Here is a 72,089-nt window from a genome sequence, read left to right as displayed (position 1 = left end):
TACCCCATCTGGTAGAGGACACAGTGAAGAGCGATAAGGGTATCTGTGTAAGGAATGGAGAAAACCTCTTGAACAGATGATTAATTGTCAGAGGAGATGAGCAAAGATGGCTTTCCACAGGGGATGATATCTCAACTGGGTTTTGGGGATAACTAAGTTTTCTTTTTAGATAAACAAGCAAGAGCTTTTATCTTAGATAGAAAGTATTTTTGTTCCTTGATTTTGTTCTGGAAATTATTGAAAATGTTATATTGATTTTGAGGCTGTGGGCTCAGAATCAGAACCTAGGATTTGATGTATTAGGAGTTTCACTTCCATGGTATGCTAAGGTGAGGATTGGTTGATACAAATACCTCCTTTTGTAAACAATGGCTGTCCCAACATTTTTCTAGTTCCTTACTGAACGAAAGTAGAATGAAAATCTTTGTGGAATATACAAATAAAGCTATCTTAAAAATTATTTGAAATCATGAGATTAAATACAAACCTTCTCAATTCAAAGCACTATTTTTTTTTAAATCGTAGGTGGAATGTGTATCCAGATGCACAAATTTAAGGAGTTGAAGAACTCAGTTTGTCAAAAAGTTTAAAAAGGATCTTCTCCCCCATCAGCTCTAAGGATTGTTATATCCTTGATAGATATAATTCATGTGCTCACACTGGTAGTGGAATGCTGGGTTGAGAAGGATTCTGAGGCAGTATCAACATTCACTGGGTAAAAGCACTGTGATCAATTATCAGGATATGTGTATATGTATGTGGAGTGAATCATGTGTTACATTTCTGCCATCTCTCAATCAGGAAAATAATGGACATCTAGAATGGCTTGGGAAGCAAGATCACTTCATATTTAAATAATTATGAGGCCCCCAGACACCCATGAGGAATAAGCATTGTGTTTTTAGCAAATTAATGAGGGATGATTTTCTAGTATCCTTCCTTGTTAGAGTATTAACATTTTCACAAGTGCAGCCATGAAATTGGTTGACATTTACTCTTATTTTACACAAAATAATGGTGCTGGCTAGAGAGTGATTGCACTTGGTGTTTAATAAACACTTATTTTTACCTGGGTCTCTGTTATCCATCCTTTATAATAGGAACACTATTTAATTTTGTGAGATATCCAGGGAAGTAACCACTATAGCTTGCCCTTATAACTTGACAATGCCCTGTAGGGACTTCTATACAACAGAGAAGGCTCTCAATAAATCCATGTCAAATGAAAGAGGTCACAAAATTCTTGAGGTGAATTTTTCTAGCATACATGAAATGTGGGATGGCAAAGGGTACTCCACTGTTTTATTGCCACTTCTTGGGGAAGGGCTGTGTAATTCATTTGATGCTTCCCTTCCTGTGACTTATGCTGTCATCCCAGATTCATGGTAATGTAAGTTTACAGCACTCCAAATCGACATGTATTCTTGCTCCACTGTGTTTGCAATTCCTTTCTACTTCAGCTGCTTTCCCAGGGGAAGGGGTTAATCCCTGACAGGCACCACATAGCGTAATGTTATAGGTAGCATTGTCTCAGGTAAACAGTGTCAGCAATGCAGTCATTCTAATGTGCATTGTACAATGAATTTGTGTATAGCATCTAGCTGGTGGCTAAAGGAAAGTATGGCATGCCTACAAAGGCCAAGTCTTTGTGAAATGAACAGGATTTGTTTTCATCTAAGTACCCTCCTTCTACTCTATTCTAATCAGAAAAAAATATTTTATTGATTACACATAACATTTAGTGAGTGCTCACTCTATTGCCAGATACCATGTGACCCCTTTGTATGCATGAGACAGTTGATCCTTCCCAAACCATATCAGGGAGCAACTATTATTGTCTCCAGTTTTCGATTGGAAAAACTGAGTCTTGAGCATAAATAATTAGTCTAAGATTGCATAGCACATAAGTATCAAGGCCTAGTTTAAATCAAAGACTGACAGATACCAATGTTTGTACTCTAATCATCGTACAGCATGGCCTCCCGAATGGAAACCGTGGTTGACATCTTTCCACTTACCTGGCTGATTTAATAGTCATTCCTAGAAGCTAGCAGCCTAGGGAGTTGTATCAACTGTATACAGCAAATGTTGGGAATGTAGTTTATAACTTGAACAAAATGTCTACATGTCAGGGAGCGTGCCAGAGAAATAAGACACTGGTTTATTTCCCTCCATTTTCCAATCTTTTATTCTGATCTTAAAACTGCTTGGTTGTAACTAATAAATGTTATTGGGTGAATAAATGTTCATCCAGTATACCATTTTTGACATAAATAATGTAATATCCAAACAATGCAGGAACTGCCTTAAATAAAACATGGGAATGCTGGGTCTTTCTTGTAATAATTTGAAAAATATCAATAATGCTGTCAGTTTAACAACAGAACATGCTATCTGCCCTTTTCATCTTCCTGGTTATATTAGAAAAGGAAAATGCACCCCTGCACCACATTAAAAAGTGTTCTTCCCACCACCCTTGTCTGAAGAGTTGTTTTAGGAGCCCAACATTTAATTTTAGAAATGAGCAAACAAATATCTGTGTCATGTTTCTGAAACCTTGAGGAAAGTGATCTGGTTTACTGGATGAGAACAATGACTTTAGGGTCACATTACTTGAATTTGAATCTCAGCTGAGAAACTTTGGGCAACACACCTACCTTCTCTGAACCTCTTGTTTCCCTATGTGTAAAGTAGAGATAATTACATCTACCTCAGAGAATTGCTGTAAGGATTAAATGAGGTAATGCATCGGTATCAATTCATTGACCAACTTAAATTTCAGGGAGATACAAGCAGGAAAGAACATTGTTTATTTTTTCTCCAAACACAATCTTCAGTTCCTTGTTCCTTAGTTTATCTAGTTGGAACCATGGTAATATTGAGTGACAAGAATAATTTCCTCCTGGTAATTGTCTTAGTTTGGGTTTTCCCCACAAAATGACCAAGAGAGAAGGATTTGGGTGCAATTAGCCTATCTGGGAGGTGGTTGAAGGTAGTACAAGTGAAGAAACGGGGAGACAGGAAAGAAATAATTATCAATAAAGCTATGGGGACTTCCCTGGTGGCACAGTGATTAAGAATCCGCCTGCCAACGCAGGGGACACGGATTCGATCCCTGGTCTGGGAAGATCCCACATGCTGTAGAGCAACTAAGCCCATGCGCCACAACTACTGAGCCCACACACCACAATTACTGAAGCCCACACCCCTAGAGGCTATGCTCCACAGCAAGAGAAGCCACCGCAATGAGAAGCCTGTGCACCACAATGAAGAGTAGCCTCCGCTCGCCACAGCTAGAGAAAGCCCGCGCACAGCAACGAAGACCCAACACAGCCAAAAAATAAATAAATTAAAAACAAAGTAATACAATAAAATAAAAGCTAGGTATGAGCAGGACACTACTGTGAGTAACTAGGACTCAGTGTCTCTGAAATACCACGTGGAACAGACCTTGGAATATTGTCTTTAGAGGAAGGCGAGCGTATCAGATGCTTCTAGTTCCTGAACTGGATCCCTTTACTGGTCCAGTGTACACATCCTCTAGGTACTCTGGACATTGGATACCTCACAGCCACTCCTCCCCACCCCTTCTCTGGAGGATTGTCCTTGGTTAAGCTCACCCTTCTATTCCAGTTGCCAATAGCACAGACTGACTGATATGGGGATACAAAGGCCAGCCTTTTACCTCTGAGGGAAAAATTCTGCTGTGTGGTTCATGCCATAGAGTCCTCTTCACCATGGATCAGGCCAAGGCTAGACTTAACTGTGACTACATCTAACTTGATTCTTTCCCCTTCCTTATTCTGTTTCATTCCCTCCCGTACCAGTCCCTCCTGAAATGTCTGCAATGCTCAGTCTTACACATCTAAATCCCTTTCTCAATCTCTGCCTCTAGGGAACTTAATCTAAGACAGGGACGCTGGGGGCAATTATTCAACATTGTTCATCCCCCGTTGGTTGAGGGTTTGGTAACACTGACCAGCTGCTGCCTTCCATGGCCCCACACCACAGCCTATTTCTGTTTCCCTCATGAAGTGATCTTGGGTGTGGCCCCATCAGGATAGTTTGAGCCAGGTAACCAAGGTACTTGATGTGTGGGAACCTTGCTGTATGGGGTGAGCAGACTGATCCCACTGCTGACCTCTCCTCTCCCCACTTGTTGGGGCAGCTTCCAGCCAGCATCCTCTTCCTGCTTCAGAAAACTTTAACAGGAAATGAATATCAGCTTCTTGTTTCACAAATGCTCCCAAACTTAGGAGACACATGTGAAACTCCTTCATGAGTCTTGTCACTCTGTGTAGAGAGGGATGGGGGGAGCCGTGGGGAATGCTAAGATTTTCTGTAGAACTGAAAGCAGTCTGCTAGGGAATGAGACATTAGTCTCCTTATCTTATGTTCATTGTCCAATCTCTTATTGGAAACCCTCTCACTTGGCTTGTGGAATGGCTCCAGGGCCAGCGAGCATCCTGATTCAACCAATCTCTCCTAACTTTAGTCTTCCGCTCCTACAGGCTGAATTGGTGATGTGGGTGAGGGTCAAAGGACCAGTTTGGCCATCTTCTTTGATAAGGGGTTACCTATTGCCTCTTTGGGACTTAATTTCTAGAAGCCACAGAAAACATTCTGTTTAACATTCTTTTATATACACATTTAAATTAATACTAAACGCTCATTAAATTGTAGCTATTAATTCAATTATAAAAGTAGCTTCTAGCATCTTTGAAAAACCATCACAATTTACTGTTTGTTTTAATGATGTGACTCAGGTTGTTTGATGAAAAGATCACAGTGTCTAAGAATCAGGAGACCTGGGTCATCATGGACTCAGCCCCATGACCTTTTCCAAATCATTTCACCTTCCAAGGCTTTGACTTCACAGCCATCAAATAGGATAATCAAAGCTGCTTTACATATCACACAGGGTTGTTTTAAGTCTGAAATGAAGGGAAACATGTAGAAACACATTTCAGAGTGTAAAATAATGAAATATCAGGTAATAATTAATAAAGTCACCCACTTTTAAGGGAATCTACCAAAAGGCAATTTCCCCTTCTCTTCAGATACTCACACCAATCTGACAAGCTGCTGTGGCTGAGACCTGACTCATTTGCAGCAAACAGATGCCATGTTTAATGATGACAAAGTGATAAACATACGTAAATATTTCATATGGAAGTGAAATCAATATGGACACATGCAAAAGACACAGTTCCAAGACTGGGGAAGCTGGGCTATGCATAGTCACAGCAGAAAAAGACATAGGTGTCGGAGTGGATCATCAGCTAAAAACAAGCCCAGCGCTGTTATTTAAACTCTTAACAGAAACTATTACTAGGCATGGACCATGCATAATTTTGCCATTTGTCTCAGACTTCATGATGTAGCACGCTGTTAATCGGGCAAGTGTATCATATAGAGGAAAATGGGCTGCTCCTGGTGACACTGGATTCATCAACTACCTCTCCATGTTCTTTGTTGGTTCAAGTTGGCATGGTTATATATATCTGTTCATATCTGGTTACAGATAGTATGAAGTTCTGTATGTGAAAATGTCTTGAAAAACCATAGTTATGCTGTGAGGGTATGTGATATTAAACAAGTGACAAAAAAAAAAGATGAAAAAAGCTAGAAGAAAGTAAGACAACAGCTGGAGAAGAAGAAGAAGCCAGAAGGTGTCCTATTTTATCGCACCACCATGGGCTGCTCAAAGGAACAAGTGTCTCTAAATTTCGTAGAGAGAGAGGGAGGGAGGGAGAGAGACTGAATGGTCTCAGTGAGATAAAAACAAAGACCAGAGTCCCAGCCTTGGACTAGAGACCCTTGAGGGCTGTGCAAGCTGCAGGTTTGAAGGCATGCTTCGTGTGGTATAGACACTCATTTGTCAAGTGCCAGAGAAGTTTTATCATATCTCAGAAGTGTAGCCCTTCTATGGCCCAAGGTCAATGCATGAAATCAGGTGTTTAAATAAAAACCAATGACAAGTCAAATCATTTCTGAAAAACAAAAGAGCTCTTTATTATGAAAAAATTTAATTTAAATATATACAAAGTAAACAAGATAGAATATCGATCCTCTTATACACCTATCACCCAGCTTCAATATTATCACCATTCTGGAAAGACCATTCCTTTAAGAAACATAGTCTTTTTAATTTAAACATTTTCATTTGGAGGTAAATAAAAATTGAATAAATAGGATAATATAGAGTAATGTAATATAAATAGAATAATTTCAAGTAGGAATAAGAATAGTGTGAAGAATATGCCGGAATCCTTTATCCAGATTCACTTACTGTAAATATTTTATTCCTTTATGTCGTTGGCACACATGCGCTCTCTCTCTTTCCTTCTCTGTAACATTTTCTTTTTCTGAACAATTTGAGGATAATTTATACCAACCATGGACGTTTACCCCCAAATATTTCACTGTGTGTTTCCTGTGAATAAGGAAACACTGTGTGTTTCCTGTGAATTCACTGTGTGAATAAGGATATGGTCATATATAACCATAATATAGTTACCAATCTCATAAATTTATATTGATACAATTTTATTGTGTTCCAAGTATATCAGTTGACCCAGAGATGTCTTTTATAGCATTTTTCCTGCTCCATTACAGCACCCAGTGTAGAGTCAGGTATAGCATTTTGTTGTCACCTCTCTCTGCCTCCTGTAATATGGAACATTTTATTTGTTACTTACAATGTTGACACTTGAAAAAATGACAGTCCTCCTGTGGACCCATTTGTTTTAATAGAGTGTTCCTCCTTTGGACTTTGTCTAATAGTTCCTCATTATTGTATTCAGATGATGTGTTCTTGGCCAGGACACTGTATAGGTGATGACGGTGTGTCCCTCTCAGGTGTCATGTTTGGAGGTAGAACACTCATCTGCCCCTAATTGAGGGTGTTAATTTTGAACACTTAGTCAAGGTGTTGTCTGATTTCTCCACTGTATAGTCAGTGTTTTTTTCCTTGCAACATAGAAACAACCTGCAAGGAGACATTTTAAGAGCATTCACAGATTCTGTTCCTCACCAAGTTTCCCTCCTAGATTTTAGCATCCATTCATAAATCTTGCCTGATCCAATTTTTACTACAATTATTGCAAAATGCTGATTTTCTATCCCAGTACTCTTTCCACATTTATTAGGTAGTATATGGCATTCTGTTGTAAGCAAGAGCCTTCTCTTTTCCTCTACTTATTATCAATATGGAATAATGAATTCCTTTTTTTCTCCAAAATGGCTTTTGGTATATTACTACATATAATTAATTATTTTGGCGCTGAAATCATCCCATATTTGGCTAGTGGGAACATTTTTACTCTGGCTTCTGTGTCTGGGACATGCCCCCAAAATAAGTTTGAACATTTACTTTATAGCATAACAAGGTGTTTCAGGCTTGTCTTGTACCTCTTCACCCAAGGCCTGGCATAGTTATTGCTCTGAGGATCCCTGGTTGGTTTTAGTGGGGAATGGTATTAAATCCTAGCTCTTGGCACTAGGTGTGCTCGTCACATCAGGGGTGAGGCGTTTTGGCCCTTTCAGTGCATAGAAGTTGGAAGCATATGCGTGCATGAACACATTTATATACATACACTTGCATACATATATGCTTAAACCCGTGCACTTATACATGCATATGCACATCTCAAAATTATGAATTCACATCAGTATCCCCAGTCTCCAAACCATCCCTACAGGGTTCTTTCTTGTCTTTCTCCATTTTATGTTTTTACCTACTGTCTTCCCAACTGAGAAAACTGGCTATCAAATTTACTCAGTTGCTCAATCTTATAATACATCTAAAATAGTTTCACAATTGCTTTGCCCATTCCATTACAAAAAACAAGCCATAGTAAAGACAGTTCAAGAATTGTTTGCAATTCTTGCCCTCACCCCATTCTGCTGCAAACGGAGGGTGTATAGCTAATTACTTAGATTAGTTCCCTCTTTCCTTCCTCCTTTCCTCCCTCCCGCCTTCTTTTCCTCCCTTCCTGTCTCTTCTTCTGTTCCACTTAAGGGTAGTTATGGCATTTGTTTGAAATATCAATACAACTGAATTTATCTGGTTCAGTTGGCTTCCAGTTTTCGTCCCCTTTTCCTTCTGTATGTATGTTTGTGTATATATACATATGTGTATGTGTATATATACATGTATGTATGTATATATATGTGTGTGTGTATGTATTAATATGTAGAAGATTAAAGGCTTCAGAAAGTCAAACTATATACAAAAAAGAATATTCAGAGGTGTCAGTTTTTTCTCCTCCACTCCCTCCCTAGCCCAACATGACGATATATTAGAACAAATGTATACACATTAAGCCTAATTATATGGTTGCCTTTAGGGGAAGGAAAAGGAAATGGAGTTAGAGGTGAATTGATCAGTCAGTTGATTAAAATGGGAACCTTGCACCACAGGGCAGTGAAGATGATGCACATAAACTGAGGGACATGACTGACTACACTGTCAAGTACTTAAGGTTAAACATTTTTTTCCCCAAAACCCCACAAACATACAGCAGCATTTCCCAATGTATGTTCTGCAAAATGCTAGTCTCGTGAGATAGCTCTGAGAGGAAAAAAATTGTTCCTGGTCAAATAAGAATGGGTAATAGTACACATTTGATCCCCTTTCTGGAAGTCTTTATGTTAAGAAACTAAGTCATGTTTCTATAATTTAATTTTTTTTTTAACTCAGGGAAACAGAGAGTAGATAAGTAGTTGCCAGGGCCTGGGGGTGGGAAAAATAGGGAGGGGTTGGTCAAAGCGTACAAATTTTCAACTATAAGATGAATGAGGTCTGAGGGTCAAATGTATAATGTGCTGACTATAGTTGATAACACTGTATTTGTATAACTGAAATTTACTAAGAGAGAACTTAAATGTTCCCACCCCACCCCCCAAAAAAGAAAAAGTAAATATGTAAGGTGATGGATGTGTTAACTAGATGGAAGGAGTCCTTTCAGTATGTATATGTATATCAAGTCAACATATGCACACTTTAAATATCCTACCCTTTTATGTGTTCATTATACCTCAATAAAACTGAAATACAAAAAGAATGAAGCTAAATATGCTCCCCTACTTGACATGAATATCTTTGAATGAATATTTATAATACTTATCTTTTAGAAATAATCTTTAGAGGGACAAATTTTGGAAAATTTGGGTCCATGCACTCACTCAATAAACATTTATTGAGCACTTACTCTATGCTGGGTGCTGTTTTGGGTGCTGTGGATGGACAGCCAACAAAACAAATGAAACACCTGTCCTGGAGCAATTTATAGTTTAGGAGGGTTTGTAGGGGCAGTGAAGGCAGACAGATACCATGTCTGGTGGTGACCTGTGGTATCGACTGTTGTAGCCACTCAGGAAAGATGAATACAGACTGACAATTCCCTTTCATCCTTTGTGAAGACTTCAAAATGCTGACCCAAAAGGAAAAAAATTGGAGGAGTAAATGCTGCAACAAGCTTGGATGCTAAGCATCAGGGGGCTTCATCCTTCTACTTCATCTGCATACATCTGAGCATAAGCCAACAATCAAGGGTATAAAATTAAAAAAAAAACAACAACAAGGGAAAAATTCTTGAGTTTTTAATCACATTTCCATGTTGATAAAATATTTATGAGCTCTCCTTCAATTAATTAGAATAAACTATGTAACATTGCAGGAAACAAATTGGAAATTTAATAAAGTAAATTCACTTCCAATTTCTTTAGAAGAAAGAAGCTAATTATGTTTAGTTCTGTAATTATAACTTTAATTAAAATATAATGCAGAATATTGCATAAAGTGAAAACAGTGCTGAGTAATAAAATGGGGCCTTTAATATAATTTGCTCTTTAGATGAAAATTTATAATTTAAAATGAAGTCTTTATTGTACCATTCTCCAAAAATTTCATCCTTTCAGTCTAAATTTAATTTAGCAACCTTCCTATAAGAACTAATTGATGTTTATTTACTGGTTTAAACCCGTTTCCTTCTGTTTGTTGTGTGCTGAAAATCTCCTTTTCATTGCTTTTTGCCATCTTCCTTTTAGACTTGATTTAAAGAGACACTCCTATTTCCCCCTTGCACATTATAATTTATAACACATCCCTTTTGAGTTGGAACATGGCTTGAAACTTTCAGTGATTTAAAACTTGAAAGCTCAGATGCTCTTAAAAGTATGTTCACATATCAGTCCCCTTCACCTGGCTGGCACAGAGATGATTTGATTGCTCCAGGCAGACATCCAGGTAGAAGGAAATTTAGATCCTCTAAAATGAAATTAGGAAGGTGATGAAATGAACTTCTGGTGATGTTTTTAATAATCATTTGCTCTCAAACACTTCTCAGAGGAATAGAGTTGACTAATAGTTTGCCCAGATGTTAGACTTAAATTCCAAAGTCTACTGAAATTTGAGGCCATTTGCCATGATGTTAAAGTCATATCCATTTCTAAAGGCCTTTTAGACTGTTCTTTAATTTGAAAGGTACTCTGCTTTTACCCAAATCACAGGGGTTTATGGAAGGGAAATGCTAAACTTGAAAAACTCAATTTTTCAACTCAACATCTCTTTATACTTCAGCATTCAATGAAGGATTCACTTGGTTTCATGTGACTCAATTTAAAATGACTAACAGATATTTATTTGAATGCATACTGTATTAAAAAAAGTTATACTTGCTGTGCAAAAATATCTCCCTGAGGAGTTGTTGAAAACCAGATTTCTGCACCACTGTTACTGCCCTCACGTTCAGACCCAGTATGTTTGGTGTGGATCCCACTGATTTTATTCAAATAGTTAGAGAAACGACTGAATGTTTATGGGATTCTAGAGTTGAGTAATATAGTCCTTAACTCAAAGAACTTACATCCCTAGAGTATGATGTTAATTGAATCAGTAGTTCTTTCTGTTTTCCATTGGGGCAGAACTGATCTTGCCTAGGCAGGAGTGGAGAAGATGGTTGAAATTAAGGAAGAAGTAAGTAGGGAGAGGGGATTGTTAGTTCTTTGATCATGGGGAATGAGGGTCCTGTTGCCTATGATTTGAGTAACTTGCAGGGTGATTACGTTGATTACAGGTAATCAAGAAAAAATGTGACTGGGGACTGCTAGGATGCAGGGCAAGGATGAATTCAGAATTAGTTCCCAATTTGGTGCTTTGCTTTAGGGCCCACAACCTTGAGTGCCCATTCCTGGAACACTTGAGAGAGAACATTTCTAGAACATTCTGAGAATATTCTCTTAGCTTTTCAAACCTCCCCATCATTCCGGAAAGGATTGGTGGCTTCAGAAAGGGACTTTATGTGCTTTGTCTTGATCTCTTTCATGTGTTTAACTGGGGGTCTCCACATACCAGGTACTCTAATTATTACTGCCTAATTGTAATCGATAAAACTATTTGAAAAAATACTTGGAAAGGTTTTGCTCTTTCTAAGAAGTCAAACCACAGCAGGAACATATTTAGAAAAATCTCATCATCTCTCCTACTCTTGCTGCAGGCACATTTCTAGCGTAATGAACGTGAGCATCTTTCATATCTTCTTCTGTAGGTAGGTTTCAGTGTTTTTTAACCAAGTAGTGTACTAAACAATACTCTGCATCTTCTTTTCAGGTTTTGTAAAAGCACTTCCCTGCGGATCCTGTCTGCTCTTACAGAGCATAGAAACCTAGTGAGAGCGTCACAACGAAGGCTAAATCTATGGCCATTCTAGTCCCTGAGCGGGAAGTCTCCAACTCAGTGGTTCTGGAAGGGTGGGGCAGGGAGGGTGCGTTTTGCCCTCCAGGAGGCATTTGGCAATGTATTTTTGTTGTCATACCTGTAAGGGGTGCTTCTGGCATCTAGTGAGTAGAGGCCAGGGATGCTGTGAAATATCCTACAATACACAGGACAACAACCTCCCCACAAGCAAAGAATTATCCTGCCCAAACTATCAATAGTGTCAGGATTGAGAAACTCTAGAAGAGAGGAACTTTGAGGACCCTGTCCTTGAAGAAGGAGGAGTCTGTTCTCATGCTTGTGAGAAATTCTGCTGGGAAAGACTGTAAGGTCACACATCTTTTCTGTACAGTGTTTTTTCTTTCTTATTATTATGGACTACATGTTTGTGTCCTCCCCAAAATTCATAGGTTGAAATCTCAACATTCAGTGTGATGGTATTAGGAGTTGGGGCTTTTGGGAAGTAATTAGGTCATAAGGTGGAGCCCCCATGAAATGGATTCTTGCTTTTGTAAACAGGACTCCAGAGAGCTCTCTCCCCCTCCCTCTTCCTGCCATGTGAGGGTGCAAGGAGAAGTCAGCAGTGTACAACCCGGAAGAGACCTCTCACCAGAATCTGACCATGTGGGCACCCTGATATTGGACTTCCAGCCTCCGAAACTGTGGGAAATACAATTCCGTTGTTTAAGTCACGCCATCCATGATACTTTGCCGTAGCAACCTGAACTAAGACATTTATTTCATCCCCATGTTGGTGCTTGTCAGTTGTGTGCAAGTGACCCCTTTAAGCCTCAGTTTCCTCATAGGTTAAGTGGACCCAATGTCAGCATCTACCTCACGGGGCTATTGTAGGAATTTAAGGAGACGGGGTACCCGAAAGTGCATAGCGCCATGCTGGCCTGGACAGTGCTCCATTTGCATGTGTGGTTACTATTGTTTGGGATTCGGGGTTTCACTGGATAAACAGCAATCACTCTATATATTCCAGTATAAAGTGACTGAATTTAGGGAATCAGAGGCTTGTGCTGTTTTCGGAAAGTGTGAGGGAGGATAGGTCAGGGAAGCTGTTTCTAATCATCTCAGCCTGTAGCCCTGAACAGGCTGATGTGAACACTCCCTGAAAGCTGCTGTGACTCTCAAGAGCTCCAGGAAGCCCCCCACCCCGAGCAGCTCATCCTGCCCTACCGAGGGGAAGGAGGCCAGAAAATGCTGCCCACTACCTCACCCTACAGCACTGAAGCAGGGGACGTACAGGGTGCACCAAGAAGCTGCTGCAAATCTCACAACTGTCGCAACGCCTCTTCACAGTAGTAATCACCTGCTTTCCCCTTCTGTTTCCCCCATCTCCTACCATTGATTCTCCCTGGCAGAATCTGACCTGGAGATGCTTTGAGAAGGGGATTGTGGGAATTATTCTAGCTCCTTCTATGCAATGCAGAGGACGCCCCAGAAGGGGGTGACAATGATGTCAAGGTGACAATAGACAATTGGCATGCTTTGTCATTACTCTTATCTCTGTAGTTCTTCAAAATAGCTATTATCCTCACTTTTTAGATGAGAAAATTGCCACTCAGAGAGGTGACGTGATTCTTCTCAAAGTCTAGTTTGTGATAGACCTGGATTCCAAATTCAATACTCCCCCAACTACACCACCCCCTAGATGTAGTCCAAAAAAAATTATTTACCATTTTGGAGTCATTAATGAGAATGAAAGCTTTACTTTCCAAAATACCTTTCTCCCATAGGTCTAAATGTCTTTATTATTCATTTGGGTTAAAATACTGAATTACTCTTTTAAAGTAACAGTTAAGTGGTAGGGGTAGATATAAAGACATTATTCATTATTGACACCTTGGACCAAATATCTTTTTCATCGTATTAGGGTATTATGTCAAAGAGAACCTATTGACCCATTGGCTGGTTTCCCTGTAGAGCAATGTCATGGAGAGAGAGTGGACTTTTGAGTTTGCCCTGGGTTTTGTGATTTGCTTTTTAAGTAACTTTGGGCAACTTATTAGCTTCCCCTGAGCTCTGGTATTCTCATAAATAGAAAGGAGATGACATCATACACCTCAGAGGTTCGATATGAAAATTAAATATCAAGAGAACATAGAGGAAACACCTTATTTCCTTCCACACTTGTATGAAAAATATTTGAGGTGCACCACTGTATTAGGTACTATGCTAAGCATCATGAGGATAGATGAGGTCCTGGAGTTTACAACCTAGTTTGTTTGGGAGGAAAACATTACATACAAGTAAAGAACATAGGATAGCACAAATACATAAGATAGTACAGATCTTCACAGTCACAATAAAGAAATAAACAGGTGATAGGTGAGAGAATGGAGGTGTAGAAAGGTATTTTGGATGGGTTAATTCACCTTGAGAAAGTGAGTATTTGATCTAAGACTTGAAGCATAAAATTAATTCTTTCTGCAAATATTTATTGAAAAACCTGCTAAGTGCCAAGCACTCTTCTAGGCACTGGAGATGAAACAGTGAACAAAACTGACAGTCTCCGCCCTCAGTCCTAGTGAGGGGAGATAGATAATAAAAAATTACATAAGTAATTATACAGTATCTCAGGGGGCAATACATTCTATGAAGACAAATAAAATAGAAAAGTAAAGTAGAGCACACAACACTGCTGAGAAGACACTGGAGCAGGCCCAAAGGGAGTCATAGATGAGCCGTAAGAATATCTGGGGAAGAGTACTCCAGGTTGTTGGAAAGTAAATGCAAAGGTCCTGAGGCAAGAGCATGCCTGCTAGTTTGAGGAAAGCTTGGAAGCCAATTTGAATAGAGCAGAGGGAACAAGGGAGAGGGTGGTAGAGGGGAAGCTCTGAGAGCTGACAGGGGTCCAGATCACATGGGGCTTTGTAGTTTATGGTGAAAATGTTGCCTTTTTCTTTGATTGAGATGGATGACTCTGCTTGTGGAAAATAGACTGTAGGGATAAATGTGAGAGCAGGGATACCCATTCGGATGCTAGAGCAATAATCCAAGTGAGACAGGTTGGTGGCTTGGGCCAGAATGGTCGTAGTGGTAGTGATGATAAATAGCTGGATTCTAGATATATTCTGAGGGCAAAGACAACAGGAGGGATATACTGAAAGATTGAATGTTGGGTGAACAAGAAGGAAGTCAAGCATGTCTCTAAGACTTAGGGCTAGAGCAGTTCAGGAGGTGGAGTTGTCATTTATCAAGATGGGTAAGCAAGTTTCAGAGAGAAAATCACTTCTGTTAAGGTCTGATTAAGTTTAAGATGCCTCTAGATATCTACATGAAAGTGGAAGTCTGAAGTTTAAGGAAAAGTCAAAGATAAGAAACCTGAGTTTGGGAGTTGAAAACATATAGTTGGCACTCAAACCCATAAAACTAAGTGAGATCACTGAGGAAGTGACTGTAGACAGGGTAGAAAAAAGGTCCTAGGTCTAAGCTCTGGGGCCCTGCAACTTACAAATGGAGCAGATAAAGGGGGCCAACAGTCAGGATCTGTTAGTAAGGTAGGAGAAAACCAAGGGAAGGAAGTACTTCAAGAAGAAAGGTTGGTCAGCTGTGTCAAATGCTGTGAACAACTCAAGTAAGACATAAACTGAAAATCCTTTGGATTTAGCAAAGCCAGGTCACTGGAGATTTTGGCGTGAGCAGTTTCAACATAGTAGTATAGACGTAAACTTGATTGGAGTGGTATTAAGAAAGACTGTGAGAAAAGGAATTAGATTCCCTTTGAGGATCAAAGAAATGAAAACTCAGGGTGGGGGCAGAGGTGGGGTCAACAGAAGGTAGACTGTTGCTTAGAAGTCACTGGAACTTCAAGGTGCAGAGGTGCTTCAGAATCACTTGGGAGGTGGGACATGGTCCTTGTTAACACAAGACAGCTGGGCTTTTTCCAGAGGTTCTGATTCTGTAGGTCAAAGGAGGGGCGGGGGTGGGGCGCACCCAAGAATGTGCATTTTCATCACCATCTCAGGTGATGCAGATGTTGCTGGTCCAGGGAGCTCATTTTCAGTATCACTGCTCCTGGTCGTTGATTTCTTTGTCGACCCTTCTGTCTAAAGTAGCATCCATCCTCCTATTCCTTTCTGCCACTTTCTCACTGTATACATCTGCCTTATTTATTGTTCATTATTTAAATTCCCATTGCTATAGTCTTTGTAGGAAAGGAGGTCTGTCTGCCTTGTTCACCACTGTGCCCCTTGTGTGTAACACAGTGCTTGACATACAGTTGAAACTAAAAAAAAAAAAAAAAAAAATTGGAATGAATTAATAAATGAAGAAATGAATGAATAAACAAAGAATTCCAACAGGGATAAGCATTATTTTGTACAAGTTTTGAGATAACTAATGCTTGTTTGGAACTGTTTGTAAAGAAAAAAAAGTTATATTTTGCCAAATGGCAAGTCAAAATATTAAGAGTTAAATTTCAACCTCCAAGACACCGTGAGGGATCTGAGCGTGTTATTTATATTTCAAAATTCATGGTAACCAGCCCAGAGATACCTAATGTGGCTATTGTATGGTGTTTCAAATACAATCACATAACGTTCAAAGAAAATGCTGCTTGAAAGCGATAGATTGTTTTGTCATTAACTATTTACATGTAGGTCCCCAACTGTCACCATTTTAGAGACCTCCGTAGTGTAAGAGAAAATAGTAAAACCATGTGTTGGTCTTCAGTGCACTAATTAGCCTATAAGCCAAGCCATTTGTAGCGAGCTTCATGTAACGCATCTAGATTTTACATGAGGAATATTTGAGGCCTATTCAGTTGGAAGAATTTATCTGTCAATCCAAGTCTCTTAAAAAAAAAAAAAGCGAGAATACAGGGAATCCAGGTCCTCAAGGGCCTGACTCAGGTGCTTCTCCAGGGCCGTGGCAGCTTCCTTAGTGTCCAGGGTTTTACCCCATTCATCTTGGGACGGCTTTTGCACGTCCTGGAAGAGGGCACAGCCACTGTCCCGGTTTTGCGTCTTCAAAAGAGGCTCGGCGCCCTCCACAGCCTCATCCTCGCGGTGGAAATAGAAGCCCAGAGAGAGGCTCGGACTCCGTGGAACCTGAGAGTTGGCGCGGCACGCAGCAGGTTTGATGCATCAGAAATTCATCTACACGTGGAACAACTCCTACAGAACACCTACTGAACGCTGACAGAAGACCTCAGACCCCCCAAAAGAGCCGGGTAGATGAAAGGCTCTTGGTGCTGCAGCCAGGAGTCAGTGCTGTGCCTCTGAAGTGGGAGAGCCAACTTCAGGACACGGGTCCACAAGAGACCTCCCAGCTCCACATAATATCAAGCGGCGAAAATCTCCCACAGATCTCCATCTCAACACCAGCACCCAGCTTCACTAAACGACCAACAAGCTACAGTGCTGGTCACCCTATGCCAAGCAACTAGCAAGGCAGGAACACAACCCCACCCATTAGCAGAGAGGCTACCTAAAAGCATAATAAGGCCACAGGCACCCCAAAACACACCACCAGACGTGGACCTGTCCACCAGAAAGACAAGATCGAGCCTCAACCACCAGAACACAGGCACTAGTCCCCCCCACCAGGAAGCCTACACAACCTACTGAAACAACCTTAGCCACTGGGGACAGACACCAAAAACAACGGGAACTACGAATCTGCAGCCTGCAAAAAGGAGACCCCAAACACAGTAAGATAAGCAAAATGAGAAGACAGAAAAACACACAGCAGGTGAAGGAGCAAGATAAAAATCTACCAGACCTAACAAATGAAGAGGTAATAGGCAGTCTACCTGAAAAAGAATTCAGAATAATGATAGTAAAGATGATCCAAGATTCTATTTCCAAGATCCAAAATCTTGGAAATAGAATAGACAAAATGCAAGAAACAGTTAACAAGGACCTAGAAGAACTAAAGATGAATCAAGCATCGATTAAAAACACAATAAATGAAATGAAAAATACTCTAGCTGGGATCAATAGCAGAATAACTGAGGCAGAAGAACGGATAAGTGAGGTGGAAGATAAAATAGTGGAAATAACTGATGCAGAGCAAAATAAAGAAAAAAGAATGAAAAGAACAGAGGACAGTCTCAGAGACCTCTGGGACAACATTAAACGCACCAACATTCGAATTATAGGGGTTCCAGAAGAAGAAGAGAAAAAGAAAGGGACTGAGGAAATATTTGAAGAGATTATAGTTGAAAACTTCCCTAATATGGGAAAGGAAATAGTTAATCAAGTCCAGGAGGCACAGAGAGTCCCATCCAGAATAAATCCAAGGAGAAATACGCCAAGACACATATTAATCAAACTGTCAAAAATTAAACACAAAGAAATCATATTAAAAGCAGCAAGGGAAAAACAACAAATAACACACAAGGGAATCCCCATCAGGTTAACAGCTGATCTCTCAGCAGAAACTCTACAAGCCAGAAGGGAGTGGCAGGACATAGTTAAAGTGATGAAGGACAGAAACCTGCAACCAAGATTACTCTACCCAGCAAGGATCTCATTCAGATTTGATGGAGAAATTAAAACCTTTACAGACAAGCAAAAGCTGAGAGAGTTCAGCACCGCCAAACCAGCTTTACAACAAATGCTAAAGGAACTTCTCTAGGCAAGAAACACAACAGAAGGAATATACCTACAATAACGAACCCAAAGCAATTAAGGAAATGGGAATAGGAACATACATATCAATAATTACCTTAAATGTAAATGGATTAAATGCTCCCACCAAAAGACATAGACTGGCTGAATGGATACAAAAACAAGACCCATATATATGCTGTCTACAAGAGACCCACTTCAGACCTAGAGACACATACAGATTGAAAGTAAGGGGATGGAAAAAGATATTCCATGCAAATGGAAATCAAAAGAAAGCTGGAGTAGCAATTCTTATATCAGACAAAATAGACTTTAAAATAAAGACTATTAGAAGAGACAAAGAAGGACACTACATAACGATAAAGGGATCGATCCAAGAAGAAGATGTAACAATTGTAAATATTTATGCACCCAACATAGGAGCACCTCAATACATAAGGCAAATACTAACAGCCATAAAAGGGGAAATCGACAGTAACACAATCATAGTAGGGGACTTTAACACCCCACTTTCACCAATGGACAGATCATCCAAAATGAAAATAAATAAGGAAACACAAGCTTTAAATGATACATTAAACAAGATGGACTTAGTTGATATTTATAGGACATTCCATCCAAAAACAACAGAATACACATTTTTCTCAAGTGCTCATGGAACATTCTCCAGGATAGATCATATCTTGGGTCACAAATCAAGCCTTGGTAAATTTAAGAAAATTGAAATTGTATCAAGTATCTTTTCCGACCACAATGCTATGAGACTAGACATCAATTACAGGAAAAGATCTGTAAAAAATACAAACACATGGAGGCTAAACAATACACTACTCAATAACAAAGTGATCACTGAAGAAATCAAAGAGGAAATTAAAAAATACCTAGAAACAAATGACAATGGAGACACGACGACCCAAAACCTATGGGACGCAGCAAAAGCAGTTCTAAGGGGGAAGTTTATAGCAATACAATCCCACCTTAAGAAACAGGAAACATCTCGAGTAAACAACCTGACCCTGCACCTAAAGCAATTAGAGAAAGAAGAACAAAAACCCCCCAAAGTTAGCAGAAGGAAAGAAATCATAAAGATCAGATCAGAAATAAATGAAAAAGAAATGAAGGAAACGATAGCAAAGATCAACCAAACTAAAAGCTGGTTCTTTGAGAAGATAAACAAAATTGATACACCATTAGCCAGACTCATCAAGAAAAGAAGGGAGAAGACTCAAATCAATAGAATTAGAAATGAAAAAGGAGAAGTAACAACTGACACTGCAGAAATACAAAAGATCATGAGAGATTACTATAAGCAACTCTATGCCAATAAAATGGCAACCTGGAAGAAATGGACAAATTCTTAGAAATGCACAACCTGCCAAGACTGAATCAGGAAGAAATAGAAAATATGAATAGACCAATCACAAGCACTGAAATTGAAACTGTGATTAAAAATCTTTCAACAAACAAAAGCCCAGGACCAGATGGCTCCACAGGCGAATTCTATCAAACATTTAGAGGGGCTTCCCTGGTGGTGCAGTGGTTGAGAGTCCACCTGCCGATGCAGGGGACATGGGTTCGTGCCCCGGTCCGGGAAGATCCCACATGCCGCGAAGCGGCTGGGTCCGTGAGCCATGCCCGCTGAGCCTGCGCTCCGCAACGGGAGAGGCTACAACAGTGAGAGGCCCGCGTACCGCAAAAAAAAAAAAAAAAAAAAAAAAACATTTAGAGAAGAGCTAACACCCATCCTTCTCAAACTCTTCCAAACAATATCAGAGGAAGGAACACTCCCAAACTCATTCTACGAGGCCACCATCACCTTGATACCAAAACCAGGCAAGGATGTCACAAAGAAAGAAAACCACAGGCCAATATCACTGATGAACATAGATGCAAAAATCCTCAACAAAATACTAGCAAACAGAATCCAACAGCACATTAAAAGGATCATACACCATGATCAAGTGGGGTTTATTCCAGGAATGCAAGGATTCTTCAATATACGCAAATCAATCAATGTGATACACCATATTAACAAATTGAAGGAGAAAAACCATATGATCATCTCAATAGATGCAGAGAAAGCTTTCGACAAAATTCAACACCCATTTATGATAAAAACCCTGCAGAAAGTAGGCATAGAGGGAACTTTCCTCAACATAATAAAGGCCATATATGACAAACCCACAGCCAACATCGTCCTCAATGGTGAAAAACTGAAACCATTTCCACTAAGGTCAGGAACAAGACAAGGCTGCCCACTCTCACCACTCTTATTCAACCTAGTTTTGGAAGTTTTAGCCACAGCAATCAGAGAAGAAAAGGAAATAAAAGGAATCCAAATTGGGAAAGAAGAAGTAAAGCTGTCACTGTTTGCAGATGACATGATACTATACATAGAGAATCCTAAAGATGCTACTACTAGAAACTACTAGAGCTAATCAATGAATTTGGTAAAGTAGCAGGATACAAAATTAATGCACAGAAATCTCTGGCATTCCTGTACACTAATGATGAAAAATCTGAAAATGAAATCAAGAAAACATTCCCATTTACCATTGCAACAAAAAGAATAAAATATCTAGGAATAAACCTATCTAAGGAGACAAAAGACCTGTATGCAGAAAATTATAAGACACTGATGAAAGAAATTAAAGATGATACAAATAGATGGAGAGATATACCATGCTCCTGGATTGGAAGAATCAATATTGTGAAAATGACTCTACTACCCAAAGCAATCTACAGATTCAATGCAATCCCTATCAAACTACCATTGGCATTTTTCACAGAACTATAACAAAAAATTTCAAAATTTGTTTGGAAAAACAAAAGACCCCGAATAGCCAAAGCAATCTTGAGAACGAAAAACGGAGCTGGAGGAATCAGGCTCCCTGACTTCAGACTATACTACAAAGCTACAGTAATCAAGACAGTGTGGTACTGGCACAAAAACAGAAAGATAGATCAATGGAACAGGATAGAAAGCCCAGAGATAAACTCACGCACATATGGTCAACTTATCTTTGATAAAGGAGGCAGGAATGTACAGTGGAGAAAGGACAGCCTCTTCAATAAGTGGTGCTGGGAAAACTGGACAGGGACATGTAAAAGTATGAGATTAGATCATTCCCTAACACCATACACAAAAATAAGCTCAAAATGGATTAAAGACCTAAATGTAAGGCCAGACACTATCAAACTCTTAGAGGAAAACATAGGTAGAACACTCTATGACATAAATCACAGCAAGATCCTTTTGGACCCACCTCCTAGAGAAATGGAAATAAAAACAAAGATAAACAAATGGGACCTAATGAAACTTCCAAGCTTTTGCACAGCAAAGGAAACCATAAACAAGACCAAAACACAACCCTCAGAATGGGAGAAAATATTTCCAAATGAAGCAACTGACAAAGGATTAATCTCCAAAATTTATAAGCAGCTCATGCAGCTCAATATCAAAAAAACAAACAAGCCAATCCAAAAATGGGCAGAAAACTTAAATAGGCATTTCTCCAAAGAAGATATACAGACTGCCAACAAACACATGAAAGAATGCTCAACATCATTAATCATTAGAGAAATGCAAATCAAAACTACAATGAGATATCATCTCACACCAGTCAGAATGGCCATCATCAAGAAATCTAGAAACAATAAATGCTGGAGAGGGTGTGGAGAAAAGGGAACCCTCTTGCACTGTTGGTGGGAATGTGAATTGGTACAGCCACTATGGAGAACAGTATGGAGGTTCCTTAAAAAACTAAAAATAGAACTACCATATGACCCAGCAATCCCACTACTAGGCATATACCCTGAGAAAACCATAATTCAAAAAGAGACATGTACCAAAATGTTCATTGCAGCTCTATTCACAATAGCCCGGAGCTGGAAACAACCTAAGTGTCCATCATCGGATGAATGGATAAAGAAGATGTGGCACATATATACAATGGAATATTACTCAGCCATAAAAAGAAATGAAACTGAGCTATTTATAATGAGGTGGATAGACCTAGAGTCTGTCATACAGAGTGAAGTAAGTCAGAAAGAGAAAGACAAATACCATATGCTAACACATATATATGGAGTTAAAAAAAAATGTCATGAAGAACCTAGGGGTAAAACGGGAATAAAGACACAGACCTACTTGAGAATGGACTTGAGGATATGGGGAGGGGGAATGGTAAGCTGTGACAAAGCGAAAGAGAGGCATGGACATATATACACTACCAAACGTGAGGTAGATAGATAGTGGGAAGCAGCCGCAGAGCACGGGGAGATGAGCTCGGTGCTTTGTGACTGCCTGGAGGGGTGGGATGGGGAGGGTGGGAGGGAGGGAGATGCATGAGGGAAGGGATGTGGGAACAGATGTATATGTATGACTGATTGTTATAAAGCAGAAACTAATAAAAAAAATTTAAAAAAAAGCAACTAAAACAGTGCAGCCAGGTTCCTGTTAAAGTTTTTTCAAGAATGTTAAATGAAAGCATATCCGCTTGATATTCGTCATTTGGCGATGACCATTTCATCACAGACAACATGAATAAAAGATATTACTCTTAGTCATTAGCAACTCAGTCAGGGAATAGAGAAAAATAGGACATTTAAGAACATTTTACTTTTCTGTCATTTCAAACTAAATGACACTCTTAAATGATGGCTAGTCAAACCTACAGAATCTATTAGTAACTTGAAAATAAGCGTGAAGGGATGCCAAAACCCAAAGGAATCTTAAACTTGCATTTATCAGGCTTGTCACATCACTGTTACTGGTAGTAAAAGCATGTTTGTTTTATGTTGTAATGTCTACAGAGAATAATATTTTTTGCACCAGAGTAAAATTATATTGCAACATTCATCACATTCTTTGATATAAAATAGCCTAAAAAGGTTTAAAATTGATGTTCATTATTTTCTTTTTTTAAATTAATTTTTATTGGGTTATGGTTGCTTTACAGTGTTGTGTTAGTCTCCACTGCACAAGAAAATGAATCAGCCATACACATACAGATCTCCCCTCCCTTTTGGACTTCCCTCCCATTTAGGTTACCACAGTGCATTAGGTAGAGTTCCCTGTGCTATAAAGTATCTTCCCATCAGTTGCTGACCTTCATTATTTTAAGGCTAATTTAAAAGCCTGATGCATTTATAGAAGTTTTCCTGGTTGCTTTTTATAAAGTTCCAGTACTCAATACGCATTGAATTTCAGAAGCATTTTCTTGCATGGATTTCATGGACTTTGTTGGGTTCCTAGCAGTAAATGCTCAGGTTTTAATGGTGGTGGTGACCAATTTATTGGTGCATTTATTTTCTTATAATCAGTAAAATGCTGGTCCTATTTCACTGCAGTGACCAAACAAACAAAGAATTGCCATTTGTCTGTAAGATTTAATCAGAGTCTAAGCTTTCTCTCTCGTCTATTTTTTTTTTTTCCCCTCAAGGTCTCTAAAGCACTGACTCAATGAAAGAAAACTTAATCTAGGAGGGAAAAAGAACCAAAAACTCCAGGCACAGTTGATATGGATTGATGCATTTATATGTACATTGATTTTTACATGACCACATTCAGAAACGAAATACCATCCTCTGTGATCAATTCATTCCGAGTTCTCTTTTAAGATAAATTAAAAACAAAGTGAATACAAAGTAGCAGTTCTCTTTTTTCTGGAGTCCTGAAACATCTCTCAAGAAACAAAAATGTTTTTATTTTATTTTATTTAATTTATTTTTTAACATCTTTATTGGAGTATAATTGCTTTACAATGTTGTGTTAGTTTCTGCTGTATAACAAAGTGAATCAGCTATATGTATACATATATCCCCATATCTCCTCCCTCTTGCATCTCCCTCCCACCCTCCCTATCCCACCCTACTAGGTGGTCACACAGCACCAAGCTGATCTCCCTGTGTGATGCAGCTGCTTCCCGCTAGCTATCTATTTTACATCTGGTAGTGTATATATGTCCATGCTACTCTCTCACTTCGTCCCAGCTTACCCTTCCCCCTCCCCGTGTCCTCAAGTCCATTCTCTACATCTGCGTCTTTATTCCTCTCCTGCCCCTAGGTTCTTCAGAACCATTTTTCATTTTTTTTAGATTCCATATATATGTGTTAGCATACGGTACTTGTTTTTCTCTTTCTGACTTATGTCACTGTGTATGACAGACTCTAGGTCCATCCACCTCACTACAAATAAATCAATTTCATTTTTTTTTTTTTTGCGGTACACGGACCTCTCACTGTTGTGACCTCTCCCGTTGCGGAGCACAGGTTCCAGACGCGCAGGCTCAGCGGCCATGGCTCACGAGCCTAGCTGCTCCGCAGCATGTGGGATCTTCCCGGACCGGGGCATGAACCCACATCCCCTGCATCGGCAGAGAGACTCTCAAGCACTGCGCCACCAGGGAAGCCCTCAATTTCATTTTTTTATGGCTGAGTAGTATTCCATTGTATATATGTGCCACATCTTCTTTATGCATTCATCTGTCAATGGACATTTAGGTTGCTTCCATGTCCTGGCTATTGTAAATAGTCCTGCAATGAATATTGTGGTACATGACCCTTTTTGAATTATGGTTTTCTCAGAATATATGCCCAGTAATGGGATTGCTGGGTCGTATGGTAGTTCTATCTTTAGTCTTTTAAGGAACCTCCATACTGTTCTTCATAGTGGCTGTATCAATTTACATTCCCACCAACAGTGCAGGAGGGTTCCCTTTTCTCCACACCCTCTCTTCATTGTTTGTAGATTTTTTGATGATGGCCATTCTGACCAGTGTGAGGTGATACCTCATTGTAGTTTTGATTTGCATTTCTCTAATGATTAGTGATGTTGAGCATCCTTTCATATGTTTGTTGGCAATCTGTATATCTTCTTTGGAGAAAGAAGGTCTTCTCCTTCTTGAAGGTCTTCTGCCCATTTTTGGATTGGCTTGTTTGTTTTTTTGATATTGAGCTGCATGAGCTGCTTGTAAATTTTGGAGATTAATGCTTTGTCAGTTGCGTCATTTGCAAATATTTTCTCCCATTCTGAGGGTTGTCTCTTTGTCTTGTTTATGGTTTCAAGTTTCATTAGGTCCCATTTATTTATTTTTCTTTTTATTTCCATTTCTCTAGGAGGTGGCTCAAAAAGGATCTTGCTGTGATTTATGTCATAGAGTGTTCTGCCTGTGTTTTTCTCTAAGAGTTTTATAGTGTCTGGCCTTATATTTAGATCTTTAATCCATTTTGAGCTTATTTTTGTATATGGTATTAGGGAGTGTTCTAAATTCATTCTTTTACCTGTAGCTGTCCAGTTTTCCCAGCACCACTTATTGAAGCGCACCATTGTATATCCTTGCCTCCTTTATCAAAGATAAGGTGACCATATGTGCGTGGGTTCATGTCTGGGCTTTCTATCTTGTTCCATTGATCTATATTTCTGTTTTTGTGCCAGTACCATACTGTCTTGATTACTGTAGCTTTGTAGTATAGTCTGAAGTCAGGGAGCCTGATTCCTCTAGCTCCGTTTTTCTTTCTCAAGATTGCTTTGGCTATTCGGGGTCATTTGTGTTTCCATACAAACTGAAATTTTTTCTTCTAGTTCTGTGAAAAATGCCATTGGTAGTTTGATAGGGATTGCACTGAATCTGTAGATTGCTTTGGGTAGTATAGTCATTTTCACAATGCTGATTCTTCCAATCCAAGAACGTGGTATATCTCTCCATCTATTTGTATCATCTTTAATTTCTTTCATCAGTGTCTTATAGTTTTCTGCATACAGGTCTTTTGTCTCCTTAGGTAGGTGTATTCCTAGGTATTTTATTCTTTTTGTTACAGTGGTAAATAGGAGTGCTTCCTTAATTTCTCTTTCAGATTTTTCATCATTAGTGTACAGGAATGCAAGAGATTTCTGTGCATTAATTTTGTATCCTGCTACTCTAAAAATTCATTGATTAGCTCTAGTAGCTTTCTGGTAACATCTTTAGGATTCTGTATGTACAGTATCATGTCATCTGCAGACAGTGACAGTTTTACTTCTTCTTCTCCAATTTGGATTCCTTCTATTTTTTTCTTCTCTGGTTACTGTAGGTAAAACTTCCAAAACTATGTTGAATAATAGTGGTGAATGTGAGCAACCTTGTCTTGTTCCTGATCTTAGAGGAAATGGTTTCAGTTTTTTACCATTGAGAATGATGTTGGCTGTGGGTTTGTCATATATGGCCTTTATTATGTTGAGGTAGGTTCCCTCTATGCCTACTTTCTGGAGAGTTTTTGTCTTAAATATGTGTTGAATTTTGTCAAAGGCTTTTTCTGCATCTATTGAGATTATCATATGGTTTTTATCCTTCAATTTGATAATATGATTTCTCACATTGATTGATTTGCATATATTGAAGTATCCTTGCATTCCTGAGATAAACCCCATTTGATCATGGTGTATGATCTTTTTAATGTGCTGTTGGATTCTGTTTGCTAGTATTTGGTTGAGGATTTTTGCATCTATGTTCATCACTGATATTGGCCTGTAGTTTTCTTTTATGTGACATCTTCGTCTGGTTTTGGTATCAGGGTGATGGTGGCCTTGCAGAATGAGTTTGAGAGTGTCCCTCCCTCTGCTATATTTCGTAAGAGTTTGAGAAGGATTGGTGTTAGCTCTTCTCTAAATATTTGATAGAATTCACCTGTGAAGCCATCTGGTCCTGGGCTTTTGTTTGTTGGAAGATTTTTAATCACTGTCTCAATTTCAGTGCTTATGATTGGTCTGTCTATATTTTCTCTTTCTTCCTGGTTCAGTCTTGTAACGTTGTGCTTTTCTAAGAATTTGTCCACTTCTTCCAGGTTGTCCATTTTATTGGCATATAGTTGCTTGTAGTAAACTCTCATGACCCTTTGTATTTCTGCAGTGTCAGTTGTTACTTCTCCGTTTTCATTTCATTTCTAATTCTGTTGACCTGAGTCTTCTGCCTTTTCTTCTTGATGAATCTGGCTAATGGTGTATCAATTTTATTTATCTTCTCAAAGAATCAGCTTTTAGTTTTATTGATATTTGCAATTGTTTCCTTCATTTCTTTTTCATTTATTTCTGATCTAATCCTTATGATTTCTTTCCTTTTGCTAACTTTGGGGGGTTTTTGTTCTTTTTTCTCTAATTGCTTTAGGTGTAAGGTTAGGTTGTTTACTTGAAATGTTTCTTGTTTCTTAAAGTACAATTGTATTGCTATAAACTTCCCTCTTAGAACTGCTTTTGCTGCATCCTATAGGTTTTGGGTCATCGTGTTTTCATTGTCATTTGTTTCTAGGTATTTTCTGATTTCCTCTTTGATTTCTTCAGTGATCTCTTGGTTATTTAGTACCATATTGGCCTCCTCTTGTTTATTTAGTAACCTCCATGTGTTTTTAGTTTTTTCCAGTTTTTTTCCTGTAATTGGTATCTAGTCTTATAGCGTTTTGGTCAGAAAAGATACTTGTTACCATTTGAACTTTCTTGAATTTACCAAGCCTTGATTTGTGACCCAAGCAAACATGTATTTATACCTGTCTTAATTGATGGACAGCTAGGACAACAATTGAATTCTCTGAAACTACTGATAATCTGCATAGTAAAGTAGGTGCAATACCTGCTGGAATTTCAGATTTAAGACAAATTGCAATACTGGAGAAGTAAGAGATTCTAATTCTTCCACTTAATCATCTTCCCAATGTTAGAGCAAGAAAGGGGAGGTATAACATGACTTAACATTTTTTGAAGGTGCTGGGGGGGGGTGGCTTATGTACCTCTCCATGATTGTGACCAACACTCAAGCTAGTGCGGTATTTCCCAGAGCATAGCACACATATCTTCTGGTAAAATGCAGATTGATTTAAAGAGGTACATTAACCAAAGCATTTTATTCTACTGGTTAGAGATTCATTTTTATACTTATTAAAATATTGCTAGAACCTCTTTTCTTTTGACTTCATGCATAACATTCTTAAAGCAAAGTTAAGAAAAAGAGTTAATGTAAAAAAAATAATGAAGATAATAGCATGGGGTATTCAAGATATAGGTGTAGTGTAAATGAAGGGTGGGAAATACTGCTAAGGTATAGTTATTTTTCTTTCTCTTAAGATGTCATTGAGCTGTGTTCAATATTTACGAGTTATTTGGAGAAAAGGTTGGGAGGAGAGAGAGGGAGGGAGGGAAATAGGAAGAGAAATGGACCTGACTGTTGGAGATAGTCAGCAATTCCAATAGCTATTGGAATTTCATCAGAGAGGAAAAAAATATTTTGAAAACTTGAAAATGAGTACAAAGTATAGAGAACGATATACCAAACACCAACTCAACAATGATCAACTGATGGCCGATTTTGTTTCATCTATATCCCCTTTCTCTTAGATTATTTTGAGGCATCCTTGATATTGTATTATTTTATCTATAAATATTTCTGCATGTAACTTTAAAAGATAACAACTCCTTTTAAAAACAAAGTAGACTTCCAGTCTCTGGTCTGGAACTTACAAGTTACAACTCTGTCCTAAAAAGTCAAAAGTTGAATAAACTGAAAAATCAACAATTATTTTTATATCTGTCACAGAAGTGAAGTCACAAGGCAAACCACTACCTCAAAATTAGAGAGACAAATAAGTGGTTACAGAGAAGCATAATTTACTAGAGCAGAAACCCACAAGCAGAAATCCCCTTGGGAACCAGTGCCAGGTTAGAAAACCTGAACTGTAATTGGTGAATTGCTGGAGGCTCAGTGTGGACAACTCTGAGAGTCAGAAACTCCAGGGGGATCCAGTCATATGGTGGTCCCCACATTTTTGTTAGTTTTACCTCCAGGAGCTCTATCAGGTCCTCACTGTGAATATTGGAGAAAAATCCTCATGTGCTTCTGAAAAAGGAAAGGGAAAAAGAATCATTTTGACATACACCAGAGCGTACTGTTCTCCTCAACAAGGCTTGCCCTCAGGAGAAGCTATTTTATCAGAGCCTAACCTGCAGAAGTTTTATCAGAGCCTAAATGCTCTGGGCATAGGGAAATCCCCAACTTCAGCCCCCTGTAGCCATCCTGTCCCAAGAAAGTGGGGAGAAAAAGCCCTGAGAAGTACTTGTGACGTTCACAGGCCAGAGGCACAGGCTCATAGACTGAGACCTAAACGTAGAACTATAGAACATTTCCCTCCCCAACTCCCTTACTTCTATATCACTAAAGGCCAATTTACAGTAGTCTCCTTTATCTAGTACATCATGTACACTCTTCAACAAAAAATTACAAGGCATACTAAAAGGCAAAAAACATAGTTTGAAGAGACAGAGCAAGCAGCAGAATCAGAGTCAGCTATGACAGGAATGTTGGAATGATCAGACAAGTAATTTTAAAACTATGATTAATGTGCTAAGGGCTTTAATGGAAAAAGTAGACAACATGTAAGAATAGATGGATAATATAAGCAGTGAAATGGGAATTCCAAGAAGGAAACCAAAAGAAATACTAGATATCAAAAATATGGAGAAAAATATACCAGGCTAATACTAGTCGAAAGAAAGTGGGAGTAGCCATACTAATTTCAGATACAGCAGACTTCAGAGCAAAGAAATTTATCAGGGATAAAGAGGGGTGTTACATGAAGATAAAGGGGTCAATACTCCAAGAGGACATAACAGTCCTTAATGTGTATGCATCTAACAACAGAACATCAAAATACAAGAAACAGAAACTGATAGAACTGCAAGGAGAAATAGATAAATCCACTCTCATAGTTTGAGACTATAATCCCCGTCTATGATAAATGGACCAATTCAGCAGGCAGGAAATCAGTTAGGGCATACTTGAACTCAACACCACCAACAATCAACAGGATATAGTGGACATCTATAGACTATTTCATCCCACAACAGTGGAATACACATTCCTCTCACGCTTACATGAAACATTCACTAGGATAGACCACACTCTGGGGCATAAGACACACTTTAACAAATTAAAAATATAGAAATCACACAATGTCTGCTCTTAGACCACAGTGGAATTAAGCTAGTAATCAATAACAGAAAGGTAGCTACACATTATCATATCATAAACACGGAAAAATCATTTAACAAAATCCAACACATATTTATGATAAAAACTCTCAACAGTCTAGGAATAAAGTGGAACTTCCTCAAATTGATAAAGAATATCCACAAAAACCCTACAGCTGACATCATAATTAATGATGAGAAACTTGAAGCTTTTCTGCTAAGATCAGAAACAAGGCAAGGATATTCCCTTTCACCACTGCTTTTCAACATGGTACTGGAAGTCCTGGCTAGTGCAATGAGACAAGAAAATAAAATAAAATGTATACAGATTGGGAAGGAAGAAATAAAACTGTCTTTGTTTGCAGATAAAAATATCCTCTATGTAGACCATCTGAAGGAACTGACAAAAAATCACTCCTGGAACTAATAAGTGATTATAGCAAGGTTAATATACAGAAATAAATCACTTTCCTATATATGAGCAATGAACATGTAGAATTGAAATTAAAACCACATTATTATGTACATTAACAGCCCCCCAAATAAAATACCTACGTATACATCTAACAAAATATGTATACAATCTATATGAGGAAAACTGTAAAATTCTGGTGAAAGATATCACAGATGACCTAAATGAATGGAGAGATATTTCATACTCATGGATAAGGTTGTTTGTTCTTCTTAGTCTAATGTTTAGATTCAATTCAATCCCAATAAAAATCGCAGCAAATAATTTTGTGGATTTCAACAAACTGTTTCTAAAATTTAAATCGTCAGGCAGAATATCCATAATAGCTAACTCAGTGTTAAAAGAGAAGAACAAAATTGGGGGACTGACACCACCAGATTTTCAGGACTTTCTATAAAGGAATAGTAATCAAGAGAGTGGTATTGGTGAAAGGATTGACAAATAGATCAATGTAACAAAATGTGGAGGGTAGAAATAGGCCTATATATTATACATATAGGCAACTCATCTTTGACAAAGGAACAAAGGCAATACAATGGAGCAAAGATAGTCTTTACAACAAATGTTGCTGGAGCAACTGGACAACCACATGCAAAAAAATGAATCTACACCGAGACCTTACATCCTTCACAAAGTAAAGTCAAGTTGAATCAGAGACCTAAGTGCAAAATGTAAAACTACAAAACTCCTGGAAGATAACATAGGAGAAAATCTAGGTGATCCTAGATATGGTGTTGGCTTTTGAGTTACACCACCTCCAAAGGCACAATCCATGAAAGAAATAATAAGTTGGACTTCATTAAAATTTAAAAGTTCTGCCTTTTGAAATACAGTGTCAAGAGAATGAGAAGACAAGCCACAGCCTGGGAGAAAGTATTGCAGAAGATATATCTGATAAAGGACTGTTATCCAAAACATATAAAGAACTCTTAAGACTCAACAATAAGAAAATAATCCGATTAAAAAATGCACCACAGACCTTAACAAATACCTCATCAAGGAAAATATACCAATGGTAAATAAACACTTGAAAAGATGCTTCACATCCTATGACATCAGGGAAATGAAAACGAAAAAAGTTTTAAAAAATTAGATTTCACTATGCACCGATTAGAAAGGTCAAAATCCAAAGCAATGACGACACCAAACGCTGGTGAGGATGTGGGGCATGAGGAACTCTCATTCATTGCTTTTGGGAATGCAAAATGTTGCAGCCGTTTTGGAAGACAGTTGGGCCATTTCTTACACAACTAAACATACTCTTCACATATGATCCAGCAAGAACGCTCCTTGGTATTTACCCAAATGAATTTAAAACTCATGTCCTCATGAAAACCTGCACCTGAAGCTTTATTCATAATTAGAAGCAACCAAGATTTCCTTCAGTAGGTGAACGGATAAACTGTGGTATTACATTCAGACAATGGAATATTTTTCAGTGCTAAATAAAATGAGCCATCAAGTCACAAAAAGACATGGAAGAAACTTAAATGCACATTGCTAAGTGGATAAAGCCAATCTGAAAAGGCCATATATTGTATGATTCCTGTTATATGACATTCTGGAAAAGGCAAAACTATTTAGATTCAGTAAAAATATTAGTGGTTGCCAGAGGCTAGGGAGAGGGCGAGATGAATAGGCAGAACACAAGGGACTTTTAGGACAGTGAAGCAATTCTTTATGATACTACAGTGGTGGATACATGTCAATATGCATTTATCAAAACTCATAAAATGTATAACAAGAGTAAACCCTAATGTAAATTATGGACTTTGGGTGATGATGTGTCAGCATAGATTCATTGATTGTAACAAGTGTACGATTCTGGTGAAGAATGTGCATAGCAGAGGAAGTTGTATGTATATGGAACTCTCCGTACCTCCTGCTCAATTTTGTTGTGAATCTAAAACTGCTCTAAAAAATAAAGTTTATTAATAACAAAAAATACCAGTGTGATTCTTATACCAAATAAATAACAGTAATTTCCAAATGCCATCAAACATCCACTCAATATTTAAATGTCTCTGATTGCCTTATGAATTTAATTTTCAGTTTTCTTGAATGAAGTTCTAAATAAGGTCCATACATTGCCATTAGCTGATTTGTATCATCTCTTTTAATCCATAGATTACCCACTCTCTTTCCCTTACTTTTTCCTTAGTATTTATGTGTTGAATTAATGGAGAGTTTCTGAGGCCTAGATTTTGCTGGTATCCTCATGGTTTCATTTAATCAGTTTCTCTGTCCCTTGCATTTTTGAGTGGGTGGTGAGATTGTTAGAATTATAGATCTGAGAAGATTCAGTTTTGATTTTTTTGGTAAGAATACTTTAGGTGGTATTGTGTGTGTCTATCAGGAGCCCATAATCATCTGGTCTTGCTTTATTTTGTGGAGTTAGCAATCACTGATGCTTATCAAAATCATTATTTCATCAGGTGTTACAAAATGATGATATCCTAATTCTAGCATTCCTTCTGCAATTTTTAGCTTACATGCGTCTCTATAAAGGGAAATTTCCCCTTATCAACTATTGGTTACATGGAAATAGAGTTCGTTTAAGAAAGAGAGTATATCTTTGATTTCCCCCCCCCAACATTTACTAGTTTTAAAAATAATGTGACTGTTCCCCTGGCAAAAGTGACCAACAATTTAAGAGGTAACCCAATCAAATTCTTGCCAGCAAAATCGTGTCATTGAATTGTCTGTTGAGTCAATTATCAGTCGTATTATACCAATGTACTCTTGGTTTTAATTTTTATTTTCTATTTTAGTGACAATAAAAGGCAATCTTTAAGCTATTGAAGAGCCGTTAATAACGAGACTAACATTTCTTCATTTTTTAGGTGTCAGGCACCCAATGTGTCCAGCCGTCTGGCATGTAACATACATGAATGAAGTGGTCCAGGTGAAGGTCGTGGCCAACAGGAGGGTGCAGGTCCTCTCTCAGGGCAGCAGAGGTTACTCAGCTCTGGCCACCATTGCCCTGTAGAAAGTTGTGTGGTGAGGGGGGTGGGATAGTATAGCCAGACCTTCCAAACAAGCTGGTAATCTGAATTTTCATATGATGCCTCCTGACTTTTAAAGGTTGTCAAATAATGTGATATTTTAAAACACCACCTCACAAGGTCAAAGAAAATACATCTCCACATGTATCTAGCTTATGGCCTGCTAATACATTATTTCTGCTGTAGGTAATTTAACAGACTATTTTCATTTCTATTGCCTTCTATATTTATCTTTTGGAAGTTAACGGGGCATGTGGTCCCCTCCTTACTCCCCAGTCTCCCTCCTAATTACAGATAGTGACCATACCTTAGGAAGAGCTGATCTGGCCCAAAGGCTTCACTTTCCTGATGGGACACTGGGGCTCAGAGAGCGAAATGTTTTGCCTAAAGTCAACTGACCTTGTGGATGATCTAAACCTTGAATCCAGATCTGAGGCTGGTGTAGTGCACCTTCCACTGGGTACCACAGCCTTTTACTAGCAAAGCAATACTCCAGCAACATTGTCACCTCTCCCCACTAGAAGCATCTACTTTCCCAGGCCTTGACCCTTCCTCACTTGTCCTATTGCTGGGAGGCAGGGAAGGAAGAAAGGAACTAACATTGACATAGAACCTGCAATGCTCTGAACCCCGTCCTAGATGCATTATATTTGTTACCTTAATAATTAACCATCACACAAAATCCTCAAGATGTGGGTACTATTATCTTTTAGATAGATGAAAAAACTGAGGCTCAGAGATTTAAGTAACTTTCTCTGGGCTACAAAAGAACTAACTTACAGACTCAGGTCTGTGTAACTCTCAAGCCTGTTTGTTTGTTTTTTTCATAACCTTATACTGCCTTCCATCTCCAAGCTCCCAATGACACCCAATGTCATTTTCTTAATTTCTGCAACACCATAACCCAAGCCAGATGGCTTCAGTAGTAGTGCTGCTTTCCTAGAGGACAGCCAAGGACCACAAACAGCAGGTTGTCCCGGAGGTTTCTCTCCCATCATGTCTACTACTCTTTTTCCTCCTCTTCAAATTGCCCTTCTGGAACTCATTTACTAGCCAGAACAAATCTACTGCCTAAGTTAGGGTCCTGAAGGAAACAGATAAAACATGCAAATGGGGTATTTGAGTTGAGTATTATGAGGGTATTGTTATAAAAGTATGGGAAGTGTTAAGAGAAACCAGAAGAGATGGTGAAGCACCCCATGGCTAGCAACAGCAGGGAACAGTTAACTGTTGCCCAACCCCAACTGTGGCCTTGGAAGAACACAGCCCCTGTAGCCTCATAGCCTAGCAGGGAGGGAGCTGGGGAATAAACATGATGAAGTCTCCTCCTTCCATCAATAATAATAATAATAATAGATATAATAATAATAACGATAATAATAAAGAAAGGGAGATAGTGGAACTGGAGGGACAAAAAAAGAATATGCAATATTCCCCCTGCTTTTCTCCAAGCTGCTGCCACCAAAGTAGACAGGAACCCTGTGCTGAAGGGCACCTCTGTTAGAAAGGATCAGAATGCCTCCCTCTCATTCCCAGCTTCACTTCTGTCTCCCTGGCTGGAGTCCCAGCCAGCTTGCATGCAGACACACCTTCAGCTCTGCATGGGCAGACGTGAGAGTCTCCACCATCTGGGTCAGACATCTGGGGTTTTCAAGTTCATACTATCGTATCTTGAGTAGAAAAGCTGTATTCTTTCCCTAGCACATCTGCACTGTTAACATCTGTATGTTTCTGCTCTTCCCAAAGGCCTGACCTGTGTTTTCAACTCATTCTCTTGCTTTCTCTGGTCCTACCCTTTTTCTTGTTTTTTTTTTGCGGTACGTGGGCCTCTCACTGTTGTGGCCTCTCCCGTGGCGGAGCATAGGCTCCGGACATGCAGGCTCATCGGCCATGGCTCACGGGCCCAGCCGCTCTGCGGCATGTGGGATCTTCCTGGACCGGGGCACGAACCCGTGTCCCCTGCATCGGCAGGCGGACTCTCAACCACTGTGCCACCAGGGAAGCCCATCTTTTTCTTGAACCCCTAGGAATATTTGTCCCCCAAACCCCTCTGCTTCCAGGCCCAGAGTGCCAGAGAAATCAAGTTATTTTCATTTTATGAATATGCATATACAAAACCCAAGATATTTTCCAAGAGAAGTTGCAAATTTGATCTGCAAGAAATGTATTGCTATTTCTGCCAATGGGTAGAAGCATTGTGAAATTAGACTAAGGGCAAGCTAGTTTTGTGCTCTCAGGAAGCATTTTGCCTTTTTGGAGAGCAGAACTGCTTTTTCAGGAGGCTGATGTTGCTTGGAAAACAGCTTTTCATTTTCCAAACAACCATACAAAGTTGGGTTTTGCCCTCCTTCAAACTTAGAAAAGGTGATGTATGCTCTTCTTCACACAGATGCGTAAGTTAAGTACTTTGCTTCAGAAATCCTAATTTCTTTCCTAGACCACATTGGGATTTCCTTCCTCATGTTAAATCCTCTCTCATGTAATCAGCAGAATGTTACAATTTGATACTTTTTGGGTTCCTCACTGCTTCCCCTCTTCCCCTTACATTTGCTTGATGTATAACAACATGCTTGCATAAAGGGTATGTAATTTTTTTCACCATCTACAACATGGTACAGAGAGTAGCAAATGAAAAAGACAGACCAAGAACAAAGGATGGGGATCTTAGTCATGGAAACACTTCAAACACTGAAAGCTTATGCCAGTTGAACTTTGTGGCAGTTGACAAAGATAGACCAATATTAAGTTATTTGTGTGCCTTCTATATAAGACTTCATTCCTCTCCTAAGCAGGGGGACATCCTTACTTGCAACTTTTCTTTGCTCCTCCCATTTCTTGATGCTGAAGCAGCATGCCCAGTGGTTTAGAGCACAGGCTCTGAAGTCTGACAAACAGATCTGGGTCTGTGTCTTGGTTCTGCCACCCTTTAGCGACATGGCTTTAGGTAAGCCCTTAACCTCACTGAGTCTCAGCTTCCTCACCTATAAAATCAGGAAAATAATAGTCCCACTGCAGAAGAATTCTGTGATTATCAAGTGAACCAAATGCATGTAAATCATTTAGCACCAGGCCTGACATACAGTAAGCACTCAGTAAGGGTCAGCTATTATTTGTTAATTTCCATTTAGCTCCAAAAGCAATGCCACCTGTAGATTTATCTTCCCTCCTCCATATGAACTTTGTTCAAAATTTGACAGACATTTCCACTAAATTTCTGTTTTTAGTATCCTCTGTCCTAATTATTTGGTTTTGCATCATTGACAGAATTCTCTAGGCCCTTCGCTGAATGCTGTATTCCGAAATGCTCTTCCTTTTCCTTAAAGCCATTCATACACTGAAGTGCTAGCACATCTGATTGATGACTGGAGCCTCCTGGGTCCTCCCCATCCAAAGTAGTAAAGCCCTCATCTGCTTTTGAGCTTCAACAAGTTTCCCCTCTTCCCATTGTTGTTCTAAGACCTAGCCCAACATCAGTATGTGAGGCAAGTGATTGCTTCATTTTTAACCTTAAATTGTGAGTTTCCTTGGGATTTCCCTGGTGGTCCAGTGGTTAGGACTCAGTGCTTTCACTGCTGGCACCAGGGGTTCACTGCCAGGGTGCAATCCCTGGTGGGGGAACTAAGATCTCACAAGCCACATGGCATGGCCAAATTCTAAAAAATAATAAATAAATAAATAAATAAATAAATAATGCATTTCCCCTTTTATCTTTCATCTCAAATCTCACTGCTACCTTGACTATAACTACAATATAATCATTTTCTGTTGTCCGACACAGTTTTTTCAGAAGCAGAATATAAATTTTAATCTTAATTGCTAAATGCACCACTTAATTTTTTATTGAAATTATTCTGAGGGTATGGACTTTTTACTTTCTTGTTTATTGGTGCAGTTAAAATATAAAACAGATTAAAATGTAAGTTTTCTTCTTACTTTGAAAAGAACTTTAGGATTCAAAGTATTTTTAAATTTATAAAATATATGTAAGTTATAAAGAATAATGATATAATGAATGCCTGTGTACCCACTACTCAGTTTATGGGGGAAAATATTACCTTTGCTTTGAAATCCCCTTAAGTGTCCCCTCCTGAAATCATCTCTTTCTCTCCCCTTCAGAGGTAATGACCTTTACTGAATTCAGTTTATTATCTTTGCTTTTGCTTGCATTCCAATGAATGAATATATCACAATTTATTTCTGCATTTTATGTTGATGGATTGAGTTCTTTCCAATATTTTAAAATTAAACTTTGTGGTTTGCAATAATTATGGACTCACATGAAGTTGTAACAAGTGATAGGGAGACCTCCCACACAACATTTATTCAGTTTCCCCAAGTGTAACATCTTGTAAAACTCTAGTACACTATCATGGCCAGGATATTGACTTTGATGTAGTAAAGAAAGATATAGTACATATCCATCAGCCCATAGATAGCCATACTCACTTTCTTCAAACCTTACCTCTTTCCTTAACCTGAGGCAACCCATAATCTGTTCCCCATTTCTAGAATGTTCTCTTTTCAAGAATGTTTTGTAAATGGAATCATACAGTATATAACCTTTGAGGACTGGCTTTTTCTAATCTGCATAATTTTCTGGAAATTCATCCAGCTTGTTACATGTAACAATAGTACATTCCTTTTTATTGCTGAGGCGTATTCCATGGTATGGATGTACCACGGTTTGTTTAACCATTTACCTGTTTAACAACTTCTGGTGTTTCTGGTTTTTGGCTATTACGAATAAAGCTGCAATGAACATTTGGGTACAGGTTTTGGTGTAAACCCAATTCCTCATCTCTCTATGCTAAATGCCTAGGAAAGCAATTGCTGGCTCATATGATAACTACATCGTTAGTTGTCTAAGAAACTGCTGAATGGTTTTGCAGAGTGGCTGTACCATTTTACATACCCACCAGCATACTTGAGTAATTCAGTTTCTTTGCATCCTTGCCAGATTTCGGTATTGTCATTGTGCCTTATTTTACTCATTGTGATAGGAGTACAGTGAAATCATTTTATGGGTTCTATTTTCATTTCCATAATGGCTAATGATGTTGAGCATCTTTTCATCTGCTTATTTACCATCTATATATCTTCTTTGGTGAAATGTCTTTTGCCATTGTTCTATTTAGATTCTTTGCTTTTTTTAATGTTGTGCTTTAACAGTTCTTTAAATATTCTGAATACCTGACCTTTTTTGGATATATGGTTTGTGAATATTTTCTCCTTATATATTTAGTTTGTCTTTTGATCTTCTTAATAGGATCCCTAGATCCCAGCCACTTTGCCTTGTCTCTACTGTGTAGAGTCATACATATCTCCTCCCCTAATCCCCCCAGAAATTTAGTTACACTTAGTGGGAGGAATAAGAAAAACTGTCTCTACTCTTTCTTCCCAGAAATGTAAGGGGCCCAGTTCTTTTTTTTTTTTTTTTTCCTTTACCTAGACCTGTGCTCTTAAATACATTAGCACAAGTGAATACTTTGATTAAAATTAAAATGAATTAAAATATCCAGGTCCTTTGTCACACTAGCCACATTTTAAGTGCTCAGTAGCCACATGGGGCAAGAGACTACCATATTGGACAAAAAGATTATAGAATATTTCCATCATCATCAAAGTTCTGTTAGGCAGCACTAGCTTAGAGTACATAAACAAGGGCAGAATTACTGGGTGGAAGGGTATGAGCTCCTTAACCCTTATTATGTATTGCTAAGATGTTTTCCGAAGTAGTTTTGTTGATTTTCACTTCCATTAGCAGTGAATAACAATTCCTATGTTCCATATTTGTGTTAATACTGGGTAGGGTCAGACTTCAAACATTTTTTTAAATTTATTTATTTATTCATTTATTTAATTGTTTTGGCTGCATTGGGTCTTTGCTGCTGCATGAGGGTTTTCTCTAGTTGCTGAGAGTCACTGGGGGCTACACTTTTTTGTGTGTGTGTGTGGAGATTTCATTTTATTATTTTAACATCTTTATTGGAGTATAATTGCTTTACAATGGTGTGTTAGTTTCTGCTTTATAACAAAGTGAATCAGCTATACATATACATATATCCCCATATCTCTTCCCTCTTGCATGTCCATCCCACCCTCCCTATCCAACCCCTCTGGGTGGTCACAAAGCACCCAGCTGATCTCCCTGTGCTATGCGGCTGCTTCCCTCTAGCTATCGATTTTACATTTGGTAGTGTATATATGTCCATGCCACTCTCTCACTTCGTCCCAGCTTACCCTTACCCCTCCCCATGTCCTCAAGTCCATTCTCTAGTAGGTCTGCGTCTTTATCCCCGTCCTGCCTCTAGGTTCTTCATAACCTTTTTTTTTTTTTTTAGATTCCATATATATGTGTTAGCATACAGTATTTGTTTTTCTCTATCTGACTTACTTCACTCTGTATGGCAGACTCTAGGTCCATCCACCTCACTACAAATAACTCGATTTCATTTCATTTTATGGCTGAGTAATATTCCATTGTATATATGTGCCACATCTTCTTTATCCATTCATCTGTTGACGGACACTTAGGTTGCTTCCATGTCCTGGCTGTTGTCAACAGAGCTGCAATGAACGTTGTGGTACATGACTCTTTTTGAATTATGGTTTTCTCAGGGTATATGTAGTGGGATTGCTGGGTCATATGGTAGTTCTATTTTTAGTTTTTTAAGGAAACTCCATACTGTTCTCCACGGTGGCTGTATCAATTTACAATTCCACCAACAGTGCAAGAGTGTTCCCTTTTCTCCACACCCTCTCCAGCATTTACTGTTTGTAGATTTTTTGATGATGGCCATTCTGACCAGTGTGAGGTGGTACCTCGTTTTAGTTTTGATTTGCATTTCTCTAATGATTAGTGATGTTGAGCATCCTTTCATATGTTTGTTGGCAATCTGTATATCTTCTTTGGAGAAATACCTGTTTAGGTTTTCTGCCCATTTTTGGATTGGGTTGTTTGTTTTTTTGATATTGAGCTGCATGAGCTGCTTGTAAATTTTGGAGATTAATCCTTTGCCAGTTGCTTCATTTGCAAATATTTTCTCCCATTCTGAGGGTTGTCTTTTCGTCTTGTTTAAGGTTTCCTTTGCTGTGCAAAAGCTTTTAAGTTTCATTAGTTCCCATTTGTTTCTTTTTGTTTTTATTTCCATTTCTGTAGGAGGTGGGTCAAAAAGGATCTTGCTGTGATTTATGTCATAGAGTTTTATTTATTTATTTATTTATTTATAATTTTTTTTTTTTTTGCGGTACGCGGGCTTCTCACTGTTGTGGCCTCTCCCGCTGCAGAGCACAGGCTCCGGACGCGCAGGCTCAGCGGCCATGGCTCACGGGCCCAGCCGCTCCGCGGCATGTGGGATCTTCCCAGTCCGGGACACGAACCCGTGTGCCCTGCATCGGCAGGCAGACTCTCAACCACTGCGCCACCAGGGAAGCCCTCCTCTAAGAGTTTTATAGTGTCTGGCCTTACATTTAGGCCTTTAATCCATTTAGAGTTTATTTTTATATATGGTGTTAGGGAGTGTTCTAACTTCATTCTTTTACATGTAGCTGTCCAGTTCTCCCAGCACCACTTACTGAAGAGGCTGTCTTTTCTCCATTGTATATTCTTGTCTCCTTTATCAAAGGTAAGGTGACCATATGTGCGTGGGTTTATTTCTGGGCTTTCTATCCTGTTCCATTGATATATATTTCTGTTTTTGTGCCAGTACCATGCTATCTTGATGACTGTAGCTTTGTGGTATAGTCTGAAGTGAGGGAGTCTGATTCCTCCAGCTCCGTTGTTCTTTCTCAAGATTGCTTTGGCTATTCAGGGTTGTTTGTGTTTCCATACAAACTGTGAAATTTTTTGTTCTAGTTCTGTGAAAAACGCCATTGGTAGTTTGATAGTTTGCATTGAACCTGTAGATTGCTTTGGGCAGTATAGTCATTTTCACAACGCTGATTCTTCCAATCCAAGAACATGGTATATCTCTCCATATATTTGTATCATCTTTAATTTCTTTCATCAGTGTCTTACAGTTTTCTGCATACAGGTCTTTTGTCTCCTTAGGTAGGTTTATTCCTAGTTATTTTATTCTTTTTGTTGCAATGGTAAATGGGAGTATTTCTTTAATTTCTCTTTCAGATTTTTCATCATTAGTGTAAAGGAATGCAAGAGATTTCTGTGCATTAATTTTGTATCCTGCTACATTACCAAATTCATTGATTAGCTCTAGTAGTTTTCTGGTAGCATCTTTAGGAATCTATATGTATAGTATCATGTCATCTGCAAACAGTGACAGCTTTACTTTTTCTTTTCCAATTTGGATTCCTTTTATTTCTTTTTCTTCTCTAATTGCTGTGGCTAAAACTTCCAAAACAATGTTGAATAACAGTGGTGAGAGTGGGCAACCTTGTCTTGTTCCTGATCTTAGTGGAAATGGTTTCAGTTTTTCACCATTGAGGATGATGTTGGCTGTAGGTTTGTCATATATGGCCTTTATTATGTTGAGATATGTTCCCTCTATGCCTACTTTCTGGAGGATTTTTATCATAAATGGGTGTTGAATCTTGTCGAAAGCTTTTTCTGCATCTATTGAGATGATCATATGGTTTTTATTCTTCAATTTCTTATATGGTGTATCACATTGATTGAATTGAAGAATCCTTGCATTCCTGGGATAAACCACACTTGATCATGGTGTATGAACCTTTTAATGTGCTGTTGGATTCTGTTTGCTAGTATTTTGTTGAGGGTTTTTGCATCCATGTTCATCAGTGATATTGGCCTGTAGTTTTCTTTCTTTGTGACATCTTTGTCTGGTTTTGGTATCAGGGTGATGGTGGCCTCGTAGAATGAGTTTGGGAGTGTTCCCTCCTCTGCTATATTTTGGAAGAGCTTGAGAAGGATAGGTGTCTGCTCTTCTATAAATAGTTGATGGAATTCACCTGTGAAGCCATCTGGTCCTGGGCTTTTGTTTGTTGGAAGATTTTTAATCACAGTTTCAATTTCAGTGCTTGTGATGGGTCTGTCTGTACTTTCTATTTCTTCCTGGTTCAGTCTCGGAAGGTTGAGCTTTTCTAAGAATTTGTCCACTTCTTCCAGGTTGTCCATTTTATGGGCATATAGTTGCTTGTAGTAATCTCTCATGATCCTTTGTATTTCTGCTGTGTCAGTTGTTACTTCTCCGTTTTCTAATTCTATTGATTTGAGTCTTCTCACTTTTTTTCTTGATGAGTCTGGCTAATGGTTTATCAATTTTGTTTATCTTCTCAAAGAACCAGCTTTTAGTTTTATTGATCTTTGCTATTGTTTCCTTCATTTCTTTTTCATTTATTTCTGATCTAATCTTTATGATTTCTTTCCTTCTGCTAACTTTGGGGTTTTTTTGTTCTTCCTTCTCTAATTGCTTTAGGTGTACAGTTAGGTCGTTTATTTGAAATGTTTCTTGTTTCTTAAGGTAGGATTGTATTGCTATAAACTTCCCTCTTAGAACTGCTTTTGCTGCATCCCATAGGTTTTGGGTTGTCGTGTTTTCATTGTCATTTGTTTCTAGGTAGTTTTTTAGTTCCTCTTTGATTTCTTCAGTGATCTCTTGGTTATAAAGTAGTGTATTGTTTAGCCTCCATGTGTTTGTATTTTTTACATATTTTTCCCTGTAATTGATATCTAGTCTCATAGCATTGTGGTTGGAAAAGATACTTTATATGATTTCAATTTTCTTAAATTTACCAATGCTTGATTTGTGACCCAAGATATGATCTCTCCTGGAGAATGTTCCATGAGCACTTGAGAAGAAAGTGTATTTTGTTGTTTTTGGATGGAATGTCCTATAAATATCAATTAAGTCCATCTTGTTTAGTGCATCATTTAAACCTTGTGTTTCCCTATTTATTTTCATTTTGGATGATCTGCCCATTGGTGAAAGTGGGGTGTTAAAGTCCCCTACTATGATTGTGTTACTGTTGATTTCCCCTTTTATGGCTGTTAGCATTTGCCTTATGTATTGAGGTGCTCCTATGTTGGGGCATAAATATTTACCATTGTTATATCTTTTTCCTGGATTGATCCCTTGATCATTATGTAGTGTCGTTCTTTGTCTCTTGTAATAGTCTTTATGTTAAACTCTATTTTGTCTGATATGAGAATTGCTACTCCAGCTTTCTTTTGATTTCCATTTGCATGGAATATCTTTTTCCAGCCCCTCAGTCTGTATGTTTCCCTAGGTCTGAAGTGGGTCTCTTTTATACAGCATATGTACGGCTCCTGTTTTTGTATCCATTCAGCCAGTCTATGTCTTTTGGTTGGAGCATTTAATCCATTTACATTTAAGTTAATTATCAATATGTATGTTCCTATTACCATTTTCTTAACTATTTGGGGTTTGTTATTGTGTGTCTTTTCCTTCTCTTGTGTTTCCTGCCTAGAGAAGTTCCTTTAGCATTTATTGTAAAGCTGGTTTGGTGGTGCTGAATTCTCTTAGCTTTTGCTTGTCTGCAAATGTTTTAATTTCTCTGTCGAATCTGAATGAGATCCTTGTTGGGAAGAGTAATCTTGGTTGTAGGTTTTTCCCTTTCATCACTTTAAGTATGTCCTGCCCCTCTCTTCTGGCTTGCAGAGTTTCTGCTGAAAGATCAGCTGTTAACCTTATCGGGATTCCCTTGTATATTATTTGTTGTTTTTCCCTTGCTGCTTTTAATATTTTTTCTTGTATTTAATTTTTGATAGTTTGATTAATATGTCTTGGCGTGTTTCTCCTTGAATTTATTCTGTATGGGACTCTCTGTGCTTCCTGGACTTGATTAACTATTTCCTTTCTCATATTAGGGAAGTTTTCAACTATAATCTCTTCATATATTTTCTCAGTCCCTTTCTTTTTCTCTTTTTCTGGGACCCCTATAATTTGAATGTTGGTGTGCTTAATATTGTCCCACAGTTCTCTGAGGCTGTCCTCAGTTCTTTTCATTCTTTCTTTATTCTGCTCTGCAGTAGTTACTTCAACTATTTTGTCTTCCAGGTCACTTATCCGTTCTTCTGCCTCAGTTATTCTGCTATTGATTCCTTCTAGAGAATTTTTAATTTCAGTTATTGTGTTGTTCATCATTGTTTGTTTTTCTGTAGTTCTTCTAGGTCCTTGTTAAATGTTTCTTGTATTTTCTGCATTCTATTTCCAAGATTTTGGACCATCTTTACTAACATTACTATGAATTCTTTTTCAGGTAGACTGCCTATTTCCTCTTAATTTGTTTGGTCTGGTGAGTTTTCACCTTGCTCCTTCATCTGCTGTGTGTTTCTCTGTGTCCTTATTTTGCTTAACTTACTGTGTTTGGGGTCTCCTTTTCACAGGTTGAGGGTTCATAGTTCCTGTTGTTTTTGGTATCTGCCCACAGTGGCTAAGGTTGTTTCAGTGGGTTGTGTAGGCTTCCTGGTGGAGGGGACGAGTGCGTGTGTTCTGGTGGATGAGGCTGGATCTTTTCTTTCTGGTGGGCAAGTCCTCTTCTGGTGGTGTGTTTTGGAGTGTTTGTGGCCTTATTATGATTTTAGGCCGCCTCTCTGCTAATGGGTGGGGTTGTGTTCCTGTCTTGCCAGTTGTTTGTCATAGGGTGCCCAGCAGTGTAGCTTGCTGGTCATTGAGTAGAGCTGGGTCTTGGCGTTGAGATGGAGATCTCTTGGAGATTTTTGCTGTTTGATATTACGTGGAGCTGGGAGGTCTCTGGTGGACCAACGTCCTGAACTCGGCTCTCCCACCTCAGAGGCACAGCCCTGACACCTGGCTGGAAAACCAAGATCCTGTCATCCACACGGCTCAGAATAAAAGTGAGAAAGAGAAAGAAAGAAAGAAAGAAAGAAAGAAAGAGGGAGGAAGGAAGGAAGGGAGAAAGAAAGAAAGAAAGGAAGAAAAGAAAGAAAGAAGGAAAGAAAGAAAGGGAGAAAAATTAAATTAAAAAGTTATTAAAATAAAAAAATGAAAAAACAATTATTAAAAATAAAAAATTTAAAAGTAATAAAAAAAGAAACAAAGAATGAAAGAAGAGAGCAACCAAACCAAAAAACAAATCCACTAATGATAAGAGGCGCTAAAAAGTATATTAAAAAAAAAAAAAACGGGCAGACCGAACTCGAGGACAAATGGTAAAAGCAAAGCTATATAGACAAAATTACTCACAGAAGCATTCACATACACACTCACAAAAAGAGAAAAAGGGAAAAAATATATATATAGTTGCTCCCAAGTCCATGTCCTCAATTTGGGATGATTTGTTGTCTATTCAGGTGTTCCACAGATGCAGGGTACATCAAGTTGATTGTGGAGATTTAATTTGCTGCTCCTGAGGCTGCTGGGAGAAATTTCCCTTTCTCTTCTTTGTTCGCACAGTTCCCGGGGTTCAGCTTTGGATTTGGACTCGCCTCTGCGTGTAGGTCGCCTGAGGGCGTTTGTTCCCGCCCACACAGGACGGGGTTAAAGGAGCAGCTGCTTCGGGGGCTCCGCCTCACTCAGGCCGGGGAAGGGCGGGGAGGGAGGGGCACGGATGCTGGGCAAGCCTGCAGCGGCAGAGGCCAGCGTGACGTTGCAGCAGCCTGAGGCGCGCCGTGCGTTCTCCCCCGGAAGTTGTCCTGCATCACGTGACCCTGGCCGTGGCGGGCTGCACAGGCTCCCGGGAGGGGAGGTGTGGGTAGTGACCTATGCCCGCACACAGGCTTCTTGGTGGCGGCAGCAGCAGCCTTAGCGTCTCATGCCCGTCTCTGTGGTCCACGCTGATAGCCGCGGCTGGAGCTCCTTTAAGCGGTGCTCTTAATCTCCTCTCCTCGCGCGCCAGGAAACAAAGAGGCAAGAAAAAGTCTCGTCTCTTCGGCAGCTCCAGACCTTTTCCCTGGACTCCCTCCCCGCCAGCTGTGGCGCACTAGTCCCTTCAGGCTGTGTTCACGCCGCCAACCCCGGTCCTCTCCCTGCGCTCCGACCGAAGCCTGAGCCTCAGCTCCCAGCCCCCACCCGCCCCAGCGGGAGAGCAGACAAGCCTCTCGGGCTGGTGAGTGTTGGTCGGCCCCAATCCTCCGTGCGGGAATCTCTCTGCTTTGCCCTCCGCATCCCTGTTGCTGCGCTCTCCTTCGCGGCTCCGAAGCTTTCCCCCCTCCGCCACCCACAGTCTCCGCCCGTGAAGGGGCTCCTAGTGTGTGGAAACCTTTCCTGCCTCACAGCTCCCGCCCACTGGTGCAGGTCCTGTCCCTATTCTTTTGTCTCTGTTTATTCTTTTTTCTTTTGCCCTACCCAGGTACGTGGGGACTTTCTTGCCTTTTGGGAGGTCTGAGGTCTTCTGCTAGTGTTCATTCTTTAGGAGTTGTTCCACATGTAGATGTATTTCTGATGTATTTGTGGTGAGGAAGGTGATCTCCATGTCTTACTCTTCTGCCATCTTGAAGGTCTCCCCACGGGGCTACTCTTTGTTGCAGTGCACAGGCTTCATATGGCGTTGGCTTCACTTGTTGCAGAGCATGTGCTCTAGGCGTGTGGGCTTCAGTAGTTGTGGCATACTGGCTTCAGTAGCTGTGGCTTGTGGGCTCTAGAGTGCAGACTCAGTAGTTGTGGCACACGGGCTTAATTGCTCCACAGCATGTGGGGTCCTCCCGGACAAGGGCTCGATCCTATGTCCCGTGCATTGGCAGGTGGTTTCTCAACCACTGCGCCACCAGGGAAGTCCGCAGACTTCAAAAATTTTTGTCCTACTGATGGGAGTGAAAACGGTGAGGTATCATTTTCTCATTTACTAGAGAATGGCTATCTTTTTATGTGGTTATTGACCATTATGAAGGAGATTGTTCAAATCTTTTGCCCATTTTTCTATTGGGATGTTTATCCTTTTCTTAATTCATAGAACTTTAAAAAATGTATTGGATGCTCATATTTTGTCAAGTAAGATGTACTGAAAATGGCTTCTCCACTTTGTAGTTATCATTTTATCTATGGCTTTTATTAATCAGTATAGCATAGGCTAATCGGGAGTAACAAATAAACCTTGAACCTCAGTGGATAACTAAGGCTGATGTTAGTCGATGGTCCCCTCTTGAAGCTGTGCCTTAGAAAACACATGGCAAAGGAAGGAAAGCTGAGGGCTCTGTAGGTTATTTCTAAGTGCAAGGCCTGGAAGTGGCTTCTGTCACTCCTGTCCAAATTGCATCTCATCATTCGGCCCCAAAGGAGGCTGGGAAGTGTAGAATACTCCCACACTGATATTTGGGAGTACTCAAGTCTCTACCACATGGTGTTTTAAATGAACAGATGCTCTTAATTTTAATGTAATTGAACTCAACTCTCTTTGTGGTTTCTACTTCTGTCGTATTTAAGAAATCTATCTCCACTACAGATCAGCTCCAGAAATGGAGAATTCCTTGGACAGAATGGTGAAGATTTTTTTTATATTGCCTTCTAAAATTGTTATACTGTTGCTGTTCACATTTAGGTCTTTAATTCCTATGGAATTGTCTTGCTTTAGTTAGGAGTCAGTTTTGTTTCAGAACTATTTACAGAAAAATCCCTGTTTCCCACTAGTCTGTCAATCGAACTTCCATAGGTGTGTGGATATATTTCTGAGTTCTCCACTCAGTTCCACCAGTCTATTCATCTGTCCCTGGACCAATACCACTTTATCTTAAATATTAGATTTTTATAACTCTTAATACCTGGTAAGGCAAATATCTTCTCTATATATTTCCTGTTATGGGATGTTTTGACTATTTTTGTTCTTTGTCCTCTGTTTAAATCATATAATTTTTTGCCAAATTTCAAAGTAAAAACTATTCAGATTGAATATATGGATCAATCTGGGGAGAAGCAATATTTCTATAATACTGAGTCTTCCCGTCTATGAACCATGGTACATCTTTACATTTATTTAGCTCTTTTTAAACATGTTTCCATAGAGTTTCACAGGTTTTTGATATTGTTAAGGTCTTGTGCAACTTTGGTTAGATTCATTTGTTGGTACTATTGCAAATGCTATCTTTTAAAGGTGTACATATTTCAACTGTCTATCCTTTATGGAAACTTAATTTTTTTTTGTATATGTGTGCACTTTTTAATTTTTAGATATTTCCTCCTGGCTTTCATCCAGAAACAAGGTTTAGATGGCTAATTTTTTTATTTTCTACTCCTGAGAGGTACAGTTTTATTTCTAGTTTGCCTGCTGGCAGTGTAATTTTCTAGCTCAGGTTAATGTGTGGAATCTCCTAGTAGGCTTCCCACTCTGAGAGATTTTTCTTATGTCTTCACTCTCTGTGAGGCCATGAAAAGTGAAGTTCAGAGCTTTCTGGGTTCAGAAGTTGCCCTTGGGGTAAAGGTGAGCTCTGGTCCTCTTCTTACCATGTTGGACTCTTGTTTTCCCCTAACTTTAGGTCTCTGGAGAATTCTTACCTTCTTGCGAATTTGTCAAAGCAGTAAAATAGATATGCATATTTTTATTTACTTTTACTTACTTTTAGTCGAGAGTCAGATTATTTAGTCTACCATGTTGCCAGAAACTGAAATTGAGATACAGGCACTAACACATATATATTATTAAACACCTTCAGAAATACCTATAATAATTCTAAAAATATTACTCTATAATTATTTTTAAAGGCTTGATTTAAATGACTTACTTCAATTGCTATTTTGCTGTCTAGAATTACAAATCTTGATAGCAAAATATTGTCACTCTACCTTCTTTAACTGGTTACTTTTTCCCCCCCCTCATTTTTTTTCTTACTTGGCTGTTAAGTCAATAAAGTTCTCTTAGGCTTGTGGTCAACAAAGTTATCTTATCCTTCTTGTTAGGTGGATTGACATTTAAAAAAATTCCACTCAGCCTCCTAACACTATGGCCAATATTTTACACTCTTAAGTCGGTGAGAGTTGATGGTAAACTTGCTAGATCTTGCAAAGTCAAGTTGTCTCTGATATAAACTGCCTTCCCTTTCTTGACAATTACTCAACAAATGGCTATTGAGTTTCCACCACAAATCTGTTAGGTGATAATGGCAAGCTTGTTCTGATAGCCATGGGGTGTTAAACCAGATTTTCCTGAGTGAGAATCTGATTAAACATCTTCTGTGATAATGCTAACTCTGCCCCTTCTTTCACAGATTCCCTACAGCAATTTCTCAGGGAGACTGGAGGATATAGTTAATTGCTTTTTCATATTTCTCCTCTGTGATGGTAAAGCCGACACATAAAACAGAAATAATAATTTAAGCCCTAAAGAAACCTCTGGCAATTCAGTCAAGAAAAATTCAAAATTATTAATTCATTTTAGTGCATTATCATTATAATTAACATTAAAATACTTAAAGCAATATCTCAATGTATTAACTTCCTTTTTCTTGAGAAGTGAACATTGGCCCACAAGGTATCATATGTGGGTGTATAATCTCATCAGTAGAGATCTGTTGTAAATCTTGTTCTATAACTTCACAAAATCTAATAAATATGTCTCATGAAGTAAGTATTTGCTCAGATCATTAAAACACTGCCCTTTTGAGTGGTCGATAAAGTTAACTGACACGTTTTCTTAAATACTTTAAATGTCATTAAAAATACTTATGTTTTAAAATAACTGATCTCTGCTGTTGAAAAAGAAAATAGAGATAAGGAGATAGAAAAAAAATCCATTATTTCATTTCTCAGAAATAACCACTATAACATTTTCAAAAAGTTTTATTACAAAATAATTTCAAATTTACAGAAAGTTTGTAAGAATAATACAGAGGACTTCTATGTACCCCTCATCTAGATTTTATATATATATATATATTTCTATATCCTGCATATATAAAAATCTATTATTTTATATATATATATAAATGTATATATATTTACTGTGTTCTTCTGAATCATTTTCTGATATATTTCCTAAGAGCAAGGACATTCCATTACATAACTTCAACTCTATGATGAAATTTGGGAAGTTTAGCATTAATACAAAATCCTGATTTAAAATGCAATCCGTATTCAAATTTTGTCATTTTTTTCCAATAATGTTCAGTATAACAATTTTCCCGTGATCCAGGGTTCAATCAAGAATCATATATAGAATTTAATGGACCTGACTCTTTGGTTTCTTTTAATCTGGAACATTTCCTCAGCCTTTCTTTATCTTTTATGACATTGACATTTTTGTGGAGAAGAGGCCAGTTGATTTCTAGAATGAGTCTCAATTTGTCTGATATTCCTTAAGTTTGAAAGGGCTTTGAAAGAGTTGTATAAACTCACTGTCAGCCCTGCCTCCCCTTCTCTCTTGAAATCCTAATTTACTCTGACTTTCGTCCCTACCATTCTTCCAAGATTGCTTTTATTCAGGTCATCAGTGATCTTCATGTCACAAAAGTCAATGGCCTTTTCTCAGTCCTCCTCTTATTCAACCTTTGAGCAGAATTTGATAGAATTTATCTCATCCTCCTCTTTGAGGATATCATACTTTTGCCACTAGGCTTCCTTCACATAGTTCTTTCCTTTATCTCTTTGCTCAGTGGTCCCTTCATCTAAGTTTTGCTGGACTCTCTTAAGCTTTCATTCCCTAAATGACAAAATAATATATGGCTCAGTCCTCAGACCTCTTTGCCTTCTACACTTATTTTCAAGGTAGTTTCACCTAACTAGAAAATGGATTTAAATACCAGTCTAAATCTATAAAACCAGACTGGAATTCACTCTTGAGCTCTAGATCATGCATCCAACTTTCTACCTCCCATTTGGAGCTCCTATAAGCATCTCAAACTTAATATGTCCATTACCAATTTCTTGATAATTTTTTTCAAAGCCTGACAGTCTTTTCACTCTACTCAGAATAAAAGTCAAACTCCCTGATCAGCTCGGTGCTTTGTGACCGCCTGGAGGGGTGGGATAGGGAGGGTGGGAGGGAGGGAGATGCAAGAGGGAAGGGATATGGGAACAGATGTATATATATAACTGATTCACTTTGTTATAAAGCAGAAACTAAAAAAAAAAAAAAAAAAGTCAAACTCCATTAGAGGGCATTACATAACATGGATTCCCGTTAATTTGCTTATCTCGTCTCCTACCTTCTCTCCTTTTACTTACTCTATCCTGCCACACCAAGTACACTTGTACCTTGGGACCTTTACACTTGCTGTTCCCTCTGCCTGGAATCCTCTTCCTCCAGAAACCTACATGACTTATTGTCTTATTTCAGGTTTCTGGGGAAATAATTTCTCATCAGAGAGGTGTTTCTTAAACACCTTAAATAATATTGAAATGTTCCCTGCACCAGCCATATCACTCTTTATTCAGTATTCCCGTTTTACTTCTCTTTGTTCCACTTATTGTTATCTTAAATAGAGCTTTTTCTCTCTATCCCTCCCCTAGTAGAATGCTAACTCCACCTGCATAGACATTTTGCTTTGTTTACTCTTATACATACAGCTCTTAGAATAGTCATTAACTCATGGTAGGCATTCAGGAAACATCTGTGAGGTGAATGAATATCCTTTCAGATCTTTTCTATACCTAGAAGTGTCTATTTAAAAATTATTTGGATAATGCTCTCTCTATGGTTCTGTCAATTGCTTCTTACTTAGTATTATGTCCTGAACATCTTTCTACGTCACCAAAAATAGATCTAAATCATTTTCCATAGCCTTAGAATATTCCATTATGTAGAGGTGGCATAGGTGATTTATTCAAACTCAACTGATGGACAGTTGGATTGTTTTCAATTTTTTGCTATATCAAACAATGCTGCAACTAATAACCTTACGTTGAAGTCTTTTGTAAGGCAATTTGTTAAACAACTATTGAGTATCTGCTTTATGCAATTCACTGGTCTGAGCAATGGGATGGGAAAGCAGAGACAAATGTGACATGGTTTCTGCATTCAGCGAGCTCATGACCTACTCAGAGAGACAGATGATGATAAATAAGGATGATATATTTTAGAGAATTATGAGTACTGCAAGACCAGTAAAGAAGTACAGTGTACTAGTGGAATTCAGGGATAGGAACTACCAGAGATAAAGAAAGAGGCAGAAAGACTTTCTGGAAGGTTTATATAGTTAAATTGGGCTTTGGTAAATGTTTCATTCAATTGACAGAGGGGCTGGGGAGGAGAGAGTGCCACAGTCAGAGGATGGTGGGAACTATCCTTGGATAAGTTAACTTTCTAATTTGGCTAGAACAGAAGATGGGTGAGTGATAAGGCCAGAAATGTAGGTTGAGGCAGGAGCATATGGCAGATAAAAAATCATTGTCAAGTCAGAGGACCCAGGGATAGAAAATATTATAGAAATGGATCCACTTGACTTACCTATCAGATTTTTCATTTTGGGGAAAACAATTTTCCTGGACTATCCCGGCCTGTGAGAATTCAGATTCATTATTTCTAGGTATTCTGGTATTTGAAGAGAAACTGAAATATTTGTCTTTTTAAAAGATAAAATTTCCTGACTTTTAACTGCTGGCCATCAACTCATATTTTTTCACAACCTCTTTTTGTGAACCACAGAACAAAATAACAACAACAATAATAAAACTCCCAATTCACTCACTCCTAATGGGCCATATGTATCCTGCGAGTCCCCAGTTTGTAAACTCTGCCCTGAATAGACACTGTCTACTAATATGGTGAATTTCAATCTTTTGGACCTTGAACCACAGCAAGAAATTCCATTCTACATTGCGACCTAATACGCACACACATAAACATAGATAAATGAAGCTAAACTTTCAGAAAACAATACTCAATCCTAACAATTTACTTAACTGAAAGGAAAGCGCTCTGATCTAGTCTACTTCGATCTAGTCTATTCTATTCTAAAAGGAAATGTTTGTCTTGACCTACTAAATTAACTTCAGGACTCACAGTGGTTTCAAAACTTATTAAAAGCACTGTCCTGACTATGATAATTCTTTTGCCCTCTAAATCTGTGTTATCTTGTAATATCGCTTAAGAATTGCCTTCTCAGTTGCTTAGAATTTAGGGAGCCAACTAGAACATAAATAGCTCTGGGCAGGAGCTGCTCTTTTCTCTTAGACCCACAGGCTCAGCAAATGTAACATATATTTGACTCTTGGATGCTGGGACTTGGGCCTTTGTGCGTCTCCACAAATCGGCTTTTATATTCTGAGTCCCAGGAGCTGTGGATCTGTAACCCTATTATTTAGCTGGAGGAGATGGTCAATGGATATCAGTTAAGAAGCTGTTCGTGACTAACTCAGCCAGCTCCCCTCCAACAATGTATCTATGAACCTCAGCATGAGAGTGAGATCCTCTTGACCTCAAGGTCAAATTGACTCAGCTGACCACTCCTCCAGCTCCTCCCTCAACGCCTGTCCAGGTCCCGATTGGTAGATTCACTATGAAGGACGAGTCATAAAGGACCCTACTATTTTAAGCTTCATGTGATCAGTACCCTTCCTGGTTACTAAGAAACACAAATGATTTTAGTTACCTTGAAATTAAATGTAGCCTAGAACACATCAATATTTGTCAGGTCATATTGCAAATGAGCTACTGTATTCATAATGGATGTGTCACCGTCATAAATATGACACAAGGGCATTTTCAAAAAGATGATTATCCACTCTGATGGGAGAGAAATACAAGCTTAAGAAATTAACATTCTCATCACCTCCTTGTCTTTCTTTGCTTTGCATTATTTAGGGTTCTCTGGTGACTCGATTGAAGTCCTCCCTGCCCCCCGAAACCTGCAGCGTACAGAGCTTTTGGAATATACACCACCCTGATATCAAAGGAAGGAGCCCTGTTGGAGGAATTGACATTTCCCTTCTCATCTCTGGGTTAATGGAAAGACCCGTATTCAAAGGTACCTTTGTCTCAGTGGGAACACCACAAGACATCTTTTGTATTGATTTATATTGGTTGCAGGTACATGCTGGATCAAAGCACATGAGAATGGGAGAAAGAAGCCAGATGCAGAGTTGATCCAGGGGAAAAACTGAACTATAGGACATTTTACTTCTTTGTTTAGCAAGCTGTATAATAACTGGCCAACATTTATTATTTATTATTATATTATTTATATTTATATTTTTAAATCTATTATAGCATTTATTATTTATTCTTATTATTTATTATTGAGCATTCATCATACACAAGACCAGTGGTCCCCAACCCTCCTGTTCATTCACATCTCTTGAGGGGCTTTTTAAAACTATAGTTGTCCTGGCCTCACCCCCAAAGGCTCTGGTTTAATTGGTCATGGCTGGGGCCCAGACAGTGGCACTTTTTAACAACTCTAAGGTGATTCTAATGTGCAGCCAGGGTGGAGAACCACTGTGTTAGATACTATTTAAAAACTTTTAAATTATTAGCTCTTTCAGTACTCATAGTAAGTCTATAAGGTTGCCATTATTATCATTATCCTCAATTTTCAAATGAGAAAATAGAATTAAAGAGAGTTAAGCGTCATTCCTATGAGTGTACAGGCCAGTAGGGGTGGAATCCAAATCTATCCAGGTATTTGGATTCCAAAATGCAAAGCAAGTTTAATGCAAAGATCAAGGGCAAGAGAAACACTTTCTGCCAGGTGTTTGGGGCAAGAGTCATAAAAAGATGACTCCAAAGGAAGACGAAAAGGTGAAGTAGAAAGTTTAAAGCATTTGCAAGCCTGGCTTCATGGGTGTGCAACCTGTACGTAGGCTCAGAAGGGTCCCATACTTGGTTTAATGCTCTGTGTTGCTGTCTTGGAATTCTTAATACATTTTGAACAAGAAGCCCTACATTTTCATTTTGCACTGGGCTCCACAAATTGTGTAGCTGGTCCAGAGTATCAGGCTCATGAAAACTGAATACTGGCCATTTTCCTTCATTTGAATCATGGGTTTGATGAGGTAGTTGATTGCTTCCCTGGAGTGATTTCAGCAATTTCAGTGAAGTAGGGACCACCTCCTTCTTTGAGGGCACTTTTCCTAGAGCTGGAAAAGCAAACATCAAAGGCATTGACAAGGGAGCCATAGAACTCTGAGTTGCATGCCCTCTCTAGAGGCAAGGGGCCAGAGTGAGGGGGTGGCGTAAATAAAAAACAGCAGATGCTCTAAAATATAGGTCGTTCCATCTTTCTAAGTAATAATTGCTAACATTTATTGAGTGTTTTCTATGTCCTAAGCACTGTTTTATGTAGTCTACATGCATTGTTTCCTTTAATCATCACCACTCTATGAGATAAATACTATCATTTTATCCCCTTCTTATGGATGAGGGAAATGAGATACAGAAAAGTTAAATAACTTACCCAAAGTCACAGAACCATGTAAGAGGAGGAACTGAGGTTTTAACCAGACCTGTGCACCTCCCCACTACACTGTGTGGTCCCTTAGAACATAATGGATCAATTCCTATGTGTTCACCTGAGCTCCTGACCATTGCACTCTCCAGAGATGCTCCTTACCAATCTCCTATCTCATAATTCCCTTACATGGAGGGAGTCAGGTGTCACAGGAAACAAAAAGTTCAGGAATTAGGAGGCTCCAGTTCGTGTCTGGTTTCATCCCTGATGTTTACTGGTCAGATAACTCTAAGCAAGTCATTTTATTAAGTTCTTTATTTTTACCCCATCATCACCTATTCGTGGGACACTTTAAATGTGCTAGGCACTGTGCTCCTTTCTTGAATTTCAATAGCAAGTCAGAATAGGTCTCTTCCCTTTTGGAATATGCCTCATTCTGAAAAGGGATTTGAGGTACTTAATTACCAGTTTCAGTTTCCCTGCTTGTTAAAAAGAAAGCAGATGTGAATTGAGTTGTGGGTGGGAGTGAGGGGAAATAATAGCTATTTAAATTTAAAAATGGAAGAATTATGAGATGTTGTTGTGCAAATATGATCTGTTATTACATGGATTTCCACCCCTAGACAGTTTGGGGTACTTACCGAGTTCCCAAGTGTGACTTGTGATTATATGGCCAGCTATCTCGTCTCCTGTTTGAATCCTACACTTCCTTTAAGACTAAGAGCAAATCCCATCTATTTCAGTTGATTTCTTTCTCTGGAATTCTTTAAAACCAAATCATAACAAGGATGGTGATTCTAAGAGTAACTGACCTTTATGGAGCACTCACCATGAGCAGATGCAATGACATTACTTACTGGATTAGCTCATTTAATTTAACCCTTAAAACAACCCAGTGAGATAGGTACATTTTACAGGCGAGGGGACTAAAGCTAGGGAAGGAGTACTAATCCCAGATACTATTCCAAGTGTCAGGATTCAAACCCTGGGTTTGAATGGGTCTAGTGTCCAGGCTCTTAAACACTGCTGTGGCCAACCACTCATTTAGTATTTCTATTATTAAATAAATATATATTATATATGCATATTTACATTCATACAAATATTAGTATTTACCTCATTATTTTTGCATGTTGATATAACTCAACTTATTTAGCACTTAACTCAAAATATTGTGCATTGACTTAGAACATATGTCATGTGTTAGGCTTCCAAGCCCCCAGAGAAAGCTATATTTTATTTTTTTTTTATTTTTTATTTTTTTTGTGGTACGCGGGCCTCTCACTGTTGTGGCCTCTCCCGTTGCGGAGCACAGGCTCCGGATGCGCAGGCTCAGCAGCCATGGCTCACGGGCCCAGCCGCTCCGCGGCATATGGGATCCTCCCAGACCGGGGCACGAACCCGTATCCCCTGCATCGGCAGGCGGACTCTCAACCACTGCGCCACCAGGGAGGCCCGAAAGCTATATTTTAGACTTAATGTCTTACGCAGCATTTTAAATCATGTCTTGCATGGTGTAGATACTAAAACATATTGACTGACCGAAATCCAAATGGAAAATATACAATAATACCTAACCTCCGGTCAAGCAAAACAACCTACGAAATAGTTTATATGAGACCATAATTTCCCTTGGTTTGACATCAATTCTTTGTTCCCCAAACTTCTAGAATTTTATTTAGAAAGATAGGTTTGTTTTCCTCCCAATGAAAGAGTGGTTATTGAGCATTTTTCCGTATCCCGGGTATTATCTAAGTGCTCTACCTGCCTTAAGCCATTTAATCTCCATAAACATAGTGAATGTATTGCACCTTTCTGCCTGGTTTACTCTTAGGCATTTACATTTACTCCTTGTAACGCCAGTACTTCAGGGGAAGCAAACCTGTCTCCAGCTCCAGAATGAGTCTGATTTGTCTCCTATGTCTTTGATAATAACTGGTGTAGTAACTCAGGCATAAGACAGCCAACCATTCCTGGACAAAAGAATTGGTTCAGGAAATGGCATATGACTCCGTGTAAGCAAAGGAGACAGGATGGGATGTTTGCTGAGGGTATCTGGAAAACAGAAAGCCATGGAAAAAGATGGCTTCCCTTGGCTGTGGACATTGTCATGGCAGACTATGGTAGCCTTTTCACTACCAGCTCAAGGATGAAGTCAACGGAGAGAAAAAGGGAGGGACAAGAGAATCACAAAGAAACAGATTCTGTGTCCTGATTAGTCTGCCCTATCTGTAGGACTTTTCATATGTTGAACCCATAAATTAGCTTTATCATTAAAGCAGACTTGAAATGGACGTTCTGTTCCTTGTCTCTAAAACCATTCTATTACATGAGTACTCTGTTATGTTACATACCAGTATTAATATAAAAGGATACAACATGAATCAAAATATGTAATAATAGAAATAGATATAACATTTGCAGAGTGCTTAATGTTTTAAAAAGTGCCTATTATGCGTTTTAATCTCACTGAGTTTCTATAAGCCTAATAACAGGTTACACAGAAAAGATTGCAGTAGTATTATATCTTACTTAAGAGATGGGTTCTAAATATACAGGGGTAAAATTGTATATAGTCAAAGTTACCTTTGAGAATACCAGCCTTCAATATGTACAGCCCAGTCAGTTTCTCCTTTCTCTCTCTTCCACCATTCATTCTAGCAGTCAAAAATATTTACTGAGCACATTCTATGTATCACATGCTAGCATGGAGTCCTGACAAGTTCTCTAATCTCATGAAAGTTACTTTCTAGTGTACGAGAAAATTATTAAATAGATAAACAAGATAATTATAGACTGTGGTAGTTTCTAGAACGTTTGGGATTATCGAGATCAACAAAGGAGCAGGAGACTTGTAGTGAAGGTTGTCAGGGAAAGCCTTTCTGAGGAGGTGACTGAGCCCTGAAGGATGAGACTGTTGACAAATGCCCAGGGGAGCATTGTAGACAGAAGGAAGAACAATAATGACAAAGACTTCAGCTGGGAAAGTGTTTGGTGTTTGTGAGTAACAGAAGAATAGTCTACCTGGACAGTAGTGAGTGATGGGGAAAGGGAAGATGAGCTCACAGAGGAAGGTGATCATTAGAATATGCAAAATCTTTTGGTAGGGTGTGGTATGGAAATTGAATTTTATACCGATGGAGATGGAAGGGAAAACCAATGAAATGCTTTGAGCAAGGTAGCGGCATGCTCTGATTTGAGGTTTTAAAAGAAGCATTATGATAAGGGCTAAGAGAGGAAAAGAAACCAAGTTAGGGAACAATTGAAGTTCAAAAATGTTATAGTAGTGTGTGGTAGGGGAGAAGGAGAGAAGTGGTTAGAAAGGAAATGTATTTTGGAAGAAGAACTGACAGAACTTGGTGATGTTTGGATGTTAGAAGTGTGTAAAGGGAAGGAAGGCATCAATGATGACACTTCAGATTTTGTCCTAATCACTTGGGGGTAGAAGGCTGCCATACGCATGGACAGGACTACAGTACAAGCATTAGAATGAGAACTGAAGAGCTCTGTTGAGGACCTGTCAAGTTTGAGGTGCATATAGTGGGCATGTTATTGTGCAGTTGAGAAAGAGAACACAAAGTCATAAGATAAATAAGTGGAGAACCTGAGCTTGAACTTAGGTGTGTCTAAAGACACAGGTGGCTCCCTTCACCACGAGCCTGCATGATTTTAGCAGTGATTTTAGACCAATCGAGTTGTCTTTAGATTATCAAACACCTCACAAATAGTAATGAATACATGCTTACAAGCTTCACAATGGTAGCAACAGCTTTTAATTGTTTGTGAGCATCTCTATTGACAAACCCCACAGAGTCGAGAAGGGAATGTCAATAGCGCTACAAGGCTAAGTTGGTTGATGGAATGAGTAGCGGATATTTCCTTCCTTGGCTAATTTTCCTGTCCTTTGGGTACTATCATCACCAGTATTTCAAGTGCGGAGATTCCTTTTGCCGGATAACTACAGAAGCTGTATATAGTAGTTGTGGTATACCACAGAGTTTGATACAAGAGCATGTAACTAGTAGGTAAAGTCAGATAATGATACAAATTATTTTTACCTGGCATTTGCCTACTACAACATTATTATTATGCAGAATACCATTCTGTATTTTAATCTTCCTGTGTTCTTATATAAGCCTGGTAAGTTAGGTTATGCAGGCATTGTTACGATTATTTTTATAGTAGAGTTGCATCTTATTTGGCAGTTGGGTTCTAAAGTACAGAGGCAGAATCTTGTGTGTAGTCAAAGTTACCCATGAGAATTCTATCTTTCAGAAAGTCCAGTACAGCTAGTTTTCCCACAGATACTATAATTCATTGGTGTCTGTTCCACTTACACCTGGTAAAGTGGATGGCTTCTCTTTGGGGTCATGCAATACAGCAAGTTGATCACTATTTCTTCCTTCCTTTTTCTTTTCCTCCCCTTCTCCCTTCCCACATTCCTTCCACAGATTTTATGGCCTCCTACATGACAGATATTATTCTAGATACTGGAAATACAGTGATGAGCCAGAGAGGTAAATTCTTGACCTCCTGAGGCTTACGGTCTAGCATACATCCTGAGAGGCACACAGGATGCAGGAACAATGGTCCAGGCCCCCAGAATACACAGCCATTGCCATTAATGGTTAGCAAAACTCTTGCACTAATTAAATTGTTTTTCTCTCTCTTTGCTGGGCTCTTACATTTGAATTTGCATAAGATAAACTCCAGTCAGACACAATTCTGTATTCCCATAATGTATGTGAAGAAATAGTCTTCGAAAGGTGATTTCTTAAAAGCCTGATTGTAGTAGGATAGGTTTTGAACCTAGGTTTTCAAAGTTAAAGTCCTAAGTTTTGCCCCCATGAGCATCTTTCCCTCTCCTTTATATCATCAGTCTCTTGGGCCTAAAGTCTATGCGTCCCCTTGTCCATCCTAACCTCTTGTGTCCCTGCTCTTGCCTTTTGTTTACTGACTTTTCCCTGCGTAGATATGAATTTCTAAGTTTTTATTTCTAGTCTTAGCCTCACCTACAAAAGAAAGAAAGAAAAAGGTTCTTAATGTCTTCATTGCTCAGTCTTTTGCTTTTGAGAGCCTTGACTCTTGGTCAAGATTAGTCGAGGCATGGCTATTCAGTAGGAAGGGCCTGACTTCACTTTACTGACATCTTGCCCTTCCAGCTTCCCTGGAGATTCCATTATATTCCTACAACCCAGGTAGGGGACTATCATTGTTACTGAGGATAAAAATATTTAGGTGAATGTCTCTTTGCAGAATCATTTATCTTCCTTTCCAATTTATGCAGTACACAGGGCTCTGATCCAAAAAAAACTGATTTATTAGGGTTTCTATTTAGGACTGTGTTTAAAGACACTATGCCCTACATTGTGGGATTGTTAAAGTAAGAAACACCCATATAATTAAATTTGGAGTAGAAAAAAATGGTGTGAGGGAGGAGAGAGAATTGTCTAAAGTACATAAAATTCTTACTGTTAAGACTTTGGAACCTTTTGACTATGTCATGCCAGGTTGTCCTCTCCTATTACTGGGTGAAAGTAGAAAATTTAAGCGATGTCTCTTCATTTATCTGAACGTGCTGTATTATAGAGCTGCTTTAAATGTTTTGGAGTAGTTGCCACTGCAATTTTATGAAATAATGACTTGGTTTAATGTCATGCTGGTACAGTAAAGTTTTTACATTTACCTGATGTAAGGTATGAAAGGAAACAAATGATTACTTACAAATCTTTTATGAGTTAGTTTTTAAAAACGAGAGAGAGAAAATGATGAAGTCTCCTGTGAATAGAACAGTATCATTGGGTAGAAAGAGTACTGAACTGCTATGCCCTTAATTCACTGTGGAACCTTAAACATATTGCCACATTTCTGGGCCTCGGTTTCTGTCAAAGTAAGTAATGTTAGCTGCAGTGGCAGACAACCTCAACAGTTCAGTGATTTAATACAATAAAAGTTTCTTTCTCACTCACCTCAGTCTAACGAGTGTGTGTGGGGAGGTGGCTTTTGACTTTGCCATATTGTGGCTCCACCATCTTTAGCACATGGTCTCAAATTACTATTTTGAAGTTTTTTTTAAAAATTTTTAACATTTTTATTAATTAATTTATTTATTGGCTGCATTGGGTCTTTGTTGCTGCGCGCGGGCTTTCTCTAGCTGCGGTGAGCAGGGACTACTCTTTATTGTGTTGCACAGGCTTCTCATTGTGGCGGCTTCTCTTGTTGCAGAGCACGGGCTCTAGGCACGTAGGCTTCAGTAGCTGTGGCATGCAGGCTCAGTAGTTGTGGCTCACGTGCTCTAGAGTGCAGGCTCAGTAGTTGTGGCACACGGGCTTAGTTGTTCTGCAGCATGTGGGATCTTCCCGGACCAGGGCTCGAACCCATGTCCCCTGCATTGGTTAACACCATTGCACTCATAAAGTTATTCTTGTAGGATTTTTTTCCTCTTTTCTTTTTCCTGCCACACTGAATGAGTACAACATTAACTTGGATATTAATGGAAGAAACATATCTCTTTGATACTAAATTGTTAGCTTCCAAGAAAATGCTTAGGCTGTAACATGTAACATTTTAAGCTTCTTAATTAAGTGTTTAAAATAACAAATATAGTAACATTTTAGTTTGATGATTTCAGAAGTGTTCTTCACAAAACCTCAGCCATAAAAACAAAGATGTCTAGTTGATTCAGAAGAAAAAGTTATTTTTTTTCCAAAAAGCGTTTCCCCAAATTTCTTTATGGAATTACAATTTTTTTTAAATATCTAAATTCTTCTCTCTTTTCTTTCTCCTCCAAGAAAAGCAAACTGAAATGCCAAGTATTACCAAGTATTTTTTTTTCTTTTAAGTAGAATATCTATCAACATCTTGAGGAACACATTTTGAATAATGCCAGTGGAGGAAGTAGGAAGAATTAGAGGACTTTAATAAAATATTGCAAAGAAATTTTAAAAAGTGGTATTTGGGGTGGATTAATCTGACAAGTGTGTGGGACAGACGGGTGAAGGATGGGACCAGAGAGGCATGCAAATATATTTGAAGTCTTTAATTAAAAAAAAAAAAAAACCAAATACAAATAAGCAGGTTAAAAAGAGTAAATGAAAACCAGGGACTGTTGCATCTGCTATTTCAAAAGAAAAAAAAAAGAAAAGAAAAAAAATAAAAGGAGTGAACAATAATGTGGAGTGGTGAAAAGGGGGAAAATAGTATATAGACTATAGGAGGCAGGAAAGCAGGGTGATTAAAGGGAATAGTGTTGAGTCAAACATGTTGGGATTTATTTCTTGGCTCTCCCCTACTACCTATGGGACTCAGGGAAAGTGGCTTCACCTCTCTGACCCTAAACTTATTCACCTGGATACAGAGGCATAATTACAATACCTACTGCATATTGTTGTTGAGAGGATTAAAAAGCACATTGCAAGTGTTCATAGAAGACCTTGTGTTATCACTTTTCTTTCTTTTATTTTCTTGAAGTATAGTTGGTTTACAATGTTGTGTTAGTTTCAGGTATACAGCACAGTGATTCAGTTTATATATATATATTCTTTTTTTTTTTTTTTTTTTTTTGCGGTATGTGGGCCTCTCACTGTTGTGGCCTCTCCCCTTGCGGAGCACAGGCTCCGGACGCGCAGGCCCAACGGCCATGGCTCACGGGCCCAGCCGCTCCGCGGCATGTGGGATTTTCCCAGACCGGGGCACGGACCCGTGTCCCCTGCATCGGCAGGCGGACTCTCAACCACTGCGCCACCAGGGAAGCCCTATATATATATTCTTAATATACATAATATATATGTATCTTCTTTTTCAGATTAATTTCCCTTATAGGTTATTATAAAATATTGAGTATAATTCCCTATTATCGCTTTTCTTATTGAATTTGGATTACTTTAGAGAAATTTGGAATGAAAAATGAATTTTTATTATAAATAGGAGATTCAATAATTAAAAAAATATTTTTGGAAAAATTATGAAGCCCCATTCTTCAAGCTATTATAAGTAGTTAATACATTGTGATTAATAAAATGTTGCTGTGGTTGAAGGGAGAAGTCCATCTACTCACTTTCATTCCTTTCCACCCTGAGGTGTTATTCAAAGAAGCAGTATAGAATACCAGGAAATCTACAGTTTATTCTTTGAAAACCATTGGATAAACCACCAGTGACACTTTTTAAGACGAACTGTGAGAAGCTTATGGTACAAGTAGAAGATCTGTTTCCCCATAGGCTATGTCTAAGTAGAGACAAATAAATATATCCTAACCAATGTAAAGCCTATGGAACCCCCCAAAATCCGAATTCCAGGGCTAGAGAGGAGAAAAAGTGAATGAACACTATGCCTGATTACTGGTTTTAGAATTTACTTGTTTTCATTATTCCTAACAAAAATTTAGTTTTCATAGTAGTTATTATAACTTTGCAGGGAAGGTGTTGGGTCTTATTCACTATGAGGTCCCCATTGCCTCACTCAATACATGCCACTTAATAATGCTCAGTAAATAGCAGAGGAATAAAGGAATGATGAAGCAGGTGGATAAGGGAATGAATCTTTGCATGAAAGAGGACAGGACACATGGAAGTACATAAATGTATATGAAAAAGAAACACTTAAAAAGAAGAATAAATCCAACTTGGCTACAACTAGATGCACTAAATGAAGGAACAAAACTTCCTGATTTGTAAGAAACAAAACAGCTGAACTCTGTGATTTTCTTCTGGCTTATAATTCTACATTTTGTGAGTTCCAGCATTCTCTAACTCTTTAAGCTTCATTCCAGACTGCATTAATAGTAGTGCATTTGATAGAAATTTGGAATTCAGGAGGGAAAGCCCATGTGGAAGAGACGATAAAAGAATATACTTTGAGGCCTATGTATTGAAGATTGGACATTGAAGCAGAGCTACCTCATAGACAACTGGAGATATGGGACAAACTAGGATGTATATAGATTAAATGTTGTAGTTCTCAAGTTCCTTTCCTCCAGGAGAATGTAGTTTTTGGTAAGGAGCAATCTGCTAGCTGAGCATTTTTGATATGCCCTGAGCATCAGTCATTATATAATACAGAAGACATGGAGGGCACTGGTTAATTGGGTGAATTGATTACATGGAGGTCAGTGAATAGAGCATCTAAAGTAATGATAATGATAATAGCTTACATTTACTAAGCATTTAGTGTTTCAGGTACATTAGTATTTTCATGTATTTATATAGTCCTTCCAGCACTTCTGTGATTAGATCAGGAATCTGTAAACTTTTTCTGTTAAGGATCATAGGGTAAATATTTTAGACTTTGTTGACGAAACAATCCCTGTTACAGCTACTCAACTCTGCCCTTGTAGAGGAAAACAGTCATAGATGACGTGTAAATGAATGAGTGGATTTGTTCCAATAAAACTTTATTTGCCAACCCTGGATGTAGGTCAACACCCCCATTACCGTCTTTTAATCTACAGAGTCACCTCTGTCTGTCTATACCAGAGCCCATTCTCTTAATCACACCATTACATTGCTCAAAGTAGGCTTCAGAAAGAACCTCAACAAAGGAATGATGGCTGGATTGGAAAGAAAAAACTGGTATTTAGACACAGGGAGACCAGATGGCAAAAGCCCAAATATGGTCCACCAACACTAAAATGAGGGAGGTGAAGGTAGCAATGGCTGGGAGAGAATGGGTATTGTAGGGATAGAATCCCTATGAATTTCCAACTGACTGGATACATGATGGTGCACTAGGACTGGGAATGCAAATGCAAGGGTTGCAAGAGCATTATATGAAAACAGATCCTGACATTGTGCTTGTAAGCTGTGGCTATTAAGAAAGAGAAAACATCACTTCCCCAAGATGAACCAACCTTACCTTTATGAATCAAAACACTGCCTTACCCCAAGCATGAAGAAAATACATGGGGTATGACCATCAGTGCAAATCTCCTGAATAAACTCCCTGTCCTACCAGAGCCTCAACACTGCCCAGGGCAGGGCCACTTCCCTTCTTGAACTGGCCCTGACCTAACTCACAGATGTACTTGGATAACCGCTTGGCAAATTGCCCAGAGGAACTCCCTGTAATCCACGACAAAGTATGTCACTCACATAAACGCTCTTGCAGCTACAGATGGTTGACAGGGCCTAAAAAATACCTTTTGCATGTTTTCAGATTAGTGCTTATGCTTTTGCTGGCAACGTTGCTCACCTCTGAGAGGTGTCACAGAGTCTGTACACGGCTAAATGCCCAAGATTTTTCTGCTCCTTTCATTGGAAACAAATCCTTTTTTCCAGTTTCCTGCCTTTTGTAGCTACATGAGAGCCTTAGCTAGGGTCTACATTGATTCAGAGCTATTTATTCCCACGATTGTCTCCTTAACTTGATTGTAGGCAAGTTGAGGGCTAATGGCAGGGCAGTATCTCCTTTGTTCTTCTAGTCTTTGTGTTAGCACACAGGGGGTCTGCTGGTTGAATCCAACATCAGATAATAAAGGCCCCGGACATCTCACGTGGATACAGCAGGGAGACTAGGGACTATGAGAGCTCATGAACAAATTTTTAGAACCACAGCAGTAGAGATAAAAATGATGTTTAAGTTTTCACAGTATCTTTACATGCCAGAGGAGTATGAAACTAGGTGTACTTCCTTCTGTTGATAAAAGAAATACTTGGTAGCAGACATTTTAAAACTTTTTAGTATAAGTATCTAAAAAGATTTCAGCTGCTCAGAAAATATAGAAAATAAGGATGCCACGGAGGTAGAACAGAAGGATGCCACGGAGGTAGAACAGACATGATTACTCTCACTATAGAAGCTGAAAATGCCAGGCACTCAAGTTTCCAGTCTGCCTTACAGCTCAGGCATGGGCTAATGACAGACTTGGTAAATCAGGCTGCCCACTCCAGGCTTTGGGTAGCTTCTTAGTTTTGGATCTCCCTTGAAACCTTGAAACATGGTTTTTGGTTAGTTAGTTTATTTGGGGAGTAATCCCTAGAAGATCAAGGGAAGGAATAGGAAAGAGAGAGAGGGGATGGAGGAAAGCCCATTAAAAGGAGTGTTAGTGAGCAGATTACAGCTATAAACAGCTGAGTCTCAATCCTCCTGACCACTGTTGGAAGAATCTTCTAGAAAGCAGGTTAGAAGAGCCTCAGTGAGAAGCTGGGCTATTTATCCACCAACTTCTATACATCATTGGTTGAGGCTTTTCCCTGTGCATGGGCTAAGTGAGCTCCTGGGCTCCAAAGAAAGTCCCAGGAGGCAAAGTAAAAAGACATGAGAGAGATGGGAGATGACCAACGAGCCACGAATTGTCTGCTGTAGTGTCAGATCAACTCAGAGCTGGGTGGAGGGGATATGGGGCAGGGTAGGGCATCAACAGCAGCTGCTCCTTGTTGGGACCTAGATGCCAAAAGAACAAAACAGTAGGGGAGTCTTCTATGGTGATGAAGCCCTGGCTGAAGCACTCAGAATCTTGGGTCAGTGTTGGTACCCAGGGTAGAGTGCTAAAGTAGTCAGTGATCTACTCTGAGGTCATTTCATTCAATCCTCATGACAACTCCTTCACATCAGGTGAGGAGGAAACAAAGCCTTAGGGAGGAAACCATAGCTTGTCCACAATCATACAGTTGCTATTGCAAGAAAAGATGTTCCCGTTCAAAAAGTGCATAATCAATAGTCAACAAATGGTGGCTTCTCTTAAAATTTAGAGGAAATTAAGAATGTTAAAATAGTACTGGTAATGATCGTCTCAGCTCTTTGTAGAGCACATGTCAGTGTGCTTTCTTAAACATCTTGTTGACTTTGCTTCCTTCATGGGGAGGTAGTCCTAGTCTCTTTTTACAGATGGGGAAACTGAGTATCCTATAGCAATAATTTGCCCAGGAAGCTATGGAATCAATTTCAGTCCAAGTGCAAGTTGTCTGAGTCTCTACCCAGCATACTTCCCCCCTGCCCACCTCCCTATAGGCAGCAGAAGACAAATGTGCTATGCAAACAGTGCGGCTCATTTCCCTTGTAGGTGTATGCCTCTCCGTATTCAATTCCCATGCAACCTTTCATGAGGTCAAAGTATCTGTTTGCAGAAGTTTTGAAAAACCCCACTGTTGCAAAGGTAAACACAAAACCTTAATACATATTTCAGTCTCCCTAGTTGCAGGATGGAGTTAGCAAACAGTTGATGTAACCACCTGCCATTCTCTGGAGAGGAGAAAGATTTAGAGGGGATGTGAAATCTGGAGAAATGGTTCCATAGAGAATTAAGACCCTTGTAAAGGAAGTCTCTGGTTGTTACAGCTGGATATGTATGAGTATTTCCTCAGGATTTAAAAGACAACAGAATTAGATTTTACAAAATATTTTCCTAGCGACGGTTTGCTGATCTAGACATTTGGATTTTGTGTGCTTTCTCTCATTTTGGAAAGACTAAGGGTGGAAGTGAATGGCATTCCATATGAAATGTTAGAAATTTTGGCTGTACACAGTTGTCCCCATAACCTACCAAAATGTGCAGCTCTGCAACGGCAGGTGATGTAAGGCTGAAGGATGGAATGGGCCACTTTAGAGTCAGTTCTTTTTGTCACCAGCCCCCGAATGCACTGAGGTGTGGGCAGTTTTCAACGCACTGAAACCCTTGGGTTAATTAAGTCATGACCTTTGTATATTTGACCATTTGGGGTTTTTTCTGATGCTCCCATGATAAAAATGAATGTGAGAAATAATTAAATTCCAGGCCTAGATTAGTGGACTGTCAGAATCAGATAACAAGAGAACTCCTCTTGGGTTTCTTCCTGATACAAATATATCAAACCAAAAGGGGTGAGAACAGAGTAGTAAAAGAAAACTGTTATTAGAAACTGGTATCAAATAATGTATGCATAATTGCTCATTTGAAATCAATACATTATACAAAGCACCAGAAGGTGATGCTGTGGGCTGGAGAAGGCTGTATCAAGATGAATTTTACACAGCACACGTATGCTGAGCAGTACGGGTTAGCGTTTTCAGTTATCTGTTACTGCTTAATGAAATACTCCAAACTCAGTGGCTTAAACAAAACCCATTTCATTTATTTGCTCCCAAATCACAGCTGGGCTGCTCCACTGGGGCTGGAGACTCTACTTCCGAGATGGCCTCAGTCACACCCCTGGCAAGTCGGTACTGGGTGTTGGCCGGGAGCTTGAATGGGGATCCTGGCTGGGGCCTCAGTTTTCTTCGACATGCATCTGTCCATGTGATTAGGTTGGACTTCTCCCAGCAAGGCAGTTTTAGGATAGTCAGATCTTACCTGATAGCAGGCTTCCCCCAGAGTGCAGAAGCCAAAGCCACAGGCTTTCTTAAGACAAGCACAAAGCAAACACATCATCATTTCTGCTACACTCTGTTGGTCACAAAGTGGGTCCAGGTTCAAGGGGAGAGGACTGCAAATGTACGTGAATACCTGGAGTATTGTTCATTAAGGGCCATTAAAGTCTACTATTGATACATTAGCTCTGTGTATTATAATTTAGGACCAATTTATGTACTTTCCTTTGGGAATTCGATTTGTGTGCAAAGATGTGAAATCGATGCCCTGCCATAATGACGTGGGTTGGAGAGTGCAGCCATCCTTGTAGGCTAGGGAAGGATGTGAGTTGGGGAGAGGTGTGGAATTGGACATTTATGAGATGTTGAACTAGCACTGTCTGACAAGCTTTTTAAAAATCCACAGTATTACCTGTTCACAGGCATAAAATGCCAGGAACAATATTAAACCTATCAACTATAATACTTGAAATAAATATTTAGCATAAATTATTTGAATAATTCCCCCATTATGCTTTCAAGCAATGGAGATTTTAAGTGATTTGATTTAAATACATAGTACTAAATACTCCATTTCTCTGGAAGAATTGTGGAAACTTGGGTAAAAATTTCAGCATACCATGATATAGCAGGTACACAGCATCCTTTCTTCTAGGTGGGGAACAACTGTGACCTAGGAGTGGAGGAAAATCTATTAAAATTCAGACTTAAGTGTTACTGAATATATCCCCATCAAACATAGTTATCCTCCCCAGCATCATTAAAATTTGATAATTTGTTACTTAACTTTCTGGAAATGTATCAAAGTTAGGGTCTCTACCCTTGCTAATGGGACTTTTAAAAACACGTCTTGGAAGTTTATAACCTAAAGCCATGTGCCTATTGATCAAAGTTTCTGCACCTACAAGTTTCATGATCATTTTCATAATGAAGATTTCTGCCTGGTGTTAATTTCCCTAAGGACTGCCCAGCTTCTTAGAAGGGATATTTCCTAATTTATATACCTTGTTAGTGAGGGCTCTGTAGCATCAAGGAAGATAGCTAAGCACTTGTAGCCTGAGTCATGAGAAAATGAGGATAGCCAGCAATTATTGAGCATGCTCTCTCTCTGCCACACACTGTGTTAAATTATTATTATCACCATCTCCATATCACTTTTCTTTTCAAAAGAAAAACTGAAATACAGAAGAACTAATTATGTAAATTAGCAGGGCCAGGATTCAAATCTTCACAGCTTTCCTTCTAGATCTAAATGGTGAACTACTGTGGGACCCTCTGCAAAGGCACACCTTTCTAGAGCGGTGGCTCTCAAGTGAGGTCCAAGTGTGGAAGGGCAGAATCTTGATCCTACTTCGGATCTACTGAATCAGAAGCTCTGGGGGCAGGGGCCCAGCGATATGAGTTTTCTGCCTCCTGGTGATTGCAGTACATGTTCAATCTTGAGAATCACTTATTTTGACATTCACTTCAAGAAAAATGCTATAAATCACAGGTTTTACTGATTAATGCTATCACTCCAAGGGCTTCTCAAGGAATCTACTACTCAACAAAGATCAGCATACTTCGGAGAAGTGATCCACATCCAGTGAACATTCCAGATATGGCTTGACTAAAAGATCTTGTCTTTCACATTTGGCTTAGAATCTGAATTTGCTCTATTTCCCGACTCTCCACTTGAGTGTTCAGTTTCCTCGTATTAAAATATAGATAATGATGTTTGCTTTCTTCCCTCACAGAAATAGTCTAAGAATTAATGAGCTATATTAAACTCTTTCAGTTCCTGGAAGAAAGGCAGTATGTAAACACTATATTAATATTTTAAACAAGTTAACTTTTTCTATGTGAATAGCAGTCTTTTTTCTTTTGGTGATCAAACATGTTGTTTTTTCCCCAAAGAATTTTTTGATTTTTAAAAAATTTCTTCTTTAAAGGCACCAGACAGATATCTTTCTCAACACCAGGGAAGAGTATCAAGATGAGAAAGCACTTTTTCTGAGAAAAGCTGAAGTTTTAAAATTCCTGATTTCACTAGTGGTAAGGGGCAATGTGGTGATACACCAGGAACCCTAGGTTAGAGATCCAGTAATGCCAAGTTTAAGCTATTTCACTTTTTAGTTTTATACACTAAGGTGGCCTCTTCCTCTTTCTTGGCTTCAGTTTACCAAACTGTAAAAGGTGACAACATAGCACAGAATTATAGAGTACACGCCCTGGCTTCGAAGAACTAGGTGTGAATCCTGACTTGGCCATTCACCAGCTGTGTGGCCTTAGGTTAGTTATTTACCCTCTCTGATCGTTCATCTCCTCATATGTATAATGAGAATAGTGATAGAATTAAGTGAGGCGATACGTTTAAAATGCTCAGCTCAGTGCCTGGCACTCAACAAGAAGTGCTGGCTATTGTGATCAGTAATAAAAATTCACGTGTAGACTAGATAATCCCAGAGAGGCCTCGCTGCTTTGGAATTTTAGGATGCCTTTGGAAGTTTCTCTCAGAGTCTCCAGTTGCTTTCTTGCCTAGGAGTCAACATTCATCATGTATTAACAGAGCACTTACTATGGGCCAGGACCATTCAAACCACTAGGGCTACACTGAGCACAGATAAAAATCCTTGTCCTTCAGGGGCTTACATGCAAGGGGGAGCTGGCCTTTCCTGAACTCTTCTGGGGGTGTAGGAGTACTCAATACTCCAGTCTTAGTTCCCTTGAATGGAATTCCTTTTTTGGACTGAAAAATCTTCAACACAAACAGGAAAATATTTTTCTTAGCCTTCAAGGTGATAAAGATTTCCCTTTGATGAGTGTTTTGCTTATTTATTTATT

Source organism: Hyperoodon ampullatus (assembly GCF_949752795.1).
Source record: "Hyperoodon ampullatus genome assembly, chromosome: 10".
Taxonomy (NCBI): Eukaryota; Metazoa; Chordata; class Mammalia; order Artiodactyla; family Ziphiidae; genus Hyperoodon; species Hyperoodon ampullatus.
The sequence above is the reverse complement of the archived record's forward strand: the minus strand, read 5'-3'. Positions refer to the sequence as shown.